The sequence below is a fragment of the Apteryx mantelli genome, chromosome 10, assembly GCF_036417845.1.
Source record: "Apteryx mantelli isolate bAptMan1 chromosome 10, bAptMan1.hap1, whole genome shotgun sequence".
Classification (NCBI taxonomy): Eukaryota; Metazoa; Chordata; class Aves; order Apterygiformes; family Apterygidae; genus Apteryx; species Apteryx mantelli.
This window is the reverse complement of record NC_089987.1, coordinates 26,602,080-26,674,168: the sequence shown is the minus strand read 5'-3', so window position 1 is coordinate 26,674,168 and position 72,089 is coordinate 26,602,080.

Here is a 72,089-nt window from a genome sequence, read left to right as displayed (position 1 = left end):
CACACCCACGTCACGTTCGAATCACCCACGTCACACCCACGTCACGTTCGTATTTCCAACGTCACGCCCACGTCACGTTCGAATCTCCCACGTCACACCCACGTCAAGTTTGAATCACCCACGTCACACCCACGTCACGTTCGAATCACCCACGTCACGCCCACGTCACGTTCCAAACACCCACGTCACGTTCGAATTTCCCACGTCACACCCACGTCACGTTCGAATCTGCCACGACACACCCACGTCACGTTCGAATCTCCCACGTCACGTTCGAATCTCCCACGTCACGTCCAGGTCACGTTCGTATCACCCACGTCACACCCACGTCACGTTCGAATCTACCACTTCACGCTCACGTCACGTTCGAATCTCCCACGTCACGTTCGAATCTCCCACTTCGCACTCACGTCACGTTCGAATCACCCACGTCACGCCCACGTCACGTTCGAATCTCCCACGTCACACCCACGTCACGTTCGAATCTACCACTTCACGCTCACGTCACGTTCGAATCTCCCACGTCACGTTCGAATCGCCCACGTCACACCCACGTCACGTTCGAATCACCCACATCACGCCCACGTCAAGTTCGAATCGCCCACGTCACACCCACGTCACACCCACGTCACTTTCGAATCACCCACGTCACGTTCGAATCACCCACGTCACACCCACGTCACTTTCGAATCACCCACGTCACGTTCGAATCTCCCACGTCACGTTCGAATCTCCCACGTCACGCCCACGTCACGTTCGAATCACCCATGTCACGCCCACGTCACGTTCGAATCACACATGTCACGCCCACGTCAAGTTCGAATCACCCACGACACACCCACGTCACGTTCGAATTTCCCACGTCACGCCCACGTCACGTTCGAATCTCCCACGACACACCCACGTCACGTTCGAATCGCCCACGTCACGTTCGAATCTCCCACTTCACATTCACGTCACGTTCGAATCTCCCACGTGACGTTCGAATCTCCCACTTCACACCCACGTCACGTTCGAATCTCCCACGTCACACCCACGTCACGTTCGAATCTCCCACGTCACGCCCACGTCACGTTCGAATTTCCCACGTCACACCCACGTCACGTTCGAATCACCCATGTCACGCCCACGTCACGTTCGAATCACCCACGACACACCCACGTCACGTTCGAATTTCCCACGTCACGCCCACGTCACGTTCGAATCGCCCACGTCACACCCACTTCACGTTCGTATCACCCACGTCACGTTCGAATCTCCCACGTCACGCCCACGTCACGTTCGAATCACCCACGTCACGCCCACGTCACGTTCGAATTTCCCACGTCACACCCACGTCACTTTCGAATCTCCAACGTCACGCTCACATCACGTTCGAATCTCCCACGTCATGCTCACGTCACGTTCGAATCTCCCACGTCACACCCACGTCACACCCACGTCACTTTCGAATCACCCACGTCACGTTCGAATCACCCACGTCACACCCACGTCACTTTGGAATCACCCACGTCACGTTCTAATCTCGCACGTCACGTTCGAATCACCCACGTCACGCCCACGTCACGTTCGAATCACCCACGTCACGCCCACGTCACGTTCGAATCATCCATGTCACGCCCACGTCACGTTCGAATCACCCACGACACACCCACGTCACGTTCGAATCTCCCACGACACACCCACGTCACGTTCGAATCGCCCACGTCACACCCACGTCACGTTCGAATCACCCACGTCACGTTCGAATCTCCCACGTCACACCCACGTCACGTTCGAATCACCCACGTCACGCCCACGTCACGTTCGAATCACCCACGACACACCCACGTCACGTTCGAATCTCCCACGTCACACCCACGTCACGTTCCAAACACCCACGTCAGGTTCGAATCACCCAGGTCACGCCCACGTCACGTTCCAAACACTCACGTCACGCCCACGTCACGTTCGAATCACCCACGTCACGCCCACGTCACGTTCGAATCGCCCACGTCACACCCACGTCACGTTCGAATCACCCACATCACACCCACGTCAAGTTCGAATCGCCCACGTCACACCCACGTCACACCCACGTCACTTTCGAATCACCCACGTCACGTTCGAATCACCCACGTCACACCCACGTCACTTTCGAATCACCCACGTCACGCCCACGTCACGTTCGAATCTCCCACGACACACCCACGTCACGTTCGAATCTCCCACGTCACGTTCGAATCTCCCACGTCACGCCCACGTCACGTCCGAATCACCCACATCACGTTCGAATCTCCCACGTCACACCCACGTCACGTTCGAATCTCCCACGTCACGTTCGAATCTCCCACGTCACGTTCGAATCTCCCACGTCACACCCACGTCACGTTCGAATCACCCACGTCACGCCCACGTCACGTTCGAATCACCCACGACACACCCACGTCACGTTCGAATCTCCCACGTCACACCCACGTCACGTTCCAAACACCCACGTCAGGTTCGAATCACCCAGTTCACGCCCACGTCACGTTCCAAACACTCACGTAACGTCCACGTCACGTTCGAATCTCCCACTTCACATTCACGTCACGTTCGAATCTCCCACGTGACGTTCGAATCTCCCACTTCACACCCACGTCACGTTCGAATCTCCCACGTCACACCCACGTCACGTTCGAATCTCCCACGTCACGCCCACGTCACGTTCGAATTTCCCACGTCACACCCACGTCACGTTCGAATCACCCATGTCACGCCCACGTCACGTTCGAATCACCCACGACACACCCACGTCACGTTCGAATTTCCCACGTCACGCCCACGTCACGTTCGAATCTCCCACGACTCACCCACTTCACGTTCGAATCGCCCACGTCACACCCACGTCACGTTCGAATCACCCACGTCACGTTCGAATCTCCCACGTCACACCCACGTCACGCTCGAATCTCCCACGTCACGTTCGAATCTCCCACGTCACGCCCACGTCACGTTCGAATCACCCACGTCACGCCCACGTCACGTTCGAATTTCCCACGTCACACCCACGTCACTTTCGAATCTCCAACGTCACGCTCACATCACGTTCGAATCTCCCACGTCATGCTCACGTCACGTTCGAATCTCCCACGTCACACCCACGTCACACCCACGTCACTTTCGAATCACCCACGTCACGTTCGAATCACCCACGTCACACCCACGTCACTTTGGAATCACCCACGTCACGTTCTAATCTCGCACGTCACGTTCGAATCACCCACGTCACGCCCACGTCACGTTCGAATCACACATGTCACGCCCACGTCACGTTCGAATCTCCCACGTCACACCCACGTCACGTTCGAATCTCCCACGTCACGTTCGAATCTCCCACGTCACGTTCGAATCTCCCATGTCACGCCCACGTCACGTTCGAATCAAACATGTCACGCCCACGTCACGTTCGAATCACCCACGTCACACCCACGTCACGTTCCAAACACCCACGTCAGGTTCGAATCACCCAGGTCACGCCCACGTCACGTTCCAAACACTCACGTCACGTCCACGTCACGTTCGAATCACACATGTCACGCCCACGTCACGTTCGAATCACCCACGTCACACCCACGTCACGTTCGAATCACCCATGTCACGCCCACGTCACGTTCGAATCTCCCACTTCGCACTCACGTCACGTTCGAATCTTCCACGTCACACCCACCTCGCCTTCGAAGCACATATCGAACAACCATGCTCCTGCCTTGCATCAGCCTCACAGTGCTAGTGCCAAGGTGTGAGGACAGCTGGTGTAGGCTTGCGGAGGGGAGGCAAGGGAGCCGGGCACTCGTGGTGGGGGCTGTCCTAGGCATGCGGAGGCAACCTCTGCCTTCCCAGTGCTCTTGCCTCTGAGCCCTGCTTGGTGGGGGAGCCTTGAAGCAGGGCGGCACACCCACGCCAATTTCGAACCACCCAAGTCACGTTCGAATCTCCCACGTCACACCCACGTCACGTTCGAATCACCCACGTCACGCCCACGTCACGTTCGAATCACCCACGTCACGTTCGAAACACCCACGTCACACCCACGTCACGTTCGAATTTCCCACGTCACGTTCGAATCTCCCACGTCACACCCACGTCACGTTCGAATCTCCCACGTCACACCCACGTCACGTTCCAAACACCCACGTCACGTTCGAATCACCCACGTCACACCCACGTCACGTTCGAATCACCCATGTCACGCCCACGTCACGTTCGAATCTCCCACGACACACCCACGTCACGTTCGAATCGCCCACGTCACACACACGTCACGTTCGAATCACCCACGTCACGTTCGAATCTCCCACGTCACACCCACGTCACGTTCGATTCTCCCACGTCACGTTCGAATCTCCCACGTCACACCCACGTCACGTTCGAATCACCCACGTCACGCCCACGTCACGTTCGAATCACCCACGACACACCCACGTCACGTTCGAATCTCCCACGTCACACCCACGTCACGTTCCAAACACCCACGTCAGGTTCGAATCACCCAGGTCACGCCCACGTCACGTTCCAAACACTCACGTCACGTCCACGTCACGTTCGAATCTCCCACTTCACACTCACGTCACGTTCGAATCAACCACGTCACGTTCGAATCTCCCACGTCACGCCCACGTCACGTTCGAATCACCCACGTCACGCCCACGTCACGTTCGAATCACCCACGTCACACCCACGTCACGTTCGAATCACACATGTCACGCCCACGTCACGTTCGAATCACCCACGTCACGCCCACGTCACGTTCGAATCTCCCACTTCACACTCACGTCACGTTCGAATCAACCACGTCACGTTCGAATCTCCCACGTCACGCCCACGTCACGTTCGAATCACCCACGTCACGCCCACGTCACGTTCGAATCACCCACGTCACACCCACGTCACGTTCGAATCACACATGTCACGCCCACGTCACGTTCGAATCACCCACGTCACGCCCACGTCACGTTCGAATCTCCCACGTCACACCCACGTCACGTTCGAATCACCCACTTCACGCTCACGTCACGTTCGAATCGCCAACGTCACACCCACGTCACGTTCCAAACACCCACGTCACGTTCGAATCTCCCACGTCACACCCACGTCACGTTCGAATCTCCCACGTCACACCCACGTCACGTTCCAAACACCCACGTCACACCCACGTCACGTTCCAAACACCCACGTCAGGTTCGAATCACCCACGTCACGCTCACGTCGCGTTCGAATCTCCCACGGCACGCCCATGTCACGTTCGAATCTCCCACGTCACACCCACGTCACGTTCGAATCACCCACTTCACGCTCACGTCACGTTCGAATCGCCAACGTCACACCCACGTCACGTTCCAAACACCCACGTCACGTTCGAATCTCCCACGTCACACCCACGTCACGTTCGAATCTCCCACGTCACACCCACGTCACGTTCGAATCTCCCACGTCACGTCCACGTCACTTTTCGAATCGCCCACGTCACACCCACGTCACGTTCAAAACACCCACGTCAGGTTCGAATCACCCACGTCACGCCCACGTCACGTTCCAGACACTCACGTCACGTCCTCGTCACGTTCGAATCTCCCACTTCACACTCACGTCACGTTCGAATCACCCACGTCACGTTCGAATCTCCCACGTCACACCCACGTCACGTTCGAATCACACACGTCACGTTCGAATCTCCCACGTCACGCCCACGTCACGTTCGAAACATCCACGTCACGCCCACGTCACGTTCGAAACTCCCACGTCACGTTCGAATCACACATGTCACGTTCGAATCACCCACGTCACACCCACGTCACGTTCGAATCTCCCACGTCACGTTCGAATCTCCCACGTCACGTTCGAATCACACATGTCACGCCCACGTCACGTTCGAATCACCCACGACACACCCACGTCACGTTCGAATCTCCCACGTCACACCCACGTCACGTTCGAAACAACCACGCCACACCCACGTCACGCTCGAATCTCCCACGTCACACCCACGTCACGTTTGAATCTCCCACGGCACGCCCACGTCACGTTCCAAACACCCACGTCAGGTTCGAATCACCCAGTTCACGCCCACGTCACGTTCCAAACACTCACGTAACGTCCACGTCACGTTCGAATCTCCCACTTCACATTCACGTCACGTTCGAATCTCCCACGTGACGTTCGAATCTCCCACTTCACACCCACGTCACGTTCGAATCTCCCACGTCACGCCCACGTCACGTTCGAATTTCCCACGTCACACCCACGTCACGTTCGAATCACCAATGTCACGCCCACGTCACGTTCGAATCACCCACGACACACCCACGTCACGTTCGAATTTCCCACGTCACGCCCACGTCACGTTCGAATTTCCCACGTCACTCCCACGTCACTTTGGAATCACCCACGTCACGTTCGAATCTCCCACGTAACGTTCGAATCTCCCACGTCACGCCCACGTCACGTTCGAATCGCCCACGTCACACCCACGTCACGTTCGAATCACCCACGTCACGTTCGAATCTCCCACGTTACACCCACGTCACGTTCGAATCTCCCACGTCACGTTCGAATCTCCCACGTCACGTTCGAATCTCCCATGTCACGCCCACGTCACGTTCGAATCACACATGTCACGCCCACGTCACGTTCGAATCACCCACGTCACACCCACGTCACGTTCGAATCACCCATGTCACGCCCACGTCACGTTCGAATCACCCACGACACACCCACGTCACGTTCGAATTTCCCACGTCACGCCCACGTCACGTTCGAATCTCCCACGACACACCCACGTCACGTTCGAATCGCCCACGTCACACCCACGTCACGTTCGAATCACCCACGTCACGTTCGAATCTCCCACGTCACACCCACGTCACGTTCGAATCTCCCACGTCACGTTCGAATCTCCCACGTCACACCCACGTCACGTTCGAATCACCCACGTCACGCCCACGTCACGTTCGAATCACCCACGACACACCCACGTCACGTTCGAATCTCCCACGTCACACCCACGTCACGTTCCAAACACCCACGTCAGGTTCGAATCACCCAGGTCACGCCCACGTCACGTTCCAAACACTCACGTCACGTCCACGTCACGTTCGAATCTCCCACTTCACACTCACGTCACGTTCGAATCACCCACGTCACGTTCGAATCTCCCACGTCACGCCCACGTCACGTTCGAATCACCCACGTCACGCCCACGTCACGTTCGAATCACCCACGTAACACCCACGTCACGTTCGAATCTCCCACGTCACGTTCGAAACTCCCACGTCACGTTCGAATCACATATGTCACGTTCGAATCACCCACGTCAAACCCACGTCACGTTCGAATCTCCCACGTCACGTTCGAATCTCCCACGTCACGTTCGAATCACACATGTCACGCCCACGTCACGTTCGAATCACCCACGACACACCCACGTCACGTTCGAATCTCCCACGTCACACCCACGTCACGTTCGAAACAACCACGCCACACCCACGTCACGCTCGAATCTCCCACGTCACGCCCACGTCACGTTCGAATCATCCACGTCACGCCCACGTCACGTTCGAATTTCCCACGTCACGCTCACTTCACACCCTCGTCACGTTCGAATCTCCCACGTCACGCCCATGTCACCTTCGAATCACCCACGTCACACCCACGTCACGTTCGAATTTACCACGTCACGCCCACGTCACGTTCGAATCTCCCACCTCACACCCACGTCACTTTCGAATCTCCCACGTCACGTTCGAATCTCCCACGTCACACCCACGTCGCCTTCGAAGCACATATCGAACAACCGTGCTCCTGCCTTGCAACAGCCTCACACTGCTAGTGCCAAGGTGTGAGGACAGCTGGTGTAGGCTTGCGGAGGGGAGGCAAGGGAGCCGGGCACTCGTGGTGGGGGCTGTCCTAGGCATGCGGAGGGAAGCTCTGCCTTCCCAGTGCTCTTGCCTCTGAGCCCTGCTTGGTGGGGGAGCCTTGAAGCAGGGCGGCACACCCACGCCAATTTCGAACCACCCAGGTCACGTTCGAATCTCTCACGTCACACTCAGGTCACGTTCGAATCTCCCACGTCACGCCCACGTCACGTTCGAATTTCCCACGTCACGCCCACGTCACGTTCGAATCTGCCACGACACACCCACGTCACGTTCGAATCTCCCACGTCACGTTCGAATCTCCCACGTCACGTCCAGGTCACGTTCGTATCACCCACGTCACACCCACGTCACGTTCGAATCACCCACGTAACGCCCACGTCACGTTCGAATCACCCACGTCACGCCCACGTCACGTTCGAATCGCCCACGTCACACCCACGTCACGTTCGAATCACCCACATCACGCCCACGTCAAGTTCGAATCGCCCACGTCACACCCACGTCACACCCACGTCACTTTCGAATCACCCACGTCACGTTCGAATCACCCACGTCACACCCACGTCACTTTCGAATCACCCACGTCACGTTCGAATCTCCCACGTCACGTTCGAATCTCCCACGTCACGCCCACGTCACGTTCGAATCACCCATGTCACGCCCACGTCACGTTCGAATCACCCACGTAACGCCCACGTCACGTTCGAATCTCCCACGTCACGCCCACGTCACGTTCGAATCACCCATGTCACGCCCACGTCACGTTCGAATCACCCACGACACACCCACGTCACGTTCGAATTTCCCACGTCACGCCCACGTCACGTTCGAATCTCCCACGACACACCCACGTCACGTTCGAATCTCCCACGTCACGCCCACGTCACGTTCGAATTTCCCACGTCACACCCACGTCACGTTCGAATCACCCACGTCACGCCCACGTCACGTTCGAATCACCCACGTCACGCCCACGTCACTTTGGAATCACCCACGTCACGTTCGAATCTCCCACGTCACGTTCGAATCTCCCACGTCACGCCCACGTCACGTTCGAATCACACATGTCACGCCCACGTCACGTTCGAATCACCCACGTCACACCCACGTCACGTTCGAATCATCCATGTCACGCCCACGTCACGTTCGAATCACCCATGTCACGCCCACGTCACGTTCGAATCACACATGTCACGCCCACGTTACGTTCTAATCTCCCACGTCACACCCACGTCACGTTCCAAACACCCACGTCAGGTTCGAATCACCCAGGTCACGCCCACGTCACGTTCCAAACACTCACGTCACACCCACGTCACGTTCGAATCACTCACGTCACACCCACGTCACGTTCGAATCACCCACGTCACACCCACGTCACGTTCGAATCATCCATGTCACGCCCACGTCACGTTCGAATCACCCATGTCACGCCCACGTCACGTTCGAATCACACATGTCACGCCCACGTTACGTTCGAATCTCCCACTTCACACTCACGTCACGTTCGAATCACCCACGTCACGTTCGAATCTCCCACGTCACGCCCACGTCACGTTCGAATCACACATGTCACGCCCACGTCACGTTCGAATCACCCACGTCACACCCACGTCACGTTCGAATTTCCCACGTCACGCCCACGTCACGTTCGAATCTCCCACGTCACGCCCACGTCACGTTCGAATCTCCCACGACACACCCACGTCACGTTCGAATCTCCCACGTCACGTTCGAATCTCCCACGTCACGTCCAGGTCACGTTCGTATCACCCACGTCACAGCCACGTCACGTTCGAATCACCCACGTCACTTTCGAATCTCCCACTTCACACTCACGTCACGTTCGAATCTCCCACGTCACGTTCGAATCACCCACGTAACGCCCACGTCACGTTCGAATCACCCACGTCACGCCCACGTCACGTTCGAATCGCCCACGTCACGTTCGAATTTCCCACGTCACGCCCACGTCACGTTCGAATCACCCACATCACGCCCACGTCAAGTTCGAATCGCCCACGTCACACCCACGTCACACCCACGTCACTTTCGAATCACCCACGTCACGTTCGAATCACCCACGTCACACCCACGTCACTTTCGAATCACCCACGTCACGTTCGAATCTCCCACGTCACGTTCGAATCTCCCACGTCACGCCCACGTCACGTTCCAAACACTCACGTAACGTCCACGTCACGTTCGAATCTCCCATGTCACGCCCACGTCACGTTCGAATCTCCCACGTCACGCCCACGTCACGTTCGAATCACCCACGTCACGCCCACGTCACGTTCGAATCACCCACGTCACACCCACGTCACGTTCGAATCACACATGTCACGCCCACGTCACGTTCGAATCACCCACGTCACGCCCACGTCACGTTCGAATCTCCCACGTCACACCCACGTCACGTTCGAATCACCCACTTCACGCTCACGTCACGTTCGAATCGCCAACGTCACACCCACGTCACGTTCCAAACACCCACGTCACGTTCGAATCTCCCACGTCACACCCACGTCACGTTCGAATCTCCCACGTCACACCCACGTCACGTTCGAATCTCCCACGTCACGTCCACGTCACTTTTCGAATCGCCCACGTCACACCCACGTCACGTTCAAAACACCCACGTCAGGTTCGAATCACCCACGTCACGCCCACGTCACGTTCCAGACACTCACGTCACGTCCTCGTCACGTTCGAATCTCCCACTTCACACTCACGTCACGTTCGAATCACCCACGTCACGTTCGAATCTCCCACGTCACACCCACGTCACGTTCGAATCACACACGTCACGTTCGAATCTCCCACGTCACGCCCACGTCACGTTCGAAACATCCACGTCACGCCCACGTCACGTTCGAAACTCCCACGTCACGTTCGAATCACACATGTCACGTTCGAATCACCCACGTCACACCCACGTCACGTTCGAATCTCCCACGTCACGTTCGAATCTCCCACGTCACGTTCGAATCACACATGTCACGCCCACGTCACGTTCGAATCACCCACGACACACCCACGTCACGTTCGAATCTCCCACGTCACACCCACGTCACGTTCGAAACAACCACGCCACACCCACGTCACGCTCGAATCTCCCACGTCACACCCACGTCACGTTTGAATCTCCCACGGCACGCCCACGTCACGTTCCAAACACCCACGTCAGGTTCGAATCACCCAGTTCACGCCCACGTCACGTTCCAAACACTCACGTAACGTCCACGTCACGTTCGAATCTCCCACTTCACATTCACGTCACGTTCGAATCTCCCACGTGACGTTCGAATCTCCCACTTCACACCCACGTCACGTTCGAATCTCCCACGTCACGCCCACGTCACGTTCGAATTTCCCACGTCACACCCACGTCACGTTCGAATCACCAATGTCACGCCCACGTCACGTTCGAATCACCCACGACACACCCACGTCACGTTCGAATTTCCCACGTCACGCCCACGTCACGTTCGAATTTCCCACGTCACTCCCACGTCACTTTGGAATCACCCACGTCACGTTCGAATCTCCCACGTAACGTTCGAATCTCCCACGTCACGCCCACGTCACGTTCGAATCGCCCACGTCACACCCACGTCACGTTCGAATCACCCACGTCACGTTCGAATCTCCCACGTTACACCCACGTCACGTTCGAATCTCCCACGTCACGTTCGAATCTCCCACGTCACGTTCGAATCTCCCATGTCACGCCCACGTCACGTTCGAATCACACATGTCACGCCCACGTCACGTTCGAATCACCCACGTCACACCCACGTCACGTTCGAATCACCCATGTCACGCCCACGTCACGTTCGAATCACCCACGATACACCCACGTCACGTTCGAATTTCCCACGTCACGCCCACGTCACGTTCGAATCTCCCACGACACACCCACGTCACGTTCGAATCGCCCACGTCACACCCACGTCACGTTCGAATCACCCACGTCACGTTCGAATCTCCCACGTCACACCCACGTCACGTTCGAATCTCCCACGTCACGTTCGAATCTCCCACGTCACACCCACGTCACGTTCGAATCACCCACGTCACGCCCACGTCACGTTCGAATCACCCACGACACACCCACGTCACGTTCGAATCTCCCACGTCACACCCACGTCACGTTCCAAACACCCACGTCAGGTTCGAATCACCCAGGTCACGCCCACGTCACGTTCCAAACACTCACGTCACGTCCACGTCACGTTCGAATCTCCCACTTCACACTCACGTCACGTTCGAATCACCCACGTCACGTTCGAATCTCCCACGTCACGCCCACGTCACGTTCGAATCACCCACGTCACGCCCACGTCACGTTCGAATCACCCACGTCACACCCACGTCACGTTCGAATCTCCCACGTCACGTTCGAAACTCCCACGTCACGTTCGAATCACACATGTCACGTTCGAATCACCCACGTCACACCCACGTCACGTTCGAATCTCCCACGTCACGTTCGAATCTCCCACGTCACGTTCGAATCACACATGTCACGCCCACGTCACGTTCGAATCACCCACGACACACCCACGTCACGTTCGAATCTCCCACGTCACACCCACGTCACGTTCGAAACAACCACGCCACACCCACGTCACGCTCGAATCTCCCACGTCACGCCCACGTCACGTTCGAATCATCCACGTCACGCCCACGTCACGTTCGAATTTCCCACGTCACGCTCACTTCACACCCTCGTCACGTTCGAATCTCCCACGTCACGCCCATGTCACCTTCGAATCACCCACGTCACACCCACGTCACGTTCGAATTTACCACGTCACGCCCACGTCACGTTCGAATCACCCACGTCACACCCACGTCACGTTCGTATTTTCCACGTAACGCCCAAGTCACGTTCGAATCACCCACGTCACACCCACGTCACGTTCGAATCTCCCACGTCACGTTCGAATCTCCCACGTCACACCCACGTCACGTTCGAATTTCCCACGTCACGTTCGAATCACCCACGTCACACCCACGTCACGTTCGAATCATCCACGTCGCGCCCACGTCACGTTCGAATCTCCCACGTCACACCCACGTCACGTTCGAATCACCCACGTCACGTTCGAAACACCCACGTCACGTTCGAAACACCCGCGTCACTTTCGAAACACCCACGTCACACGCACGTCACGTTCGAATCTCCCACGTCACACCCACCTCGCCTTCGAAGCACATATCGAACAACCATGCTCCTGCCTTGCAACAGCCTCACAGTGCTAGTGCCAAGGTGTGAGGACAGCTGGTGTAGGCTTGCGGAGGGGAGGCAAGGGAGCCGGGCACTCGTGGTGGGGGCTGTCCTAGGCATGCGGAGGCAACCTCTGCCTTCCCAGTGCTCTTGCCTCTGAGCCCTGCTTGGTGGGGGAGCCTTGAAGCAGGGCGGCACATCCACGCCAGTTTCGAACCACCCAGGTCACGTTCGAATCTCTCACGTCACACTCAGGTCACGTTCGAATCTCCCACGTCACGCCCACGTCACGTTCGAATTTCCCACGTCACGCCCACGTCACGTTCGAATCTGCCACGACACACCCACGTCACGTTCGAATCTCCCACGTCACGTTCGAATCTCCCACGTCACGTCCAGGTCACGTTCGTATCACCCACGTCACACCCACGTCACGTTCGAATCACCCACGTCACGCCCACGTCACGTTCGAATCGCCCACGTCACACCCACGTCACGTTCGAATCACCCACATCACGCCCACGTCAAGTTCGAATCGCCCACGTCACACCCACGTCACACCCACGTCACTTTCGAATCACCCACGTCACGTTCGAATCACCCACGTCACACCCACGTCACTTTCGAATCACCCACGTCACGTTCGAATCTCCCACGTCACGTTCGAATCTCCCACGTCACGCCCACGTCACGTTCGAATCACCCATGTCACGCCCACGTCACGTTCGAATCACCCACGTAACGCCCACGTCACGTTCGAATCTCCCACGTCACGCCCACGTCACGTTCGAATCACCCATGTCACGCCCACGTCACGTTCGAATCACCCACGACACACCCACGTCACGTTCGAATTTCCCACGTCACGCCCACGTCACGTTCGAATCTCCCACGACACACCCACGTCACGTTCGAATCTCCCACGTCACGCCCACGTCACGTTCGAATTTCCCACGTCACACCCACGTCACGTTCGAATCACCCACGTCACGCCCACGTCACGTTCGAATCACCCACGTCACGCCCACGTCACTTTGGAATCACCCACGTCACGTTCGAATCTCCCACGTCACGTTCGAATCTCCCACGTCACGCCCACGTCACGTTCGAATCACACATGTCACGCCCACGTCACGTTCGAATCACCCACGTCACACCCACGTCACGTTCGAATCATCCATGTCACGCCCACGTCACGTTCGAATCACCCATGTCACGCCCACGTCACGTTCGAATCACACATGTCACGCCCACGTTACGTTCGAATCTCCCACGTCACACCCACGTCACGTTCCAAACACCCACGTCAGGTTCGAATCACCCAGGTCACGCCCACGTCACGTTCCAAACACTCACGTCACACCCACGTCACGTTCGAATCACTCACGTCACACCCACGTCACGTTCGAATCACCCACGTCACACCCACGTCACGTTCGAATCATCCATGTCACGCCCACGTCACGTTCGAATCACCCATGTCACGCCCACGTCACGTTCGAATCACACATGTCACGCCCACGTTACGTTCGAATCTCCCACTTCACACTCACGTCACGTTCGAATCACCCACGTCACGTTCGAATCTCCCACGTCACGCCCACGTCACGTTCGAATCACCCACGTCACGCCCACGTCAGGTTCGAATCACCCACGTCACACCCACGTCACGTTCGAATCACACATGTCACGCCCACGTCACGTTCGAATCTCCCACGTCACACCCACGTCACGTTCGATTTTCCCACGTCACGCCCACGTCACGTTCGAATCTCCCACGTCACACCCACGTCGCCTTCGAAGCACATATCGAACAACCATGCTCCTGCCTTGCAACAGCCTCACAGTGCTAGTGCCAAGGTGTGAGGACAGCTGGTGTAGGCTTGGGGAGGGGAGGCAAGGGAGCCGGGCACTCGTGGTGGGGGCTGTGCTAGGCATGCGGAGGGAAGCTCTGCCTTCCCAGTGCTCTTGCCTCTGAGCCCTGCTTGGTGGGGGAGCCATGAAGCAGGGTGGCACACCCACGCCAATTTCGAACCAGCCAGGTCAGGTTCGAATTTCGCACGTCACGCCCACGTCACGTTCGAATCTCCCACGTCACGCCCACGTCACGTTCGAATCTCCCACGACACACCCACGTCACGTTCGAATCGCCCACGTCACACCCACGTCACGTTCGAATCACCCATGTCACGCCCACGTCACGTTCGAATCTCCCACGTCACGTTCGAATCTCCCGCGTCACACCCACGTCACGTTCGAATCGCCCACATCACACCCACGTCACGTTCGAATCACCCATGTAACGCCCACGTCACGTTCGAATCACCCACGTCACACTCACGTCACCTTCGAATCACCCACGTCACGCCCACGTCACGTTCGAATCTCCCACTTCACACTCACGTCACCTTCGAATCACCCACGTCACGCCCACGTCACGTTCGAATCACCCACGTCACACCCACGTCACGTTCGAATCACCCATGTAACGCCCACGTCACGTTCGAATCTCCAACGTCACACCCACGTCACACCCACGTCACGTTCGAATCTCCCACGTTACACCCACGTCACGTTCGAATCACCCACATCACGCCCACGTCACTTTCGAATCGCCCACGTCACACCCACGTCACGTTCAAAACACCCACGTCAGGTTCGAATCACCCAGGTCACGCCCACGTCACGTTCCAAACACTCACGTCACACCCACGTCACGTTCGAATCACCCACGTCACACCCACGTCACGTTCGAATTACCCACGTCACGCCCACGTCACGTTCGAATCTCCCACGACACACCCACTTCACGTTCGAATCGCCCACGTCACGTTCGAATCTCCCACGTCACACCCACGTCACACCCACGTCACGTTCGAATCGCCCACGACACACCCACGTCACGTTCGAATCACTCACGTCACGTTCGAATCTCCCACTTCACGCTCACGTCACGTTCGAATCTCCCACGTCACGTTCGAATCTCCCACGTCACACCCACGTCACGTTCGAATCACCCATGTCACGCCCACGTCACGTTCGAATCACCCACGACACACCCACGTCACGTTCGAATCACTCACGTCACGTTCGAATCTCCCACTTCACGCTCACGTCACGTTCGAATCTCCCACGTCACGTTCGAATCTCCCACGTCACACCCACGTCACGTTCGATTTTCCCACGTCACGCCAACGTCACGTTCGAATCTCCCACGTCACACCCACCTCGCCTTCGAAGCACATATCGAACAACCATGCTCCTGCCTTGCAACAGCCTCACAGTGCTAGTGCCAAGGTGTGAGGACAGCTGGTGTAGGCTTGCGGAGGGGAGGCAAGGGAGCCGGGCACTCGTGGTGGGGGCTGTCCTAGGCATGCGGAGGGAAGCTCTGCCTTCCCAGTGCTCTTGCCTCTGAGCCCTGCTTGGTGGGGGAGCCATGAAGCAGGGTGGCACACCCACGCCAATTTCGAACTAGCCAGGTCAGGTTCGAATTTCCCACGTCACGCCCACGTCACGTTCGAATCTCCCACGACACACCCACGTCACGTTCGAATCGCCCACGTCACACCCACGTCACGTTCGAATCACCCATGTCACGCCCACGTCACGTTCGAATCTCCCACGTCACACCCACCTCGCCTTCGAAGCACATATCGAACAACCATGCTCCTGCCTTGCAACAGCCTCACAGTGCTAGTGCCAAGGTGTGAGGACAGCTGGTGTAGGCTTGCGGAGGGGAGGCAAGGGAGCCGGGCACTCGTGGTGGGGGCTGTCCTAGGCATGCGGAGGGAAGCTCTGCCTTCCCAGTGCTCTTGCCTCTGAGCCCTGTTTGGTGGGGGAGCCTTGAAGCACGGTGGCACACCCACGCCAATTTCGAACCAGCCAGGTCAGGTTCGAATTTCCCACGTCACGCCCACGTCACGTTCGAATCTCCCACGTCACGCCCACGTCACGTTCGAATCTCCCACGTCACGTCCACGTCACTTTTCGAATCGCCCACGTCACACCCACGTCACGTTCAAAACACCCACGTCAGGTTCGAATCACCCAGGTCACGCCCACGTCACGTTCCAGACACTCACGTCACGTCCTCGTCATGTTCGAATCTCCCACTTCACACTCACGTCACGTTCGAATCACCCACGTCACGTTCGAATCTCCCACGTCACACCCACGTCACGTTCGAATCACCCACGTCACGCCCAGGTCACGTTCGAATCTCCCACGTCACGTTCGAATCTCCCACGTCACACCCACGTCACGTTCGAATCTCCCACGTCACACCCACCTCGCCTTCGAAGCACATATCGAACAACCATGCTCCTGCCTTGCAACAGCCTCACAGTGCTAGTGCCAAGGTGTGAGGACAGCTGGTGTAGGCTTGCGGAGGGGAGGCAAGGGAGCCGGGCACTCGTGGTGGGGGCTGTCCTAGGCATGCGGAGGGAAGCTCTGCCTTCCCAGTGCTCTTGCCTCTGAGCCCTGCTTGGTGGGGGAGCCTTGAAGCAGGGCGGCACACCCACGCCAATTTCGAACCAGCCAGGTCACGTTCGAATTTCCCACGTCACGCCCACGTCACGTTCGAATCTCCCACGTCACGCCCACGTCACGTTCGAATCTCCCACGACACACCCACGTCACGTTCGAATCTCCCACGTCACGTTCGAATCTCCCACGTCACGTCCAGGTCACGTTCGTATCACCCACGTCACAGCCACGTCACGTTCGAATCACCCACGTCACGTTCGAATCTCCCACTTCACACTCACGTCACGTTCGAATCTCCCACGTCACGTTCGAATCACCCACGTAACGCCCACGTCACGTTCGAATCTCCCACGTCACGCCCACGTCACGTTCGAATCTCCCACGTCACGCCCACGTCACGTTCGAATCACACATGTCACGCCCACGTCACGTTCGAATCACCCACGTCACACCCACGTCACGTTCGAATCACCCATGTCACGCCCACGTCACGTTCGAATCACCCACGACACACCCACGTCACGTTCGAATTTCCCACGTCACGCCCACGTCACGTTCGAATCTCCCACGACACACCCACGTCACGTTCGAATCGCCCACGTCACACCCACGTCACGTTCGAATCTCCCACGTCACACCCACGTCACGTTCGAATCTCCCACGTCACGTTCGAATCTCCCACGTCACGTTCGAATCTCCCACGTCACACCCACGTCACGTTCGAATCACCCACGTCACGCCCACGTCACGTTCGAATCACCCACGTCACACCCACGTCACGTTCGAATCTCCCAAGACACACCCACGTCACGTTCGAATCGCCCACGTCACACCCACGTCACGTTCGAATCTCCCACGTCACGTTCGAATTTCCCGCGTCACACCCACGTCACGTTCGAATATTCACGTCACACCCACGTCACGTTCGAATCGCCCACATCACACCCACGTCACGTTCGAATCACCCATGTCACGCCCACGTCACGTTCGAATCACCCACGACACACCCACGTCACGTTCGAATTTCCCACGTCACGCCCAGGTCACGTTCGAATCTCCCACGACACACCCACGTCACGTTCGAATCGCCCACGTCACACCCACGTCACGTTCGAATCACCCACGTCACGTTCGAATCTCCCACGTCACACCCACGTCACGTTCGAATCTCCCACGTCACGTTCGAATCTCCCACGTCACACCCACGTCACGTTCGAATCTCCCACGTCACGTTCGAATCTCCCACGTCACACCCACGTCACGGTCGAATCTCCCACGTCACACCCACGTCACGTTCCAAACACCCACGTCAGGTTCGAATCACCCAGGTCACGCCCACGTCACGTTCCAAACACTCACGTCACGTCCACGTCACGTTCGAATCTCCCACTTCACACTCACGTCACGTTCGAATCACCCACGTCACGTTCGAATCTCCCACGTCACGCCCACGTCACGTTCGAATCACCCACGTCACGCCCACGTCACGTTCGAAACACCCACGTCACACCCACGTCACGTTCGAATCTCCCACGTCACGTTCGAAACTCCCACGTCACACCCACGTCACGTTCGAATCACCCACGTCACGCCCACGTCACGTTCGAATCACCCACGACACACCCACGTTACGTTCGAATCTCCCACGTCACACCCACGTCACGTTCCAAACACCCACGTCAGGTTCGAATCACCCAGGTCACGCCCACGTCACGTTCCAAACACTCACGTCACGTCCACGTCACGTTCGAATCTCCCACTTCACACTCACGTCACGTTCGAATCACCCACGTCACGTTCGAATCTCCCACGTCACGCCCACGTCACGTTCGAATCTCCCACGACACACCCACGTCACGTTCGAATCTCCCACGTCACGTTCGAATCTCCCACGTCACGTCCAGGTCACGTTCGTATCACCCACGTCACAGCCACGTCACGTTCGAATCACCCACGTCACGTTCGAATCTCCCACGTCACACCCACGTCACACCCACGTCACGTTCGAATCGCCCACGACACACCCACGTCACGTTCGAATCACTCACGTCACGTTCGAATCTCCCACTTCACGCTCACGTCACGTTCGAATCTCCCACGTCACGTTCGAATCTCCCACGTCACACCCACGTCACGTTCGAATCACCCATGTCACGCCCACGTCACGTTCGAATCACCCACGACACACCCACGTCACGTTCGAATCACTCACGTCACGTTCGAATCTCCCACTTCACGCTCACGTCACGTTCGAATCTCCCACGTCACGTTCGAATCTCCCACGTCACACCCACGTCACGTTCGATTTTCCCACGTCACGCCAACGTCACGTTCGAATCTCCCACGTCACACCCACCTCGCCTTCGAAGCACATATCGAACAACCATGCTCCTGCCTTGCAACAGCCTCACAGTGCTAGTGCCAAGGTGTGAGGACAGCTGGTGTAGGCTTGCGGAGGGGAGGCAAGGGAGCCGGGCACTCGTGGTGGGGGCTGTCCTAGGCATGCGGAGGGAAGCTCTGCCTTCCCAGTGCTCTTGCCTCTGAGCCCTGCTTGGTGGGGGAGCCATGAAGCAGGGTGGCACACCCACGCCAATTTCGAACTAGCCAGGTCAGGTTCGAATTTCCCACGTCACGCCCACGTCACGTTCGAATCTCCCACGACACACCCACGTCACGTTCGAATCGCCCACGTCACACCCACGTCACGTTCGAATCACCCATGTCACGCCCACGTCACGTTCGAATCTCCCACGTCACACCCACCTCGCCTTCGAAGCACATATCGAACAACCATGCTCCTGCCTTGCAACAGCCTCACAGTGCTAGTGCCAAGGTGTGAGGACAGCTGGTGTAGGCTTGCGGAGGGGAGGCAAGGGAGCCGGGCACTCGTGGTGGGGGCTGTCCTAGGCATGCGGAGGCAAGCTCTGCCTTCCCAGTGCTCTTGCCTCTGAGCCCTGTTTGGTGGGGGAGCCTTGAAGCACGGTGGCACACCCACGCCAATTTCGAACCAGCCAGGTCAGGTTCGAATTTCGCACGTCACGCCCACGTCACGTTCGAATCTCCCACGTCACGCCCACGTCACGTTCGAATCTCCCACGACACACCCACGTCACGTTCGAATCGCCCACGTCACACCCACGTCACGTTCGAATCTCCCACGTCACGTTCGAATTTCCCGCGTCACACCCACGTCACGTTCGAATATTCACGTCACACCCACGTCACGTTCGAATCGCCCACATCACACCCACGTCACGTTCGAATCACCCATGTAACGCCCACGTCACGTTCGAATCACCCACGTCACACTCACGTCACCTTCGAATCACCCACGTCACGCCCACGTCACGTTCGAATCTCCCACTTCACACTCACGTCACCTTCGAATCACCCACGTCACGCCCACGTCACGTTCGAATCACCCACGACACACCCACGTCATGTTCGAATTTCCCACGTCACGCCCACGTCACGTTCGAATCTCCCACGACACACCCACGTCACGTTCGAAACAACCACGCCACACCCACGTCACTTTCGAATCTCCCACGTCACGCTCACGTCACGTTCGAATCTACCACTTCACGCTCACGTCACGTTCGAATCTCCCACGTCACGTTCGAATCTCCCACTTCACACTCACGTCGCGTTCGAGTCACCCACGTCACGCCCACGTCACGTTCGAATCACCCACGTCACGTTCGAATCTCCCACGTCACGCCCACGTCACGTTCGAATCTCCCACGTCACGCCCACGTCACTTTCGAATCACCCACGTCACACCCACGTCACGTTCGAATCACCCACGTCACGCCCACGTCACGTTCGAATTTCCCACGTCACGCCCACGTCACGTTCGAATCTCCCACGTCACGCCCACGTCACGTTCGAATCACACATGTCACGCCCACGTCACGTTCGAATCACCCACGACACACCCACGTCACGTTCGAATCGCACACGTCACACCCACCTCACGTTCCAAACACCCACGTCAGGTTCGAATCACCCAGGTCGCGCCCACGTCGCGTTCGAATCACCCACGTCACGCCCACGTCACGTTCGAATCACCCACGACACACCCACGTCACGTTCGAATCTCCCACGTTACACCCACGTCACGTTCCAAACACCCACGTCAGGTTCGAATCACCCAGGTCACGCCCACGTCACGTTCCAAACACTCACGTCACGTCCACGTCACGTTCGAATCTCCCACGTCACACCCACGTCACGTTCGAATCACCCACGTCACGCTCACGTCACGTTCGAATCTACCACTTCACGCTCACGTCACGTTCGAATCTCCCACGTCACGTTCGAATCTCCCACTTCACACTCACGTCGCGTTCGAGTCACCCACGTCACGCCCACGTCACGTTCGAATCACCCACGTCACGTTCGAATCTCCCACGTCACGCCCACGTCACGTTCGAATCTCCCACGTCACGCCCACGTCACTTTCGAATCACCCACGTCACACCCACGTCACGTTCGAATCACCCACGTCACGCCCACGTCACGTTCGAATTTCCCACGTCACGCCCACGTCACGTTCGAATCTCCCACGTCACGCCCACGTCACGTTCGAATCACACATGTCACGCCCACGTCACGTTCGAATCACCCACGACACACCCACGTCACGTTCGAATCGCACACGTCACACCCACCTCACGTTCCAAACACCCACGTCAGGTTCGAATCACCCAGGTCGCGCCCACGTCGCGTTCGAATCACCCACGTCACGCCCACGTCACGTTCGAATCACCCACGACACACCCACGTCACGTTCGAATCTCCCACGTTACACCCACGTCACGTTCCAAACACCCACGTCAGGTTCGAATCTCCCAGGTCACGCCCACGTCACGTTCCAAACACTCACGTCAGGTCCACGTCACGTTCGAATCTCCCACGACACACCCACGTCACGCCCAGGTCACGTTCGCAATTCCCACGTCACACCCCCGTCACGTTCGAATCACCCACGTCACGCCCACGTCACGTTCGAATCACCCACGTCACACCCACGTCACGTTCGAATCTCCCACTTCACGCTCACGTCACGTTCGAATCTCCCACGTCACGTTCGAATCTCCCACTTCACACTCACGTCGCGTTCGAGTCACCCAAGTCACGCCCACGTCACGTTCGAATTTCCCACGTCACACCCACGTCACTTTCGAATCTCCCACGTCACGTTCGAATCTCCCACGTCACACCCACGTCACTTTCGAATCTCCCACGTCACGTTCGAATCTCCCACGTCACACCCACGTCACTTTCGAATCTCCCACGTCACGTTCGAATCACCCACGTCACACCCACGTCACACCCACGTCACTTTCGAATCACCCACGTCACGTTCGAATCTCCCACTTCACAATCACGTCACGTTCGAATCTCCCACGTCACGTTCGAATATCCAACGTCACACCCACGTCACGTTCGAATCTCCCACGTCACGCCCACGTCACGTTCGAATCTCCCACTTCACGCTCACGTCACGTTCGAATCTCCCACGTCACGTTCGAATCTCCCACTTCACACTCACGTCGCGTTCGAGTCACCCAAGTCACGCCCACGTCACGTTCGAATTTCCCACGTCACACCCACGTCACTTTCGAATCTCCCACGTCACGTTCGAATCTCCCACGTCACACCCACGTCACTTTCGAATCTCCCACGTCACGTTCGAATCTCCCACGTCACACCCACGTCACTTTCGAATCTCCCACGTCACGTTCGAATCTCCCACGTCACACCCACGTCGCCTTCGAAGCACATATCGAACAACCATGCTCCTGCCTTGCAACAGCCTCACAGTGCTAGTGCCAAGGTGTGAGGACAGCTGGTGTAGGCTTGCGGAGGGGAGGCAAGGGAGCCGGGCACTCGTGGTGGGGGCTGTCCTAGGCATGCGGAGGGAAGCTCTGCCTTCCCAGTGCTCTTGCCTCTGAGCCCTGCTTGGTGGGGGAGCCTTGAAGCAGGGCGGCACACCCACGCCAATTTCGAACCAGCCAGGTCACGTTCGAATTTCCCACGTCACGCCCACGTCACGTTCGAATCTCCCACGTCACGCCCACGTCACGTTCGAATCTCCCACGACACACCCACGTCACGTTCGAATCTCCCACGTCACGTTCGAATCTCCCACGTCACGTCCAGGTCACGTTCGTATCACCCACGTCACAGCCACGTCACGTTCGAATCACCCACGTCACGTTCGAATCTCCCACTTCACACTCACGTCACGTTCGAATCTCCCACGTCACGTTCGAATCACCCACGTAACGCCCACGTCACGTTCGAATCACCCACGTCACGCCCACGTCACGTTCGAATCTCCCACGTCACGCCCACGTCACGTTCGAATCACACATGTCACGCCCACGTCACGTTCGAATCACCCACGTCACACCCACGTCACGTTCGAATCACCCATGTCACGCCCACGTCACGTTCGAATCACCCACGACACACCCACGTCACGTTCGAATTTCCCACGTCACGCCCACGTCACGTTCGAATCTCCCACGACACACCCACGTCACGTTCGAATCGCCCACGTCACACCCACGTCACGTTCGAATCTCCCACGTCACACCCACGTCACGTTCGAATCTCCCACGTCACGTTCGAAACTCCCACGTCACGTTCGAATCTCCCACGTCACACCCACGTCACGTTCGAATCACCCACGTCACGCCCACGTCACGTTCGAATCACCCACGTCACACCCACGTCACGTTCGAATCTCCCAAGACACACCCACGTCACGTTCGAATCGCCCACGTCACACCCACGTCACGTTCGAATCTCCCACGTCACGTTCGAATTTCCCGCGTCACACCCACGTCACGTTCGAATATTCACGTCACACCCACGTCACGTTCGAATCGCCCACATCACACCCACGTCACGTTCGAATCACCCATGTCACGCCCACGTCACGTTCGAATCACCCACGACACACCCACGTCACGTTCGAATTTCCCACGTCACGCCCAGGTCACGTTCGAATCTCCCACGACACACCCACGTCACGTTCGAATCGCCCACGTCACACCCACGTCACGTTCGAATCACCCACGTCACGTTCGAATCTCCCACGTCACACCCACGTCACGTTCGAATCTCCCACGTCACGTTCGAATCTCCCACGTCACACCCACGTCACGTTCGAATCTCCCACGTCACGTTCGAATCTCCCACGTCACACCCACGTCACGGTCGAATCTCCCACGTCACACCCACGTCACGTTCCAAACACCCACGTCAGGTTCGAATCACCCAGGTCACGCCCACGTCACGTTCCAAACACTTACGTCACGTCCACGTCACGTTCGAATCTCCCACTTCACACTCACGTCACGTTCGAATCACCCACGTCACGTTCGAATCTCCCACGTCACGCCCACGTCACGTTCGAATCACCCACGTCACGCCCACGTCACGTTCGAATCACCCACGTCACACCCACGTCACGTTCGAATCTCCCACGTCACGTTCGAAACTCCCACGTCACACCCACGTCACGTTCGAATCACCCACGTCACGCCCACGTCACGTTCGAATCACCCACGACACACCCACGTTACGTTCGAATCTCCCACGTCACACCCACGTCACGTTCCAAACACCCACGTCAGGTTCGAATCACCCAGGTCACGCCCACGTCACGTTCCAAACACTCACGTCACGTCCACGTCACGTTCGAATCTCCCACTTCACACTCACGTCACGTTCGAATCACCCACGTCACGTTCGAATCTCCCACGTCACGCCCACGTCACGTTCGAATCTCCCACGACACACCCACGTCACGTTCGAATCTCCCACGTCACGTTCGAATCTCCCACGTCACGTCCAGGTCACGTTCGTATCACCCACGTCACAGCCACGTCACGTTCGAATCACCCACGTCACGTTCGAATCTCCCACTTCACACTCACGTCACGTTCGAATCTCCCACGTCACGTTCGAATCACCCACGTAACGCCCACGTCACGTTCGAATCACCCACGTCACGCCCACGTCACGTTCGAATCTCCCACGTCACGCCCACGTCACGTTCGAATCACACATGTCACGCCCACGTCACGTTCGAATCACCCACGTCACACCCACGTCACGTTCGAATCACCCATGTCACGCCCACGTCACGTTCGAATCACCCACGACACACCCACGTCACGTTCGAATTTCCCACGTCACGCCCACGTCACGTTCGAATCTCCCACGACACACCCACGTCACGTTCGAATCGCCCACGTCACACCCACGTCACGTTCGAATCTCCCACGTCACACCCACGTCACGTTCGAATCTCCCACGTCACGTTCGAATCTCCCACGTCACGTTCGAATCTCCCACGTCACACCCACGTCACGTTCGAATCACCCACGTCACGCCCACGTCACGTTCGAATCACCCACGTCACACCCACGTCACGTTCGAATCTCCCACGGCACGCCCACGTCACGTTCCAAACACCCACGTCAGGTTCGAATCACCCAGTTCACGCCCACGTCACGTTCCAAACACTCACGTAACGTCCACGTCACGTTCGAATCTCCCACTTCACATTCACGTCACGTTCGAATCTCCCACGTGACGTTCGAATCTCCCACTTCACACCCACGTCACCTTCGAATCTCCCACGTCACACCCACGTCACGTTCGAATCTCCCACGTCACGCCCACGTCACGTTCGAATTTCCCACGTCACACCCACGTCACGTTCGAATCACCCATGTCACGCCCACGTCACGTTCGAATCACCCACGACACACCCACGTCACGTTCGAATTTCCCACGTCACGCCCACGTCACGTTCGAATCTCCCACGACACACCCACGTCACGTTCGAATCTCCCACGTCACGCCCACGTCACGTTCGAATTTCCCACGTCACACCCACGTCACGTTCGAATCACCCACGTCACGCCCACGTCACGTTCGAATCTCCCACGTCACGCCCACGTCACGTTCGAATCACACATGTCACGCCCACGTCACGTTCGAATCACCCACGTCACACCCACGTCACGTTCGAATCATCCATGTCACGCCCACGTCACGTTCGAATCTCCTACGACACACCTACGTCACGTTCGAATCGCCCACGTCACACCCACGTCACGTTCGAATCACCCACGTCACGGCCACGTCACGTTCGAATCTCCCACGTCACACCCACGTCACGTTCGAATCGCCCACATCACACCCACGTCACGTTCGAATCACCCATGTAACGCCCACGTCACGTTCGAATCACCCACGTCACACCCACGTCACGTTCGAATCACCCATGTCACGCCCACGTCACGTTCGAATCTCCCACGTCACGTTCGAATCTCCCGCGTCACACCCACGTCACGTTCGAATATTCACGTCACACCCACGTCACGTTCGAATCTCCCACGTCACACCCACGTCACGTTCGAATCGCCCACATCACACCCACGTCACGTTCGAATCACCCATGTAACGCCCACGTCACGTTCGAATCACCCACGTCATACTCACGTCACCTTCGAATCACCCACGTCACGCCCACGTCACGTTCGAATCACCCACGTCACACCCACGTCACGTTCGAATCTCCCACGTCACGCCCACGTCACGTTCGAAACTCCCACGTCACACCCACGTCACACCCACGTCACTTTCGAATCACCCACGTCACGTTCGAATCACCCACTTCACGCTCACGTCACGTTCGAATCTCCCACGTCAAGTTCGAATCTCCCACTTCCCACTCGCGTCGCGTTCGAATCACCCACGTCACGCCCACGTCACGTTCGAATTTCCCACGTCACGCCCACGTCACGTTCGAAACACTCACGTCAGGTGCACGTCACGTTCGAATCTCCCACGTCACACCCACGTCACGTTCGAATCACCCACGTCACGCTCACGTCACGTTCGAATCTACCACTTCACGCTCACGTCACGTTCGAATCTCCCACGTCACGCCCACGTCACGTTCGAATCTCCCACGTCACGCCCATGTCACCTTCGAATCTCCCACGTCACACCCACGTCACGTTCGAATTACACACTTCACGCCCACGTCACATTCGAATCACCCACGTCACACCCACGTCACGTTCGAATCACCCATGTCACGCCCACGTCACGTTCGAATCACCCACGACACACACACGTCACGTTCGAATCACTCACGTCACGTTCGAATCTCCCACTTCACGCTCACGTCACGTTCGAATCTCCCACGTCACGTTCGAATCTCCCACGTCACACCCACGTCACGTTCGATTTTCCCACGTCACGCCCACGTCACGTTCGAATCTCCCACGTCACACCCACGTCGCCTTCGAAGCACATATCGAACAACCATGCTCCTGCCTTGCAACAGCCTCACAGTGCTAGTGCCAAGGTGTGAGGACAGCTGGTGTAGGCTTGGGGAGGGGAGGCAAGGGAGCCGGGCACTCGTGGTGGGGGCTGTCCTAGGCATGCGGAGGGAAGCTCTGCCTTCCCAGTGCTCTTGCCTCTGAGCCCTGCTTGGTGGGGGAGCCATGAAGCAGGGTGGCACACCCACGCCAATTTCGAACCAGCCAGGTCAGGTTCGAATTTCGCACGTCACGCCCACGTCACGTTCGAATCTCCCACGTCACGCCCACGTCACGTTCGAATCTCCCACGACACACCCACGTCACGTTCGAATCGCCCACGTCACACCCACGTCACGTTCGAATCACCCATGTCACGCCCACGTCACGTTCGAATCTCCCACGTCACGTTCGAATCTCCCGCGTCACACCCACGTCACGTTCGAATCGCCCACATCACACCCACGTCACGTTCGAATCACCCATGTAACGCCCACGTCACGTTCGAATCACCCACGTCACACTCACGTCACCTTCGAATCACCCACGTCACGCCCACGTCACGTTCGAATCTCCCACTTCACACTCACGTCACCTTCGAATCACCCACGTCACGCCCACGTCACGTTCGAATCACCCACGTCACACCCACGTCACGTTCGAATCACCCATGTAACGCCCACGTCACGTTCGAATCTCCAACGTCACACCCACGTCACACCCACGTCACGTTCGAATCTCCCACGTTACACCCACGTCACGTTCGAATCACCCACATCACGCCCACGTCACTTTCGAATCGCCCACGTCACACCCACGTCACGTTCAAAACACCCACGTCAGGTTCGAATCACCCAGGTCACGCCCACGTCACGTTCCAAACACTCACGTCACACCCACGTCACGTTCGAATCACCCACGTCACACCCACGTCACGTTCGAATTACCCACGTCACGCCCACGTCACGTTCGAATCTCCCACGACACACCCACTTCACGTTCGAATCGCCCACGTCACGTTCGAATCTCCCACGTCACATCCACGTCACACCCACGTCACGTTCGAATCGCCCACGACACACCCACGTCACGTTCGAATCACTCACGTCACGTTCGAATCTCCCACTTCACGCTCACGTCACGTTCGAATCTCCCACGTCACGTTCGAATCTCCCACGTCACACCCACGTCACGTTCGAATCACCCATGTCACGCCCACGTCACGTTCGAATCACCCACGACACACCCACGTCACGTTCGAATCACTCACGTCACGTTCGAATCTCCCACTTCACGCTCACGTCACGTTCGAATCTCCCACGTCACGTTCGAATCTCCCACGTCACACCCACGTCACGTTCGATTTTCCCACGTCACGCCAACGTCACGTTCGAATCTCCCACGTCACACCCACCTCGCCTTCGAAGCACATATCGAACAACCATGCTCCTGCCTTGCAACAGCCTCACAGTGCTAGTGCCAAGGTGTGAGGACAGCTGGTGTAGGCTTGCGGAGGGGAGGCAAGGGAGCCGGGCACTCGTGGTGGGGGCTGTCCTAGGCATGCGGAGGGAAGCTCTGCCTTCCCAGTGCTCTTGCCTCTGAGCCCTGCTTGGTGGGGGAGCCATGAAGCAGGGTGGCACACCCACGCCAATTTCGAACTAGCCAGGTCAGGTTCGAATTTCCCACGTCACGCCCACGTCACGTTCGAATCTCCCACGACACACCCACGTCACGTTCGAATCGCCCACGTCACACCCACGTCACGTTCGAATCACCCATGTCACGCCCACGTCACGTTCGAATCTCCCACGTCACACCCACCTCGCCTTCGAAGCACATATCGAACAACCATGCTCCTGCCTTGCAACAGCCTCACAGTGCTAGTGCCAAGGTGTGAGGACAGCTGGTGTAGGCTTGCGGAGGGGAGGCAAGGGAGCCGGGCACTCGTGGTGGGGGCTGTCCTAGGCATGCGGAGGGAAGCTCTGCCTTCCCAGTGCTCTTGCCTCTGAGCCCTGTTTGGTGGGGGAGCCTTGAAGCACGGTGGCACACCCACGCCAATTTCGAACCAGCCAGGTCACGTTCGAATTTCCCACGTCACGCCCACGTCACGTTCGAATCTCCCACGTCACGCCCACGTCACGTTCGAATCTCCCAAGACACACCCACGTCACGTTCGAATCGCCCACGTCACACCCACGTCACGTTCGAATCTCCCACGTCACGTTCGAATTTCCCGCGTCACACCCACGTCACGTTCGAATATTCACGTCACACCCACGTCACGTTCGAATCGCCCACATCACACCCACGTCACGTTCGAATCACCCATGTAACGCCCACGTCACGTTCGAATCACCCACGTCACACTCACGTCACCTTCGAATCACCCACGTCACGCCCACGTCACGTTCGAATCTCCCACTTCACACTCACGTCACCTTCGAATCACCCACGTCACGCCCACGTCACGTTCGAATCACCCACGACACACCCACGTCATGTTCGAATTTCCCAAGTCACGCCCACGTCACGTTCGAATCTCCCACGACACACCCACGTCACGTTCGAAACAACCACGCCACACCCACGTCACTTTCGAATCTCCCACGTCACGCTCACGTCACGTTCGAATCTACCACTTCACGCTCACGTCACGTTCGAATCTCCCACGTCACGTTCGAATCTCCCACTTCACACTCACGTCGCGTTCGAGTCACCCACGTCACGCCCACGTCACGTTCGAATCACCCACGTCACGTTCGAATCTCCCACGTCACGCCCACGTCACGTTCGAATCTCCCACGTCACGCCCACGTCACTTTCGAATCACCCACGTCACACCCACGTCACGTTCGAATCACCCACGTCACGCCCACGTCACGTTCGAATTTCCCACGTCACGCCCACGTCACGTTCGAATCTCCCACGTCACGCCCACGTCACGTTCGAATCACACATGTCACGCCCACGTCACGTTCGAATCACCCACGACACACCCACGTCACGTTCGAATCGCACACGTCACACCCACCTCACGTTCCAAACACCCACGTCAGGTTCGAATCACCCAGGTCGCGCCCACGTCGCGTTCGAATCACCCACGTCACGCCCACGTCACGTTCGAATCACCCACGACACACCCACGTCACGTTCGAATCTCCCACGTTACACCCACGTCACGTTCCAAACACCCACGTCAGGTTCGAATCACCCAGGTCACGCCCACGTCACGTTCCAAACACTCACGTCAGGTCCACGTCACGTTCGAATCTCCCACGTCACACCCACGTCACGTTCGAATCACCCACGTCACGCTCACGTCACGTTCGAATCTACCACTTCACGCTCACGTCACGTTCGAATCTCCCACGTCACGTTCGAATCTCCCACTTCACACTCACGTCGCGTTCGAGTCACCCACGTCACGCCCACGTCACGTTCGAATCACCCACGTCACGTTCGAATCTCCCACGTCACGCCCACGTCACTTTCGAATCTCCCACGTCACGCCCACGTCACTTTCGAATCACCCACGTCACACCCACGTCACGTTCGAATCACCCACGTCACGCCCACGTCACGTTCGAATTTCCCACGTCACGCCCACGTCACGTTCGAATCTCCCACGTCACGCCCACGTCACGTTCGAATCACACATGTCACGCCCACGTCACGTTCGAATCACCCACGACACACCCACGTCACGTTCGAATCGCACACGTCACACCCACCTCACGTTCCAAACACCCACGTCAGGTTCGAATCACCCAGGTCGCGCCCACGTCGCGTTCGAATCACCCACGTCACGCCCACGTCACGTTCGAATCACCCACGACACACCCACGTCACGTTCGAATCTCCCACGTTACACCCACGTCACGTTCCAAACACCCACGTCAGGTTCGAATCTCCCAGGTCACGCCCACGTCACGTTCCAAACACTCACGTCAGGTCCACGTCACGTTCGAATCTCCCACGACACACCCACGTCACGCCCAGGTCACGTTCGCAATTCCCACGTCACACCCCCGTCACGTTCGAATCACCCACGTCACGCCCACGTCACGTTCGAATCACCCACGTCACACCCACGTCACGTTCGAATCTCCCACTTCACGCTCACGTCACGTTCGAATCTCCCACGTCACGTTCGAATCTCCCACTTCACACTCACGTCGCGTTCGAGTCACCCAAGTCACGCCCACGTCACGTTCGAATTTCCCACGTCACACCCACGTCACTTTCGAATCTCCCACGTCACGTTCGAATCTCCCACGTCACACCCACGTCACTTTCGAATCTCCCACGTCACGTTCGAATCTCCCACGTCACACCCACGTCACTTTCGAATCTCCCACGTCACGTTCGAATCACCCACGTCACACCCACGTCACACCCACGTCACTTTCGAATCACCCACGTCACGTTCGAATCTCCCACTTCACAATCACGTCACGTTCGAATCTCCCACGTCACGTTCGAATATCCAACGTCACACCCACGTCACGTTCGAATCTCCCACGTCACGCCCACGTCACGTTCGAATCTCCCACTTCACGCTCACGTCACGTTCGAATCTCCCACGTCACGTTCGAATCTCCCACTTCACACTCACGTCGCGTTCGAGTCACCCAAGTCACGCCCACGTCACGTTCGAATTTCCCACGTCACACCCACGTCACTTTCGAATCTCCCACGTCACGTTCGAATCTCCCACGTCACACCCACGTCACTTTCGAATCTCCCACGTCACGTTCGAATCTCCCACGTCACACCCACGTCACTTTCGAATCTCCCACGTCACGTTCGAATCTCCCACGTCACACCCACGTCGCCTTCGAAGCACATATCGAACAACCATGCTCCTGCCTTGCAACAGCCTCACAGTGCTAGTGCCAAGGTGTGAGGACAGCTGGTGTAGGCTTGCGGAGGGGAGGCAAGGGAGCCGGGCACTCGTGGTGGGGGCTGTCCTAGGCATGCGGAGGGAAGCTCTGCCTTCCCAGTGCTCTTGCCTCTGAGCCCTGCTTGGTGGGGGAGCCTTGAAGCAGGGCGGCACACCCACGCCAATTTCGAACCAGCCAGGTCACGTTCGAATTTCCCACGTCACGCCCACGTCACGTTCGAATCTCCCACGTCACGCCCACGTCACGTTCGAATCTCCCACGACACACCCACGTCACGTTCGAATCTCCCACGTCACGTTCGAATCTCCCACGTCACGTCCAGGTCACGTTCGTATCACCCACGTCACAGCCACGTCACGTTCGAATCACCCACGTCACGTTCGAATCTCCCACTTCACACTCACGTCACGTTCGAATCTCCCACGTCACGTTCGAATCACCCACGTAACGCCCACGTCACGTTCGAATCACCCACGTCACGCCCACGTCACGTTCGAATCTCCCACGTCACGCCCACGTCACGTTCGAATCACACATGTCACGCCCACGTCACGTTCGAATCACCCACGTCACACCCACGTCACGTTCGAATCACCCATGTCACGCCCACGTCACGTTCGAATCACCCACGACACACCCACGTCACGTTCGAATTTCCCACGTCACGCCCACGTCACGTTCGAATCTCCCACGACACACCCACGTCACGTTCGAATCGCCCACGTCACACCCACGTCACGTTCGAATCTCCCACGTCACACCCACGTCACGTTCGAATCTCCCACGTCACGTTCGAATCTCCCACGTCACGTTCGAATCTCCCACGTCACACCCACGTCACGTTCGAATCACCCACGTCACGCCCACGTCACGTTCGAATCACCCACGTCACACCCACGTCACGTTCGAATCTCCCACGGCACGCCCACGTCACGTTCCAAACACCCACGTCAGGTTCGAATCACCCAGTTCACGCCCACGTCACGTTCCAAACACTCACGTAACGTCCACGTCACGTTCGAATCTCCCACTTCACATTCACGTCACGTTCGAATCTCCCACGTGACGTTCGAATCTCCCACTTCACACCCACGTCACCTTCGAATCTCCCACGTCACACCCACGTCACGTTCGAATCTCCCACGTCACGCCCACGTCACGTTCGAATTTCCCACGTCACACCCACGTCACGTTCGAATCACCCATGTCACGCCCACGTCACGTTCGAATCACCCACGACACACCCACGTCACGTTCGAATTTCCCACGTCACGCCCACGTCACGTTCGAATCTCCCACGACACACCCACGTCACGTTCGAATCTCCCACGTCACGCCCACGTCACGTTCGAATTTCCCACGTCACACCCACGTCACGTTCGAATCACCCACGTCACGCCCACGTCACGTTCGAATCTCCCACGTCACGCCCACGTCACGTTCGAATCACACATGTCACGCCCACGTCACGTTCGAATCACCCACGTCACACCCACGTCACGTTCGAATCATCCATGTCACGCCCACGTCACGTTCGAATCTCCTACGACACACCTACGTCACGTTCGAATCGCCCACGTCACACCCACGTCACGTTCGAATCACCCACGTCACGTTCGAATCTCCCACGTCACACCCACGTCACGTTCGAATCTCCCACGTCACGGCCACGTCACGTTCGAATCTCCCACGTCACACCCACGTCACGTTCGAATCGCCCACATCACACCCACGTCACGTTCGAATCACCCATGTAACGCCCACGTCACGTTCGAATCACCCACGTCACACCCACGTCACGTTCGAATCACCCATGTCACGCCCACGTCACGTTCGAATCTCCCACGTCACGTTCGAATCTCCCGCGTCACACCCACGTCACGTTCGAATATTCACGTCACACCCACGTCACGTTCGAATCTCCCACGTCACACCCACGTCACGTTCGAATCGCCCACATCACACCCACGTCACGTTCGAATCACCCATGTAACGCCCACGTCACGTTCGAATCACCCACGTCATACTCACGTCACCTTCGAATCACCCACGTCACACCCACGTCACGTTCGAATCACCCACGTCACACCCACGTCACGTTCGAATCTCCCACGTCACGCCCACGTCACGTTCGAAACTCCCACGTCACACCCACGTCACACCCACGTCACTTTCGAATCACCCACGTCACGTTCGAATCACCCACTTCACGCTCACGTCACGTTCGAATCTCCCACGTCAAGTTCGAATCTCCCACTTCCCACTCGCGTCGCGTTCGAATCACCCACGTCACGCCCACGTCACGTTCGAATTTCCCACGTCACGCCCACGTCACGTTCGAATCACCCACGTCACACCCACGTCACGTTCGAATCACCCATGTCACGCCCACGTCACGTTCGAATCACCCACGACACACCCACGTCACGTTCGAATCACTCACGTCACGTTCGAATCTCCCACTTCACGCTCACGTCACGTTCGAATCTCCCACGTCACGTTCGAATCTCCCACGTCACACCCACGTCACGTTCGATTTTCCCACGTCACGCCCACGTCACGTTCGAATCTCCCACGTCACACCCACGTCGCCTTCGAAGCACATATCGAACAACCATGCTCCTGCCTTGCAACAGCCTCACAGTGCTAGTGCCAAGGTGTGAGGACAGCTGGTGTAGGCTTGGGGAGGGGAGGCAAGGGAGCCGGGCACTCGTGGTGGGGGCTGTCCTAGGCATGCGGAGGGAAGCTCTGCCTTCCCAGTGCTCTTGCCTCTGAGCCCTGCTTGGTGGGGGAGCCATGAAGCAGGGTGGCACACCCACGCCAATTTCGAACCAGCCAGGTCAGGTTCGAATTTCGCACGTCACGCCCACGTCACGTTCGAATCTCCCACGTCACGCCCACGTCACGTTCGAATCTCCCACGACACACCCACGTCACGTTCGAATCGCCCACGTCACATCCACGTCACGTTCGAATCACCCATGTCACGCCCACGTCACGTTCGAATCTCCCACGTCACGTTCGAATCTCCCGCGTCACACCCACGTCACGTTCGAATCGCCCACATCACACCCACGTCACGTTCGAATCACCCATGTAACGCCCACGTCACGTTCGAATCACCCACGTCACACTCACGTCACCTTCGAATCACCCACGTCACGCCCACGTCACGTTCGAATCTCCCACTTCACACTCACGTCACCTTCGAATCACCCACGTCACGCCCACGTCACGTTCGAATCACCCACGTCACACCCACGTCACGTTCGAATCACCCATGTAACGCCCACGTCACGTTCGAATCTCCAACGTCACACCCACGTCACACCCACGTCACGTTCGAATCTCCCACGTTACACCCACGTCACGTTCGAATCACCCACATCACGCCCACGTCACTTTCGAATCGCCCACGTCACACCCACGTCACGTTCAAAACACCCACGTCAGGTTCGAATCACCCAGGTCACGCCCACGTCACGTTCCAAACACTCACGTCACACCCACGTCACGTTCGAATCACCCACGTCACACCCACGTCACGTTCGAATTACCCACGTCACGCCCACGTCACGTTCGAATCTCCCACGACACACCCACTTCACGTTCGAATCGCCCACGTCACGTTCGAATCTCCCACGTCACACCCACGTCACACCCACGTCACGTTCGAATCGCCCACGACACACCCACGTCACGTTCGAATCACTCACGTCACGTTCGAATCTCCCACTTCACGCTCACGTCACGTTCGAATCTCCCACGTCACGTTCGAATCTCCCACGTCACACCCACGTCACGTTCGAATCACCCATGTCACGCCCACGTCACGTTCGAATCACCCACGTCACACCCACGTCACGTTCGAATCACCCATGTCACGCCCACGTCACGTTCGAATCACCCACGACACACCCACGTCACGTTCGAATTTCCCACGTCACGCCCACGTCACGTTCGAATCTCCCACGACACACCCACGTCACGTTCGAATCGCCCACGTCACACCCACGTCACGTTCGAATCTCCCACGTCACACCCACGTCACGTTCGAATCTCCCACGTCACGTTCGAATCTCCCACGTCACGTTCGAATCTCCCACGTCACACCCACGTCACGTTCGAATCACCCACGTCACGCCCACGTCACGTTCGAATCACCCACGTCACACCCACGTCACGTTCGAATCTCCCACGGCACGCCCACGTCACGTTCCAAACACCCACGTCAGGTTCGAATCACCCAGTTCACGCCCACGTCACGTTCCAAACACTCACGTAACGTCCACGTCACGTTCGAATCTCCCACTTCACATTCACGTCACGTTCGAATCTCCCACGTGACGTTCGAATCTCCCACTTCACACCCACGTCACCTTCGAATCTCCCACGTCACACCCACGTCACGTTCGAATCTCCCACGTCACGCCCACGTCACGTTCGAATTTCCCACGTCACACCCACGTCACGTTCGAATCACCCATGTCACGCCCACGTCACGTTCGAATCACCCACGACACACCCACGTCACGTTCGAATTTCCCACGTCACGCCCACGTCACGTTCGAATCTCCCACGACACACCCACGTCACGTTCGAATCTCCCACGTCACGCCCACGTCACGTTCGAATTTCCCACGTCACACCCACGTCACGTTCGAATCACCCACGTCACGCCCACGTCACGTTCGAATCTCCCACGTCACGCCCACGTCACGTTCGAATCACACATGTCACGCCCACGTCACGTTCGAATCACCCACGTCACACCCACGTCACGTTCGAATCATCCATGTCACGCCCACGTCACGTTCGAATCTCCTACGACACACCTACGTCACGTTCGAATCGCCCACGTCACACCCACGTCACGTTCGAATCACCCACGTCACGTTCGAATCTCCCACGTCACACCCACGTCACGTTCGAATCTCCCACGTCACGGCCACGTCACGTTCGAATCTCCCACGTCACACCCACGTCACGTTCGAATCGCCCACATCACACCCACGTCACGTTCGAATCACCCATGTAACGCCCACGTCACGTTCGAATCACCCACGTCACACCCACGTCACGTTCGAATCACCCATGTCACGCCCACGTCACGTTCGAATCTCCCACGTCACGTTCGAATCTCCCGCGTCACACCCACGTCACGTTCGAATATTCACGTCACACCCACGTCACGTTCGAATCTCCCACGTCACACCCACGTCACGTTCGAATCGCCCACATCACACCCACGTCACGTTCGAATCACCCATGTAACGCCCACGTCACGTTCGAATCACCCACGTCATACTCACGTCACCTTCGAATCACCCACGTCACGCCCACGTCACGTTCGAATCACCCACGTCACACCCACGTCACGTTCGAATCTCCCACGTCACGCCCACGTCACGTTCGAAACTCCCACGTCACACCCACGTCACACCCACGTCACTTTCGAATCACCCACGTCACGTTCGAATCACCCACTTCACGCTCACGTCACGTTCGAATCTCCCACGTCAAGTTCGAATCTCCCACTTCCCACTCGCGTCGCGTTCGAATCACCCACGTCACGCCCACGTCACGTTCGAATTTCCCACGTCACGCCCACGTCACGTTCGAATCACCCACGTCACACCCACGTCACGTTCGAATCACCCATGTCACGCCCACGTCACGTTCGAATCACCCACGACACACCCACGTCACGTTCGAATCACTCACGTCACGTTCGAATCTCCCACTTCACGCTCACGTCACGTTCGAATCTCCCACGTCACGTTCGAATCTCCCACGTCACACCCACGTCACGTTCGATTTTCCCACGTCACGCCCACGTCACGTTCGAATCTCCCACGTCACACCCACGTCGCCTTCGAAGCACATATCGAACAACCATGCTCCTGCCTTGCAACAGCCTCACAGTGCTAGTGCCAAGGTGTGAGGACAGCTGGTGTAGGCTTGGGGAGGGGAGGCAAGGGAGCCGGGCACTCGTGGTGGGGGCTGTCCTAGGCATGCGGAGGGAAGCTCTGCCTTCCCAGTGCTCTTGCCTCTGAGCCCTGCTTGGTGGGGGAGCCATGAAGCAGGGTGGCACACCCACGCCAATTTCGAACCAGCCAGGTCAGGTTCGAATTTCGCACGTCACGCCCACGTCACGTTCGAATCTCCCACGTCACGCCCACGTCACGTTCGAATCTCCCACGACACACCCACGTCACGTTCGAATCGCCCACGTCACATCCACGTCACGTTCGAATCACCCATGTCACGCCCACGTCACGTTCGAATCTCCCACGTCACGTTCGAATCTCCCGCGTCACACCCACGTCACGTTCGAATCGCCCACATCACACCCACGTCACGTTCGAATCACCCATGTAACGCCCACGTCACGTTCGAATCACCCACGTCACACTCACGTCACCTTCGAATCACCCACGTCACGCCCACGTCACGTTCGAATCTCCCACTTCACACTCACGTCACCTTCGAATCACCCACGTCACGCCCACGTCACGTTCGAATCACCCACGTCACACCCACGTCACGTTCGAATCACCCATGTAACGCCCACGTCACGTTCGAATCTCCAACGTCACACCCACGTCACACCCACGTCACGTTCGAATCTCCCACGTTACACCCACGTCACGTTCGAATCACCCACATCACGCCCACGTCACTTTCGAATCGCCCACGTCACACCCACGTCACGTTCAAAACACCCACGTCAGGTTCGAATCACCCAGGTCACGCCCACGTCACGTTCCAAACACTCACGTCACACCCACGTCACGTTCGAATCACCCACGTCACACCCACGTCACGTTCGAATTACCCACGTCACGCCCACGTCACGTTCGAATCTCCCACGACACACCCACTTCACGTTCGAATCGCCCACGTCACGTTCGAATCTCCCACGTCACACCCACGTCACACCCACGTCACGTTCGAATCGCCCACGACACACCCACGTCACGTTCGAATCACTCACGTCACGTTCGAATCTCCCACTTCACGCTCACGTCACGTTCGAATCTCCCACGTCACGTTCGAATCTCCCACGTCACACCCACGTCACGTTCGAATCACCCATGTCACGCCCACGTCACGTTCGAATCACCCACGACACACCCACGTCACGTTCGAATCACTCACGTCACGTTCGAATCTCCCACTTCACGCTCACGTCACGTTCGAATCTCCCACGTCACGTTCGAATCTCCCACGTCACACCCACGTCACGTTCGATTTTCCCACGTCACGCCAACGTCACGTTCGAATCTCCCACGTCACACCCACCTCGCCTTCGAAGCACATATCGAACAACCATGCTCCTGCCTTGCAACAGCCTCACAGTGCTAGTGCCAAGGTGTGAGGACAGCTGGTGTAGGCTTGCGGAGGGGAGGCAAGGGAGCCGGGCACTCGTGGTGGGGGCTGTCCTAGGCATGCGGAGGGAAGCTCTGCCTTCCCAGTGCTCTTGCCTCTGAGCCCTGCTTGGTGGGGGAGCCATGAAGCAGGGTGGCACACCCACGCCAATTTCGAACTAGCCAGGTCAGGTTCGAATTTCCCACGTCACGCCCACGTCACGTTCGAATCTCCCACGACACACCCACGTCACGTTCGAATCGCCCACGTCACACCCACGTCACGTTCGAATCACCCATGTCACGCCCACGTCACGTTCGAATCTCCCACGTCACACCCACCTCGCCTTCGAAGCACATATCGAACAACCATGCTCCTGCCTTGCAACAGCCTCACAGTGCTAGTGCCAAGGTGTGAGGACAGCTGGTGTAGGCTTGCGGAGGGGAGGCAAGGGAGCCGGGCACTCGTGGTGGGGGCTGTCCTAGGCATGCGGAGGGAAGCTCTGCCTTCCCAGTGCTCTTGCCTCTGAGCCCTGTTTGGTGGGGGAGCCTTGAAGCACGGTGGCACACCCACGCCAATTTCGAACCAGCCAGGTCACGTTCGAATTTCCCACGTCACGCCCACGTCACGTTCGAATCTCCCACGTCACGCCCACGTCACGTTCGAATCTCCCAAGACACACCCACGTCACGTTCGAATCGCCCACGTCACACCCACGTCACGTTCGAATCTCCCACGTCACGTTCGAATTTCCCGCGTCACACCCACGTCACGTTCGAATATTCACGTCACACCCACGTCACGTTCGAATCGCCCACATCACACCCACGTCACGTTCGAATCACCCATGTAACGCACACGTCACGTTCGAATCACCCACGTCACACTCACGTCACCTTCGAATCACCCACGTCACGCCCACGTCACGTTCGAATCTCCCACTTCACACTCACGTCACCTTCGAATCACCCACGTCACGCCCACGTCACGTTCGAATCACCCACGTCACACCCACGTCACGTTCGAATCACCCATGTAACGCCCACGTCACGTTCGAATCACCCACGACACACCCACGTCACGTTCGAATCTCCCACGTCACACCCGCGTCACGTTCGAATCTCCAACGTCACACCCACGTCACACCCACGTCACTTTCGAATCACCCACGTCACGTTCGAATCTCCCACCTCACACTCACGTCACGTTCGAATCTCCCACGTCACGCTCGAATCTCCCACGTCACACCCACGTCACACCCACGTCACGTTCGAATCACCCACATCACGCCCACGTCACTTTCGAATCGCCCACGTCACACCCACGTCACGTTCAAAACACCCACGTCAGGTTCGAATCACCCAGGTCACGCCCACGTCACGTTCCAAACACTCACGTCACACCCACGTCACGTTCGAATCACCCACGTCACACCCACGTCACGTTCGAATTACCCACGTCACGCCCACGTCACGTTCGAATCTCCCACGACACACCAACGTCACGTTCGAATCGCCCACGTCACGTTCGAATCTCCCACGTCACACCCACGTCACACCCACGTCACGTTCGAATCGCCCACGTCACACCCACGTCACGTTCAAAACACCCACGTCAGGTTCGAATCACCCAGGTCACGCCCACGTCACGTTCCAAACACCCACGTCACACCCACGTCACGTTCGAATCGCCCACGTCACACCCACGTCATGTTCGAATCACCCACGTCACGTTCGAATCTCCCACGTCACGCCCACGTCACGTTCGAAACTCCCACGTCACACCCACGTCACACCCACGTCACTTTCGAATCACCCACGTCACGTTCGAATCACCCACTTCACGCTCACGTCACGTTCGAATCTCCCACGTCAAGTTCGAATCTCCCACTTCCCACTCGCGTCGCGTTCGAATCACCCACGTCACGCCCACGTCACGTTCGAATTTTCCACGTCACGCCCACGTCACGTTCGAATCACCCACGTCACACCCACGTCACGTTCGAATCACCCATGTCACGCCCACGTCACGTTCGAATCACCCACGACACACCCACGTCACGTTCGAATTTCCCACGTCACGCCCACGTCACGTTCGAATCGCCCACGTCACACCCACGTCACGTTCGAATCACCCACGTCACCTTCGAATCTCCCACGTCACGCCCACGTCACGTTCGAATCTCCCACGTCACGTTCGAATCTCCCACGTCACACCCAGGTCACGTTCCAAACACCCACGTCAGGTTCGAATCACCCAAGTCACGCCCATGTCGCGTTCGAATCACCCACGTCACACCCACGTCACGTTCGAATCACCCACGCCACACCCACGTCACGTTCGAATCTCCCACGTCACACCCACCTCGCCTTCGAAGCACATATCGAACAACCATGCTCCTGCCTTGCAACAGCCTCACAGTGCTAGTGCCAAGGTGTGAGGGCAGCTGGTGTAGGCTTGCGGAGGGGAGGCAAGGGAGCCGGGCACTCGTGGTGGGGGCTGTCCTAGGCATGCGGAGGCAACCTCTGCCTTCCCAGTGCTCTTGCCTCTGAGCCCTGTTTGGTGGGGGAGCCTTGAAGCACGGTGGCACACCCACGCCAATTTCGAACCAGCCAGGTCACGTTCGAATTTCCCACGTCACGCCCACGTCACGTTCGAATCTCCCACGTCACGCCCACGTCACGTTCGAATCTCCCACGACACACCCACGTCACGTTCGAATCGCCCACGTCACACCCACGTCACGTTCGAATCACCCACGTCACGTTCGAATCTCCCGCGTCACACCCACGTCACGTTCGAATATTCACGTCACACCCACGTCACGTTCGAATCTCCCACGTCACGGCCACGTCACGTTCGAATCTCCCACGTCACACCCACGTCACGTTCGAATCGCACACATCACACCCACGTCACGTTCGAATCACCCATGTAACGCCCACGTCACGTTCGAATCACCCACGTCATACTCACGTCACCTTCGAATCACCCACGTCACGCCCACGTCACGTTCGAATCTCCCACTTCACACTCACGTCACCTTCGAATCACCCACGTCACGCCCACGTCACGTTCGAATCACCCACGTCACACCCACGTCACGTTCGAATCACCCATGTAACGCCCACGTCACGTTCGAATCACCCACGACACACCCACGTCACACCCACGTCACTTTCGAATCACCCACGTCACGTTCGAATCTCCCACGTCACACCCACGTCACGTTCGAATATTCACGTCACACCCACGTCACGATCGAATCACCCACGTCACGCCCACGTCACGTTCGAATCTCCCACGTCACACCCGCGTCACGTTCGAATCTCCAACGTCACACCCACGTCACACCCACGTCACTTTCGAATCACCCACGTCACGTTCGAATCTCCCACCTCACACTCACGTCACGTTCGAATCTCCCACGTCACGTTCGAATCTCCCACGTCACACCCACGTCACACCCACGTCACTTTCGAATCACCCACGTCACTTTCGAATCACCCACGTCACGTTCGAATTTCCCACGTCACACCCACGTCACGTTCGAATCAGCCACGTCACGCCCACGTAACGTTCGAATCTCCCACGTCACGTTCGAATCACCCACGACACACCCACGTCACGTTCGAATCTCCCACGTTACACCCACGTCACGTTCGAATCACCCACATCACGCCCACGTCACTTTCGAATCGCCCACGTCACACCCACGTCACGTTCAAAACACCCACGTCAGGTTCGAATCACCCAGGTCACGCCCACGTCACGTTCCAAACACTCACGTCACACCCACGTCACGTTCGAATCACCCACGTCACACCCACGTCACGTTCGAATTACCCACGTCACGCCCACGTCACGTTCGAATCTCCCACGACACACCCACGTCACGTTCGAATCGCCCACGTCACGTTCGAATCTCCCACGTCACACCCACGTCACACCCACGTCACGTTCGAATCGCCCACGTCACACCCACGTCATGTTCGAATCACCCACGTCACGTTCGAATCTCCCACGTCACGCCCACGTCACGTTCGAAACTCCCACGTCACACCCACGTCACACCCACGTCACTTTCGAATCACCCACGTCACGTTCGAATCACCCACTTCACGCTCACGTCACGTTCGAATCTCCCACGTCAAGTTCGAATCTCCCACTTCCCACTCGCGTCGCGTTCGAATCACCCACGTCACGCCCACGTCACGTTCGAATTTTCCACGTCACGCCCACGTCACGTTCGAATCACCCACGTCACACCCACGTCACGTTCGAATCGCCCACGTCACACCCACGTCACGTTCGAATCACCCACGACACACCCACGTCACGTTCGAATCATCCACGTCACGCCCACGTCACGTTCGAATCGCCCACGTCACACCCACGTCACGTTCGAATCACCCACGTCACCTTCGAATCTCCCACGTCACGCCCACGTCACGTTCGAATCTCCCACGTCACGTTCGAATCTCCCACGTCACACCCACGTCACGTTCCAAACACCCACGTCAGGTTCGAATCACCCAAGTCACGCCCATGTCGCGTTCGAATCACCCACGTCACACCCACGTCACGTTCGAATCACCCACGCCACACCCACGTCACGTTCGAATCTCCCACGTCACACCCACCTCGCCTTCGAAGCACTTATCGAACAACCATGCTCCTGCCTTGCAACAGCCTCACAGTGCTAGTGCCAAGGTGTGAGGACAGCTGGTGTAGGCTTGCGGAGGGGAGGCAAGGGAGCCGGGCACTCGTGGTGGGGGCTGTCCTAGGCATGCGGAGGCAAGCTCTGCCTTCCCAGTGCTCTTGCCTCTGAGCCCTGTTTGGTGGGGGAGCCTTGAAGCACGGTGGCACACCCACGCCAATTTCGAACCAGCCAGGTCACGTTCGAATTTCCCACGTCACGCCCACGTCACGTTCGAATCTCCCACGTCACGCCCACGTCACGTTCGAATCGCCCACGACAAACCCACGTCACGTTCGAATCTCCCACGTCACGTCCACGTCACTTTTCGAATCGCCCACGTCACACCCACGTCACGTTCAAAACACCCACGTCAGGTTCGAATCACCCAGGTCACGCCCACGTCACGTTCCAGACACTCACGTCACGTCCTCGTCACGTTCGAATCTCCCACTTCACACTCACGTCACGTTCGAATCACCCACGTCACGTTCGAATCTCCCACGTCACACCCACGTCACGTTCGAATCACACACGTCACGTTCGTATTTCCCACGTCACGCCCACGTCACGTTCGAAACATCCACGTCACGCCCACGTCACGTTCGAATTTCCCACGTCACGCCAACGTCACGTTCGAATCTCCCACGTCACACCCACCTCGCCTTCGAAGCACATATCGAACAACCATGCTCCTGCCTTGCAACAGCCTCACAGTGCTAGTGCCAAGGTGTGAGGGCAGCTGGTGGAGGCTTGCGGAGGGGAGGCAAGGGAGCCGGGCACTCGTGGTGGGGGCTGTCCTAGGCATGCGGAGGCAAGCTCTGCCTTCCCAGTGCTCTTGCCTCTGAGCCCTGCTTGGTGGGGGAGCCTTGAAGCAGGGCGGCACACCCACGCCAATTTCGAACCACCCAGGTCACGTTCGAATCTCTCACGTCACACTCAGGTCACGTTCGAATCTCCCACGTCACACCCACGTCACACCCACGTCACTTTCGAATCACCCACGTCACTTTCGAATCACCCACGTCACGTTCGAATTTCCCACGTCACACGCACGTCACGTTCGAATCAGCCACGTCACTCCCACGTCACGTTCGAATCTCCCACGTCACGTTCGAATCACCCACGACACACCCACGTCACGTTCGAATCACCCACATCACGCCCACGTCACTTTCGAATCTCCCACGTCACACCCACGTCACGTTCCAAACACCCACGTCAGGTTCGAATCACCCAGGTCACGCCCACGTCACGTTCCAGACACTCACGTCACGTCCTCGTCACGTTCGAATCTCCCACTTCACACTCACGTCACGTTCGAATCACCCACGTCACGTTCGAATCTCCCACGTTACACCCACGTCACGTTCGAATCACCCACATCACGCCCACGTCACTTTCGAATCGCCCACGTCACACCCACGTCACGTTCAAAACACCCACGTCAGGTTCGAATCACCCAGGTCACGCCCACGTCACGTTCCAAACACTCACGTCACACCCACGTCACGTTCGAATCACCCACGTCACACCCACGTCACGTTCGAATTACCCACGTCACGCCCACGTCACGTTCGAATCTCCCACGACACACCCACGTCACGTTCGAATCGCCCACGTCACGTTCGAATCTCCCACGTCACACCCACGTCACGTTCGAATCTCCCACGTCACGTTCGAATCTCCCACGTCACGCCCACGTCACGTTCGAAAATCCCACGTTACACCCACGTCACGTTCGAATCTCCCACGTCACACCCACCTCGCCTTTGAAGCACATATCGAACAACCATGCTCCTCCCTTGCAACAGCCTCACAGTGCTAGTGCCAAGGTGTGAGGACAGCTGGTGTAGGCTTGGGGAGGGGAGGCAAGGGAGCCGGGCACTCGTGGTGGGGGCTGTCCTAGGCATGCGGAGGGAAGCTCTGCCTTCCCAGTGCTCTTGCCTCTGAGCCCTGCTTGGTGGGGGAGCCATGAAGCAGGGTGGCACACCCACGCCAATTTCGAACCAGCCAGGTCAGGTTCGAATTTCCCACGTCATGCCCACGTCACGTTCGAATCTCCCACGTCACGCCCACGTCACGTTCGAATCTCCCACGACACACCCACGTCACGTTCGAATCGCCCACGTCACACCCACGTCACGTTCGAATCACCCATGTCACGCCCACGTCACGTTCGAATCTCCCACGTCACACCCACGTCACGTTCGAATCTCCCACGTCACGTCCACGTCACTTTTCGAATCGCCCACGTCACACCCACGTCACGTTCCAAACACCCACGTCAGGTTCGAATCACCCAGGTCACGCCCACGTCACGTTCCAGACACTCACGTCACGTCCTCGTCACGTTCGAATCTCCCACTTCACACTCACGTCACGTTCGAATCACCCACGTCACGTTCGAATCTCCCACGTCACACCCACGTCACGTTCGAATCACCCACGTCACACCCACCTCGCCTTCGAAGCACATATCGAACAACCATGCTCCTGCCTTGCAACAGCCTCCCAGTGCTAGTGCCAAGGTGTGAGGACAGCTGGTGTAGGCTTGCGGAGGGGAGGCAAGGGAGCCGGGCACTCGTGGTGGGGGCTGTCCTAGGCATGCGGAGGGAAGCTCTGCCTTCCCAGTGCTCTTGCCTCTGAGCCCTGCTTGGTGGGGGAGCCTTGAAGCAGGGCGGCACACCCACGCCAATTTCGAACCACCCAGGTCACGTTCGAATCTCTCACGTCACACTCAGGTCACGTTCGAATCTCCCACGTCACACCCACGTCACACCCACGTCACTTTCGAATCACCCACGTCACGTTCGAATCTCCCACCTCACACTCACGTCACGTTCGAATCTCCCACGTCACGTTCGAATCTCCCACGTCACACCCACGTCACACCCACGTCACTTTCGAATCACCCACGTCACTTTCGAATCACCCACGTCACGTTCGAATTTCCCACGTCACACCCACGTCACGTTCGAATCAGCCACGTCACTCCCACGTCACGTTCGAATCTCCCACGTCACGTTCGAATCACCCACGACACACCCACGTCACGTTCGAATCACCCACATCACGCCCACGTCACTTTCGAATCTCCCACGTCACACCCACGTCACGTTCCAAACACCCACGTCAGGTTCGAATCACCCAGGTCACGCCCACGTCACGTTCCAGACACTCACGTCACGTCCTCGTCACGTTCGAATCTCCCACTTCACACTCACGTCACGTTCGAATCACCCACGTCACGTTCGAATCTCCCACGTTACACCCACGTCACGTTCGAATCACCCACATCACGCCCACGTCACTTTCGAATCGCCCACGTCACACCCACGTCACGTTCAAAACACCCACGTCAGGTTCGAATCACCCAGGTCACGCCCACGTCACGTTCCAAACACTCACGTCACACCCACGTCACGTTCGAATCACCCACGTCACACCCACGTCACGTTCGAATTACCCACGTCACGCCCACGTCACGTTCGAATCTCCCACGACACACCCACGTCACGTTCGAATCGCCCACGTCACACCCACGTCACGTTCGAATCTCCCACGTCACGTTCGAATCTCCCACGTCACGCCCACGTCACGTTCGAATCACCCATGTCACGCCCACGTCACGTTCGAATCTCCCACGTCACACCCACCTCGCCTTCGAAGCACATATCGAACAACCATGCTCCTGCCTTGCAACAGCCTCACAGTGCTAGTGCCAAGGTGTGAGGACAGCTGGTGTAGGCTTGCGGAGGGGAGGCAAGGGAGCCGGGCACTCGTGGTGGGGGCTGTCCTAGGCATGCGGAGGCAAGCTCTGCCTTCCCAGTGCTCTTGCCTCTGAGCCCTGTTTGGTGGGGGAGCCTTGAAGCACGGTGGCACACCCACGCCAATTTCGAACCAGCCAGGTCACGTTCGAATTTCCCGCGTCACGCCCACGTCACGTTCGAATCTCCCACGTCACGCCCACGTCACGTTCGAATCTCCCACGACACACCCACGTCACGTTCGAATCGCCCACGTCACACCCACGTCACGTTCGAATCTCCCACGTCACGTTCGAATCTCCCGCGTCACACCCACGTCACGTTCGAATATTCACGTCACACCCACGTCACGTTCGAATCTCCCACGTCACGGCCACGTCACGTTCGAATCTCCCACGTCACACCCACGTCACGTTCGAATCGCCCACATCACACCCACGTCACGTTCGAATCACCCATGTAACGCCCACGTCACGTTCGAATCACCCACGTCATACTCACGTCACCTTCGAATCACCCACGTCACGCCCACGTCACGTTCGAATCTCCCACTTCACACTCACGTCACCTTCGAATCACCCACGTCACGCCCACGTCACGTTCGAATCACCCACGTCACACCCACGTCACGTTCGAATCACCCATGTAACGCCCACGTCACGTTCGAATATTCACGTCACACCCACGTCACTTTCGAATCACCCACGTCACGTTCGAATCTCCCACGTCACACCCACGTCACGTTCGAATATTCACGTCACACCCACGTCACGTTCGAATCACCCACGTCACGCCCACGTCACGTTCGAATCTCCCACGTCACACCCGCGTCACTTTCGAATCTCCAACGTCACACCCACGTCACACCCACGTCACTTTCGAATCACCCACGTCACGTTCGAATCTCCCACCTCACACTCACGTCACGTTCGAATCTCCCACGTCACGTTCGAATCTCCCACGTCACACCCACGTCACACCCACGTCACTTTCGAATCACCCACGTCACGTTCGAATTTCCCACGTCACACCCACGTCACGTTCGAATCTCCCACGTCACGTTCGAATCACCCACGACACACCCACGTCACGTTCGAATCACCCACGTCACACCCACGTCACGTTCGAATCACCCACGTCACACCCACGTCACGTTCGAATTACCCACGTCACGCCCACGTCACGTTCGAATCTCCCACGACACACCCACGTCACGTTCGAATCGCCCACGTCACGTTCGAATCTCCCACGTCACACCCACGTCACACCCACGTCACGTTCGAATCGCCCACGTCACACCCACGTCATTTTCGAATCACCCACGTCACGTTCGAATCTCCCACGTCACGCCCACGTCACGTTCGAAACTCCCACGTCACACCCACGTCACACCCACGTCACTTTCGAATCACCCACGTCACGTTCGAATCACCCACTTCACGCTCACGTCACGTTCGAATCTCCCACGTCAAGTTCGAATCTCCCACTTCCCACTCGCGTCGCGTTCGAATCACCCACGTCACGCCCACGTCACGTTCGAATTTTCCACGTCACGCCCACGTCACGTTCGAATCACCCACGTCACACCCACGTCACGTTCGAATCACCCATGTCACGCCCACGTCACGTTCGAATCACCCACGACACACCCACGTCACGTTCGAATTTCCCACGTCACGCCCACGTCACGTTCGAATCGCCCACGTCACACCCACGTCACGTTCGAATCACCCACGTCACGTTCGAATCTCCCACGTCACGCCCACGTCACGTTCGAATCTCCCACGTCACGTTCGAATCTCCCACGTCACACCCACGTCACGTTCGAATCACCCACGTCACGCCCACGTCACGTTCGAATCACCCACGACACACCCACGTCACGTTCCAAACACCCACGTCAGGTTCGAATCACCCACGTCACACCCACGTCACGTTCCAAACACCCACGTCAGGTTCGAATCACCCACGTCACGCTCACGTCACGTTCGAATCTCCCACGGCACGCCCATGTCACGTTCGAATCTCCCACGTCACACCCACGTCACGTTCGAATTTCCCACGTCACGCCAACGTCACGTTCGAATCTCCCACGTCACACCCACCTCGCCTTCGAAGCACATATCGAACAACCATGCTCCTGCCTTGCAACAGCCTCACAGTGCTAGTGCCAAGGTGTGAGGACAGCTGGTGTAGGCTTGCGGAGGGGAGGCAAGGGAGCCGGGCACTCGTGGTGGGGGCTGTCCTAGGCATGCGGAGGCAAGCTCTGCCTTCCCAGTGCTCTTGCCTCTGAGCCCTGTTTGGTGGGGGAGCCTTGAAGCACGGTGGCACACCCACGCCAATTTCGAACCAGCCAGGTCAGGTTCGAATTTCCCACGTCACGCCCACGTCACGTTCGAATCTCCCACGTCACGCCCACGTCACGTTCGAATCGCCCACGACACACCCACGTCACGTTCGAATCTCCCACGTCACGTCCACGTCACTTTTCGAATCGCCCACGTCACACCCACGTCACGTTCAAAACACCCACGTCAGGTTCGAATCACCCAGGTCACGCCCACGTCACGTTCCAGACACTCACGTCACGTCCTCGTCATGTTCGAATCTCCCACTTCACACTCACGTCACGTTCGAATCACCCACGTCACGTTCGAATCTCCCACGTCACACCCACGTCACGTTCGAATCACACACGTCACGTTCGTATTTCCCACGTCACGCCCACGTCACGTTCGAAACATCCACGTCACGCCCACGTCACGTTCGAATTTCCCACGTCACGCCAACGTCACGTTCGAATCTCCCACGTCACACCCACCTCGCCTTCGAAGCACATATCGAACAACCATGCTCCTGCCTTGCAACAGCCTCACAGTGCTAGTGCCAAGGTGTGAGGGCAGCTGGTGTAGGCTTGCGGAGGGGAGGCAAGGGAGCCGGGCACTCGTGGTGGGGGCTGTCCTAGGCATGCGGAGGGAAGCTCTGCCTTCCCAGTGCTCTTGCCTCTGAGCCCTGCTTGGTGGGGGAGCCTTGAAGCAGGGCGGCACACCCACGCCAATTTCGAACCACCCAGGTCACGTTCGAATCTCTCACGTCACACTCAGGTCACGTTCGAATCTCCCACGTCACACCCACGTCACACCCACGTCACTTTCGAATCACCCACGTCACGTTCGAATCTCCCACCTCACACTCACGTCACGTTCGAATCTCCCACGTCACGTTCGAATCTCCCACGTCACACCCACGTCACACCCACGTCACTTTCGAATCACCCACGACACGTTCGAATCTCCCACGTCACACCCACGTCACGTTCGAATTTCCCACGTCACGCCAACGTCACGTTCGAATCTCCCACGTCACACCCACCTCGCCTTCGAAGCACATATCGAACAACCATGCTCCTGCCTTGCAACAGCCTCACAGTGCTAGTGCCAAGGTGTGAGGACAGCTGGTGTAGGCTTGCGGAGGGGAGGCAAGGGAGCCGGGCACTCGTGGTGGGGGCTGTCCTAGGCATGCGGAGGCAAGCTCTGCCTTCCCAGTGCTCTTGCCTCTGAGCCCTGTTTGGTGGGGGAGCCTTGAAGCACGGTGGCACACCCACGCCAATTTCGAACCAGCCAGGTCAGGTTCGAATTTCCCACGTCACGCCCACGTCACGTTCGAATCGCCCACGTCACACCCACGTCACGTTCAAAACACCCACGTCAGGTTCGAATCACCCAGGTCACGCCCACGTCACGTTCCAGACACTCACGTCACGTCCTTGTCACGTTCGAATCTCCCACTTCACACTCACGTCACGTTCGAATCACCCACGTCACGTTCGAATCTCCCACGTCACACCCACGTCACGTTCGAATCACACACGTCACGTTCGTATTTCCCACGTCACGCCCACGTCACGTTCGAAACATCCACGTCACGCCCACGTCACGTTCGAATTTCCCACGTCACGCCAACGTCACGTTCGAATCTCCCACGTCACACCCACCTCGCCTTCGAAGCACATATCGAACAACCATGCTCCTGCCTTGCAACAGCCTCACAGTGCTAGTGCCAAGGTGTGAGGGCAGCTGGTGTAGGCTTGCGGAGGGGAGGCAAGGGAGCCGGGCACTCGTGGTGGGGGCTGTCCTAGGCATGCGGAGGCAATCTCTGACTTCCCAGTGCTCTTGCCTCTGAGCCCTGCTTGGTGGGGGAGCCTTGAAGCAGGGTGGCACACCCACGCCAATTTCGAACCACCCAGGTCACGTTCGAATCTCTCACGTCACACTCAGGTCACGTTCGAATCACCCACGTCACAACCACGTCACGTTCGAAACTCCCACGTCACGCCCACGTCACGTTCGTATTTCCCACGTAACGCCCACGTCACGTTCGAATTTCCCACGTCACGCCAACGTCACGTTCGAATCTCCCACGTCACACCCACGTCGCCTTCGAAGCACATATCGAACAACCATGCTCCTGCCTTGCAACAGCCTCACAGTGCTAGTGCCAAGGTGTGAGGACAGCTGGTGTAGGCTTGCGGAGGGGAGGCAAGGGAGCCGGGCACTCGTGGTGGGGGCTGTCCTAGGCATGCGGAGGGAAGCTCTGCCTTCCCAGTGCTCTTGCCTCTGAGCCCTGCTTGGTGGGGGAGCCTTGAAGCAGGGCGGCACACCCACGCCAATTTCGAACCACCCAGGTCACGTTCGAATCTCCCACGTGACGCCCACGTCACGTTCGAAACTCCCACGTCACGCCCACGTCACTTTCGAATGTCTCACTTCACACCCAAGTCACGTTCGATTCTCCCACGTCACGCCCACGTCACACCCACGTCACTTTCGAATCACCCACGTCACGTTCGAATCTCCCACCTCACACTCACGTCACGTTCGAATCTCCCACGTCACGTTCGAATCTCCCACGTCACACCGACGTCACACCACGTCACTTTCGAATCACCCACGTCACTTTCGAATCACCCACGTCACGTTCGAATTTCCCACGTCACACCCACGTCACGTTCGAATCAGCCACGTCACGCCCACGTCACGTTCGAATCTCCCACGTCACGTTCGAATCACCCACGACACACCCACGTCACGTTTGAATCTCCCACGTTACACCCACGTCACGTTCGAATCACCCACATCACGCCCACGTCACTTTCGAATCGCCCACGTCACACCCACGTCACGTTCAAAACACCCACGTCAGGTTCGAATCACCCAGGTCACGCCCACGTCACGTTCCAAACACTCACGTCACACCCACGTCACGTTCGAATCACCCACGTCACACCCACGTCACGTTCGAATTACCCACGTCACGCCCACGTCACGTTCGAATCTCCCACGACACACCCACGTCACGTTCGAATCGCCCACGTCACGTTCGAATCTCCCACGTCACACCCACGTCACACCCACGTCACGTTCGAATCTCCCACGTCACGCCCACGTCACGTTCGAAAATCCCACGTTACACCCACGTCACACCCACGTCACTTTCGAATCACCCACGTCACGTTCGAATCACCCACGACACACCCACGTCACGTTCGAATCTCCCACGTCAAGTTCGAATCTCCCACTTCCCACTCGCGTCGCGTTCGAATCACCCACGTCACGCCCACGTCACGTTCGAATCTCCCACGTCACGTTCGAATCACCCACGACACACCCACGTCACGTTCGAATCACCCACATCACGCCCACGTCACTTTCGAATCTCCCACGTCACACCCACGTCACGTTCCAAACACCCACGTCAGGTTCGAATCACCCAGGTCACGCCCACGTCACGTTCCAGACACTCACGTCACGTCCTCGTCACGTTCGAATCTCCCACTTCACACTCACGTCACGTTCGAATCACCCACGTCACGTTCGAATCTCCCACGTCACACCCACGTCACGTTCGAATCACACACGTCACGCCCACGTCACTTTCGAATCGCCCACGTCACACCCACGTCACGTTCAAAACACCCACGTCAGGTTCGAATCACCCAGGTCACGCCCACGTCACGTTCCAAACACTCACGTCACACCCACGTCACGTTCGAATCACCCACGTCACACCCACGTCACGTTCGAATTACCCACGTCACGCCCACGTCACGTTCGAATCTCCCACGACACACCCACGTCACGTTCGAATCGCCCACGTCACGTTCGAATCTCCCACGTCACACCCACGTCACACCCACGTCACGTTCGAATCGCCCACGTCACACCCACGTCACGTTCGAATCTCCCACGTCACGTTCGAATCTCTCACGTCACGCCCACGTCACGTTCGAAAATCCCACGTTACACCCACGTCACGTTCGAATCTCCCACGTCACACCCACCTCGCCTTCGAAGCACATATCGAACAACCATGCTCCTCCCTTGCAACAGCCTCACAGTGCTAGTGCCAAGGTGTGAGGACAGCTGGTGTAGGCTTGGGGAGGGGAGGCAAGGGAGCCGGGCACTCGTGGTGGGGGCTGTCCTAGGCATGCGGAGGCAAGCTCTGCCTTCCCAGTGCTCTTGCCTCTGAGCCCTGTTTGGTGGGGGAGCCTTGAAGCACGGTGGCACACCCACGCCAATTTCGAACCAGCCAGGTCACGTTCGAATTTCCCGCGTCACGCCCACGTCACGTTCGAATCTCCCACGTCACGCCCACGTCACGTTCGAATCTCCCACGACACACCCACGTCACGTTCGAATCGCCCACGTCACACCCACGTCACGTTTGAATCTCCCACGTCACGTTCGAATCGCCCACATCACACCCATGTCACGTTCGATTCACCCATGTAACGCCCACGTCACGTTCGAATCACCCACGTCATACTCACGTCACCTTCGAATCACCCACGTCACGCCCACGTCACGTTCGAATCACCCACGTCACACCCACGTCACGTTCGAATCACCCATGTAACGCCCACGTCACGTTCGAATATTCACGTCACACCCACGTCACTTTCGAATCACCCACGTCACGTTCGAATCTCCCACGTCACACCCACGTCACGTTCGAATATTCACGTCACACCCACGTCACGTTCGAATCACCCACGTCACGCCCACGTCACGTTCGAATCTCCCACGTCACACCCGCGTCACGTTCGAATCTCCAACGTCACACCCACGTCACACCCACGTCACTTTCGAATCACCCACGTCACGTTCGAATCTCCCACCTCACACTCACGTCACGTTCGAATCTCCCACGTCACGTTCGAATCTCCCACGTCACACCCACGTCACACCCACGTCACTTTCGAATCACCCACGTCACTTTCGAATCACCCACGTCACGTTCGAATTTCCCACGTCACACCCACGTCACGTTCGAATCAGCCACGTCACGCCCACGTCACGTTCGAATCTCCCACGTCACGTTCGAATCTCCCACGTCACACCGACGTCACACCCACGTCACTTTCGAATCACCCACGTCACTTTCGAATCACCCACGTCACGTTCGAATCACCCACGTCACACCCACGTCACGTTCGAATCAGCCACGTCACGCCCACGTCACGTTCGAATCTCCCACGTCACGTTCGAATCACCCACGACACACCCACGTCACGTTCGAATCTCCCACGTTACACCCACGTCACGTTCGAATCACCCACATCACGCCCACGTCACGTTCGAATCTCCCACGTCACGTTCGAATCACCCACGACACACCCACGTCACGTTCGAATTACCCACGTCACGCCCACGTCACGTTCGAATCTCCCACGACACACCCACGTCACGTTCGAATCGCCCACGTCACGTTCGAATCTCCCACGTCACACCCACGTCACGTTCGAATCAGCCACGTCACGCCCACGTCACGTTCGAATCTCCCACGTCACGGTCGAATCACCCACGACACACCCACGTCACGTTCGAATCACCCACGACACACCCACGTCACGTTCGAAACTCCCACGTCACACCCACGTCACGTTCGAAACACCCACGTCACACCCACGTCACGTTCGAATTACCCACGTCACGCCCACGTCACGTTCGAATCTCCCACGACACACCCACGTCACGTTCGAATCGCCCACGTCACGTTCGAATCTCCCACGTCACACCCACTTCACGCTCACGTCACGTTCGAATCTCCCACGTCAAGTTCGAATCTCCCACTTCCCACTCGCGTCGCGTTCGAATCACCCACGTCACGCCCACGTCACGTTCGAATTTTCCACGTCACGCCCACGTCACGTTCGAATCACCCACGTCACACCCACGTCACGTTCGAATCACCCATGTCACGCCCACGTCACGTTCGAATCACCCACGACACACCCACGTCACGTTCGAATTTCCCACGTCACGCCCACGTCACGTTCGAATCGCCCACGTCACACCCACGTCACGTTCGAATCACCCACGTCACGTTCGAATCTCCCACGTCACGCCCACGTCACGTTCGAATCTCCCACGTCACGTTCGAATCTCCCACGTCACACCCACGTCACGTTCGAATCACCCACGTCACGCCCACGTCACGTTCGAATCACCCACGACACACCCACGTCACGTTCCAAACACCCACGTCACACCCACGTCACGTTCCAAACACCCACGTCAGGTTCGAATCACCCACGTCACGCTCACGTCACGTTCGAATCTCCCACGGCACGCCCATGTCACGTTCGAATCGCCCACGTCACACCCACGTCACGTTCGAATTTCCCACGTCACGCCAACGTCACGTTCGATTCTCCCACGTCACACCCACCTCGCCTTCGAAGCACATATCGAACAACCATGCTCCTGCCTTGCAACAGCCTCACAGTGCTAGTGCCAAGGTGTGAGGACAGCTGGTGTAGGCTTGCGGAGGGGAGGCAAGGGAGCCGGGCACTCGTGGTGGGGGCTGTCCTAGGCATGCGGAGGCAAGCTCTGCCTTCCCAGTGCTCTTGCCTCTGAGCCCTGTTTGGTGGGGGAGCCTTGAAGCACGGTGGCACACCCACGCCAATTTCGAACCAGCCAGGTCAGGTTCGAATTTCCCACGTCACGCCCACGTCACGTTCGAATCTCCCACGTCACGCCCACGTCACGTTCGAATCGCCCACGACACACCCACGTCACGTTCGAATCTCCCACGTCACGTCCACGTCACTTTTCGAATCGCCCACGTCACACCCACGTCACGTTCAAAACACCCACGTCAGGTTCGAATCACCCAGGTCACGCCCACGTCACGTTCCAGACACTCACGTCACGTCCTCGTCACGTTCGAATCTCCCACTTCACACTCACGTCACGTTCGAATCACCCACGTCACGTTCGAATCTCCCACGTCACACCCACGTCACGTTCGAATCACACACGTCACGTTCGTATTTCCCACGTCACGCCCACGTCACGTTCGAAACATCCACGTCACGCCCACGTCACGTTCGAATTTCCCACGTCACGCCAACGTCACGTTCGAATCTCCCACGTCACACCCACCTCGCCTTCGAAGCACATATCGAACAACCATGCTCCTGCCTTGCAACAGCCTCACAGTGCTAGTGCCAAGGTGTGAGGGCAGCTGGTGTAGGCTTGCGGAGGGGAGGCAAGGGAGCCGGGCACTCGTGGTGGGGGCTGTCCTAGGCATGCGGAGGGAAGCTCTGCCTTCCCAGTGCTCTTGCCTCTGAGCCCTGCTTGGTGGGGGAGCCTTGAAGCAGGGCGGCACACCCACGCCAATTTCGAACCACCCAGGTCACGTTCGAATCTCTCACGTCACACTCAGGTCACGTTCGAATCTCCCACGTCACACCCACGTCACACCCACGTCACTTTCGAATCACCCACGTCACGTTCGAATCTCCCACCTCACACTCACGTCACGTTCGAATCTCCCACGTCACGTTCGAATCTCCCACGTCACACCCACGTCACACCCACGTCACTTTCGAATCACCCACGTCACTTTCGAATCACCCACGTCACGTTCGAATCACCCACGTCACACCCACGTCACGTTCGAATCAGCCACGTCACGCCCACGTCACGTTCGAATCTCCCACGTCACGTTCGAATCACCCACGACACACCCACGTCACGTTCGAATCTCCCACGTTACACCCACGTCACGTTCGAATCACCCACATCACGCCCACGTCACTTTCGAATCGCCCACGTCACACCCACGTCACGTTCAAAACACCCACGTCAGGTTCGAATCACCCAGGTCACGCCCACGTCACGTTCCAAACACTCACGTCACACCCACGTCACGTTCGAATCACCCACGTCACACCCACGTCACGTTCGAATTACCCACGTCACGCCCACGTCACGTTCGAATCTCCCACGACACACCCACGTCACGTTCGAATCGCCCACGTCACGTTCGAATCTCCCACGTCACACCCACGTCACACCCACGTCACGTTCGAATCTCCCACGTCACGCCCACGTCACGTTCGAAAATCCCACGTTACACCCACGTCACACCCACGTCACTTTCGAATCACCCACGTCACGTTCGAATCACCCACTTCACGCTCACGTCACGTTCGAATCTCCCACGTCAAGTTCGAATCTCCCACATCCCACTCGCGTCGCGTTCGAATCACCCACGTCACGCCCACGTCACGTTCGAATTTCCCACGTCACGCCCACGTCACGTTCGAATCACCCACGTCACACCCACGTCACGTTCGAATCACCCATGTCACACCCACGTCACGTTCGAATCACCCACGACACACCCACGTCACGTTCGAATCACTCACGTCACGTCCATGTCACCTTCGAATCTCCCACGTCACACCCACGTCACGTTCGAATTTCCCACGTCACGCCAACGTCACGTTCGAATCTCCCACGTCACACCCACCTCGCCTTCGAAGCACATATCGAACAACCATGCTCCTGCCTTGCAACAGCCTCACACTGCTAGTGCCAAGGTGTGAGGACAGCTGGTGTAGGCTTGGGGAGGGGAGGCAAGGGAGCCGGGCACTCGTGGTGGGGGCTGTCCTAGGCATGCGGAGGGAAGCTCTGCCTTCCCAGTGCTCTTGCCTCTGAGCCCTGCTTGGTGGGGGAGCCATGAAGCAGGGTGGCACACCCACGCCAATTTCGAACCAGCCAGGTCAGGTTCGAATTTCCCACGTCACGCCCACGTCACGTTCGAATCTCCCACGTCACGCCCACGTCACGTTCGAATCTCCCACGACACACCCACGTCACGTTCGAATCGCCCACGTCACACCCACGTCACGTTCGAATCACCCATGTCACGCCCACGTCACGTTCGAATCTCCCACGTCACACCCACCTCGCCTTCGAAGCACATATCGAACAACCATGCTCCTGCCTTGCAACAGCCTCACAGTGCTAGTGCCAAGGTGTGAGGACAGCTGGTGTAGGCTTGCGGAGGGGAGGCAAGGGAGCCGGGCACTCGTGGTGGGGGCTGTCCTAGGCATGCGGAGGCAAGCTCTGCCTTCCCAGTGCTCTTGCCTCTGAGCCCTGTTTGGTGGGGGAGCCTTGAAGCAGGGTGGCACACCCACGCCAATTTCGAACCAGCCAGGTCAGGTTCGAATTTCCCACGTCACGCCCACGTCACGTTCGAATCACCCACGACACACCCACGTCACGTTCGAATCTCCCACGTTACACCCACGTCACGTTCGAATCACCCACATCACGCCCACGTCACTTTCGAATCGCCCACGTCACACCCACGTCACGTTCAAAACACCCACGTCAGGTTCGAATCACCCAGGTCACGCCCACGTCACGTTCCAGACACTCACGTCACGTCCTCGTCATGTTCGAATCTCCCACTTCACACTCACGTCACGTTCGAATCACCCACGTCACGTTCGAATCTCCCACGTCACACCCACGTCACGTTCGAATCACACACGTCACGTTCGTATTTCCCACGTCACGCCCACGTCACGTTCGAAACATCCACGTCACGCCCACGTCACGTTCGAATTTCCCACGTCACGCCAACGTCACGTTCGAATCTCCCACGTCACACCCACCTCGCCTTCGAAGCACATATCGAACAACCATGCTCCTGCCTTGCAACAGCCTCACAGTGCTAGTGCCAAGGTGTGAGGGCAGCTGGTGTAGGCTTGCGGAGGGGAGGCAAGGGAGCCGGGCACTCGTGGTGGGGGCTGTCCTAGGCATGCGGAGGGAAGCTCTGCCTTCCCAGTGCTCTTGCCTCTGAGCCCTGCTTGGTGGGGGAGCCTTGAAGCAGGGCGGCACACCCACGCCAATTTCGAACCACCCAGGTCACGTTCGAATCTCTCACGTCACACTCAGGTCACGTTCGAATCTCCCACGTCACACCCACGTCACACCCACGTCACTTTCGAATCACCCACGTCACGTTCGAATCTCCCACCTCACACTCACGTCACGTTCGAATCTCCCACGTCACGTTCGAATCTCCCACGTCACACCCACGTCACTTTCGAATCACCCACGTCACTTTCGAATCACCCACGTCACGTTCGAATCACCCACGTCACACCCACGTCACTTTCGAATCACCCACGACACGTTCGAATCTCCCACGTCACACCCACGTCACGTTCGAATTTCCCACGTCACGCCAACGTCACGTTCGAATCTCCCACGTCACACCCACCTCGCCTTCGAAGCACATATCGAACAACCATGCTCCTGCCTTGCAACAGCCTCACAGTGCTAGTGCCAAGGTGTGAGGACAGCTGGTGTAGGCTTGCGGAGGGGAGGCAAGGGAGCCGGGCACTCGTGGTGGGGGCTGTCCTAGGCATGCGGAGGCAAGCTCTGCCTTCCCAGTGCTCTTGCCTCTGAGCCCTGTTTGGTGGGGGAGCCTTGAAGCACGGTGGCACACCCACGCCAATTTCGAACCAGCCAGGTCAGGTTCGAATTTCCCACGTCACGCCCACGTCACGTTCGAATCGCCCACGTCACACCCACGTCACGTTCAAAACACCCACGTCAGGTTCGAATCACCCAGGTCACGCCCACGTCACGTTCCAGACACTCACGTCACGTCCTTGTCACGTTCGAATCTCCCACTTCACACTCACGTCACGTTCGAATCACCCACGTCACGTTCGAATCTCCCACGTCACACCCACGTCACGTTCGAATCACACACGTCACGTTCGTATTTCCCACGTCACGCCCACGTCACGTTCGAAACATCCACGTCACGCCCACGTCACGTTCGAATTTCCCACGTCACGCCAACGTCACGTTCGAATCTCCCACGTCACACCCACCTCGCCTTCGAAGCACATATCGAACAACCATGCTCCTGCCTTGCAACAGCCTCACAGTGCTAGTGCCAAGGTGTGAGGGCAGCTGGTGTAGGCTTGCGGAGGGGAGGCAAGGGAGCCGGGCACTCGTGGTGGGGGCTGTCCTAGGCATGCGGAGGCAATCTCTGACTTCCCAGTGCTCTTGCCTCTGAGCCCTGCTTGGTGGGGGAGCCTTGAAGCAGGGTGGCACACCCACGCCAATTTCGAACCACCCAGGTCACGTTCGAATCTCTCACGTCACACTCAGGTCACGTTCGAATCACCCACGTCACAACCACGTCACGTTCGAAACTCCCACGTCACGCCCACGTCACGTTCGTATTTCCCACGTAACGCCCACGTCACGTTCGAATTTCCCACGTCACGCCAACGTCACGTTCGAATCTCCCACGTCACACCCACGTCGCCTTCGAAGCACATATCGAACAACCATGCTCCTGCCTTGCAACAGCCTCACAGTGCTAGTGCCAAGGTGTGAGGACAGCTGGTGTAGGCTTGCGGAGGGGAGGCAAGGGAGCCGGGCACTCGTGGTGGGGGCTGTCCTAGGCATGCGGAGGGAAGCTCTGCCTTCCCAGTGCTCTTGCCTCTGAGCCCTGCTTGGTGGGGGAGCCTTGAAGCAGGGCGGCACACCCACGCCAATTTCGAACCACCCAGGTCACGTTCGAATCTCCCACGTGACGCCAACGTCACGTTCGAAACTCCCACGTCACGCCCACGTCACTTTCGAATGTCTCACTTCACACCCAAGTCACGTTCGATTCTCCCACGTCACGCCCACGTCACACCCACGTCACTTTCGAATCACCCACGTCACGTTCGAATCTCCCACCTCACACTCACGTCACGTTCGAATCTCCCACGTCACGTTCGAATCTCCCACGTCACACCGACGTCACACCCACGTCACTTTCGAATCACCCACGTCACTTTCGAATCACCCACGTCACGTTCGAATTTCCCACGTCACACCCACGTCACGTTCGAATCAGCCACGTCACGCCCACGTCACGTTCGAATCTCCCACGTCACGTTCGAATCACCCACGACACACCCACGTCACGTTTGAATCTCCCACGTTACACCCACGTCACGTTCGAATCACCCACATCACGCCCACGTCACTTTCGAATCGCCCACGTCACACCCACGTCACGTTCAAAACACCCACGTCAGGTTCGAATCACCCAGGTCACGCCCACGTCACGTTCCAAACACTCACGTCACACCCACGTCACGTTCGAATCACCCACGTCACACCCACGTCACGTTCGAATTACCCACGTCACGCCCACGTCACGTTCGAATCTCCCACGACACACCCACGTCACGTTCGAATCGCCCACGTCACGTTCGAATCTCCCACGTCACACCCACGTCACACCCACGTCACGTTCGAATCTCCCACGTCACGCCCACGTCACGTTCGAAAATCCCACGTTACACCCACGTCACACCCACGTCACTTTCGAATCACCCACGTCACGTTCGAATCACCCACGACACACCCACGTCACGTTCGAATCTCCCACGTCAAGTTCGAATCTCCCACTTCCCACTCGCGTCGCGTTCGAATCACCCACGTCACGCCCACGTCACGTTCGAATCTCCCACGTCACGTTCGAATCACCCACGACACACCCACGTCACGTTCGAATCACCCACATCACGCCCACGTCACTTTCGAATCTCCCACGTCACACCCACGTCACGTTCCAAACACCCACGTCAGGTTCGAATCACCCAGGTCACGCCCACGTCACGTTCCAGACACTCACGTCACGTCCTCGTCACGTTCGAATCTCCCACTTCACACTCACGTCACGTTCGAATCACCCACGTCACGTTCGAATCTCCCACGTCACACCCACGTCACGTTCGAATCACACACGTCACGCCCACGTCACTTTCGAATCGCCCACGTCACACCCACGTCACGTTCAAAACACCCACGTCAGGTTCGAATCACCCAGGTCACGCCCACGTCACGTTCCAAACACTCACGTCACACCCACGTCACGTTCGAATCACCCACGTCACACCCACGTCACGTTCGAATTACCCACGTCACGCCCACGTCACGTTCGAATCTCCCACGACACACCCACGTCACGTTCGAATCGCCCACGTCACGTTCGAATCTCCCACGTCACACCCACGTCACACCCACGTCACGTTCGAATCGCCCACGTCACACCCACGTCACGTTCGAATCTCCCACGTCACGTTCGAATCTCTCACGTCACGCCCACGTCACGTTCGAAAATCCCACGTTACACCCACGTCACGTTCGAATCTCCCACGTCACACCCACCTCGCCTTCGAAGCACATATCGAACAACCATGCTCCTCCCTTGCAACAGCCTCACAGTGCTAGTGCCAAGGTGTGAGGACAGCTGGTGTAGGCTTGGGGAGGGGAGGCAAGGGAGCCGGGCACTCGTGGTGGGGGCTGTCCTAGGCATGCGGAGGCAAGCTCTGCCTTCCCAGTGCTCTTGCCTCTGAGCCCTGTTTGGTGGGGGAGCCTTGAAGCACGGTGGCACACCCACGCCAATTTCGAACCAGCCAGGTCACGTTCGAATTTCCCGCGTCACGCCCACGTCACGTTCGAATCTCCCACGTCACGCCCACGTCACGTTCGAATCTCCCACGACACACCCACGTCACGTTCGAATCGCCCACGTCACACCCACGTCACGTTTGAATCTCCCACGTCACGTTCGAATCTCCCGCGTCACACCCACGTCACGTTCGAATATTCACGTCACACCCACGTCACGTTCGAATCTCCCACGTCACGGCCACGTCACGTTCGAATCTCCCACGTCACACCCACGTCACGTTCGAATCGCCCACATCACACCCATGTCACGTTCGATTCACCCATGTAACGCCCACGTCACGTTCGAATCACCCACGTCATACTCACGTCACCTTCGAATCACCCACGTCACGCCCACGTCACGTTCGAATCACCCACGTCACACCCACGTCACGTTCGAATCACCCATGTAACGCCCACGTCACGTTCGAATATTCACGTCACACCCACGTCACTTTCGAATCACCCACGTCACGTTCGAATCTCCCACGTCACACCCACGTCACGTTCGAATATTCACGTCACACCCACGTCACGTTCGAATCACCCACGTCACGCCCACGTCACGTTCGAATCTCCCACGTCACACCCGCGTCACGTTCGAATCTCCAACGTCACACCCACGTCACACCCACGTCACTTTCGAATCACCCACGTCACGTTCGAATCTCCCACCTCACACTCACGTCACGTTCGAATCTCCCACGTCACGTTCGAATCTCCCACGTCACACCCACGTCACACCCACGTCACGTTCGAATCAGCCACGTCACGCCCACGTCACGTTCGAATCTCCCACGTCACGTTCGAATCACCCACGACACACCCACGTCACGTTCGAATCTCCCACGTTACACCCACGTCACGTTCGAATCACCCACATCACGCCCACGTCACGTTCGAATCTCCCACGTCACGTTCGAATCACCCACGACACACCCACGTCACGTTCGAATTACCCACGTCACGCCCACGTCACGTTCGAATCTCCCACGACACACCCACGTCACGTTCGAATCGCCCACGTCACGTTCGAATCTCCCACGTCACACCCACGTCACGTTCGAATCAGCCACGTCACGCCCACGTCACGTTCGAATCTCCCACGTCACGTTCGAATTTCCCACGACACACCCACGTCACGTTCGAATCACCCACGACACACCCACGTCACGTTCGAATCTCCCACGTTACACCCACGTCACGTTCGAATCACCCACATCACGCCCACGTCACTTTCGAATCGCCCACGTCACACCCACGTCACGTTCAAAACACCCACGTCAGGTTCGAATCACCCAGGTCACGCCCACGTCACGTTCCAAACACTCACGTCACACCCACGTCACGTTCGAAACACCCACGTCACACCCACGTCACGTTCGAATTACCCACGTCACGCCCACGTCACGTTCGAATCTCCCACGACACACCCACGTCACGTTCGAATCGCCCACGTCACGTTCGAATCTCCCACGTCACACCCACTTCACGCTCACGTCACGTTCGAATCTCCCACGTCAAGTTCGAATCTCCCACTTCCCACTCGCGTCGCGTTCGAATCACCCACGTCACGCCCACGTCACGTTCGAATTTTCCACGTCACGCCCACGTCACGTTCGAATCACCCACGTCACACCCACGTCACGTTCGAATCACCCATGTCACGCCCACGTCACGTTCGAATCACCCACGACACACCCACGTCACGTTCGAATTTCCCACGTCACGCCCACGTCACGTTCGAATCGCCCACGTCACACCCACGTCACGTTCGAATCACCCACGTCACGTTCGAATCTCCCACGTCACGCCCACGTCACGTTCGAATCTCCCACGTCACGTTCGAATCTCCCACGTCACACCCACGTCACGTTCGAATCACCCACGTCACGCCCACGTCACGTTCGAATCACCCACGACACACCCACGTCACGTTCCAAACACCCACGTCACACCCACGTCACGTTCCAAACACCCACGTCAGGTTCGAATCACCCACGTCACGCTCACGTCACGTTCGAATCTCCCACGGCACGCCCATGTCACGTTCGAATCGCCCACGTCACACCCACGTCACGTTCGAATTTCCCACGTCACGCCAACGTCACGTTCGATTCTCCCACGTCACACCCACCTCGCCTTCGAAGCACATATCGAACAACCATGCTCCTGCCTTGCAACAGCCTCACAGTGCTAGTGCCAAGGTGTGAGGACAGCTGGTGTAGGCTTGCGGAGGGGAGGCAAGGGAGCCGGGCACTCGTGGTGGGGGCTGTCCTAGGCATGCGGAGGCAAGCTCTGCCTTCCCAGTGCTCTTGCCTCTGAGCCCTGTTTGGTGGGGGAGCCTTGAAGCACGGTGGCACACCCACGCCAATTTCGAACCAGCCAGGTCAGGTTCGAATTTCCCACGTCACGCCCACGTCACGTTCGAATCTCCCACGTCACGCCCACGTCACGTTCGAATCGACCACGACACACCCACGTCACGTTCGAATCTCCCACGTCACGTCCACGTCACTTTTCGAATCGCCCACGTCACACCCACGTCACGTTCAAAACACCCACGTCAGGTTCGAATCACCCAGGTCACGCCCACGTCACGTTCCAGACACTCACGTCACGTCCTCGTCACGTTCGAATCTCCCACTTCACACTCACGTCACGTTCGAATCACCCACGTCACGTTCGAATCTCCCACGTCACACCCACGTCACGTTCGAATCACACACGTCACGTTCGTATTTCCCACGTCACGCCCACGTCACGTTCGAAACATCCACGTCACGCCCACGTCACGTTCGAATTTCCCACGTCACGCCAACGTCACGTTCGAATCTCCCACGTCACACCCACCTCGCCTTCGAAGCACATATCGAACAACCATGCTCCTGCCTTGCAACAGCCTCACAGTGCTAGTGCCAAGGTGTGAGGGCAGCTGGTGTAGGCTTGCGGAGGGGAGGCAAGGGAGCCGGGCACTCGTGGTGGGGGCTGTCCTAGGCATGCGGAGGGAAGCTCTGCCTTCCCAGTGCTCTTGCCTCTGAGCCCTGCTTGGTGGGGGAGCCTTGAAGCAGGGCGGCACACCCACGCCAATTTCGAACCACCCAGGTCACGTTTGAATCTCTCACGTCACACTCAGGTCACGTTCGAATCTCCCACGTCACACCCACGTCACACCCACGTCACTTTCGAATCACCCACGTCACGTTCGAATCTCCCACCTCACACTCACGTCACGTTCGAATCTCCCACGTCACGTTCGAATCTCCCACGTCACACCCACGTCACACCCACGTCACTTTCGAATCACCCACGTCACTTTCGAATCACCCACGTCACGTTCGAATCACCCACGTCACACCCACGTCACGTTCGAATCAGCCACGTCACGCCCACGTCACGTTCGAATCTCCCACGTCACGTTCGAATCACCCACGACACACCCACGTCACGTTCGAATCTCCCACGTTACACCCACGTCACGTTCGAATCACCCACATCACGCCCACGTCACTTTCGAATCGCCCACGTCACACCCACGTCACGTTCAAAACACCCACGTCAGGTTCGAATCACCCAGGTCACGCCCACGTCACGTTCCAAACACTCACGTCACACCCACGTCACGTTCGAATCACCCACGTCACACCCACGTCACGTTCGAATTACCCACGTCACGCCCACGTCACGTTCGAATCTCCCACGACACACCCACGTCACGTTCGAATCGCCCACGTCACGTTCGAATCTCCCACGTCACACCCACGTCACACCCACGTCACGTTCGAATCTCCCACGTCACGCCCACGTCACGTTCGAAAATCCCACGTTACACCCACGTCACACCCACGTCACTTTCGAATCACCCACGTCACGTTCGAATCACCCACTTCACGCTCACGTCACGTTCGAATCTCCCACGTCAAGTTCGAATCTCCCACATCCCACTCGCGTCGCGTTCGAATCACCCACGTCACGCCCACGTCACGTTCGAATTTCCCACGTCACGCCCACGTCACGTTCGAATCACCCACGTCACACCCACGTCACGTTCGAATCACCCATGTCACGCCCACGTCACGTTCGAATCACCCACGACACACCCACGTCACGTTCGAATCACTCACGTCACGTTCGAATCTCCCACTTCACGCTCACGTCACGTTCGAATCTCCCACGTCACGTTCGAATCTCCCACGTCACACCCACGTCACGTTCGATTTTCCCACGTCACGCCAACGTCACGTTCGAATCTCCCACGTCACACCCACGTCGCCTTCGAAGCACATATCGAACAACCATGCTCCTCCCTTGCAACAGCCTCACAGTGCTAGTGCCAAGGTGTGAGGACAGCTGGTGTAGGCTTGGGGAGGGGAGGCAAGGGAGCCGGGCACTCGTGGTGGGGGCTGTCCTAGGCATGCGGAGGGAAGCTCTGCCTTCCCAGTGCTCTTGCCTCTGAGCCCTGCTTGGTGGGGGAGCCATGAAGCAGGGTGGCACACCCACGCCAATTTCGAACCAGCCAGGTCAGGTTCGAATTTCCCACGTCACGCCCACGTCACGTTCGAATCTCCCACGTCACGCCCACGTCACGTTCGAATCTCCCACGACACACCCACGTCACGTTCGAATCGCCCACGTCACACCCACGTCACGTTCGAATCACCCATGTCACGCCCACGTCACGTTCGAATCTCCCACGTCACACCCACCTCGCCTTCGAAGCACATATCGAACAACCATGCTCCTGCCTTGCAACAGCCTCACAGTGCTAGTGCCAAGGTGTGAGGACAGCTGGTGTAGGCTTGCGGAGGGGAGGCAAGGGAGCCGGGCACTCGTGGTGGGGGCTGTCCTAGGCATGCGGAGGCAAGCTCTGCCTTCCCAGTGCTCTTGCCTCTGAGCCCTCTTTGGTGGGGGAGCCTTGAAGCAGGGTGGCACACCCACGCCAATTTCGAACCAGCCAGGTCACGTTCGAATTTCCCGCGTCACGCCCACGTCACGTTCGAATCTCCCACGTCACGCCCACGTCACGTTCGAATCTCCCACGACACACCCACGTCACGTTCGAATCGCCCACGTCACACCCACGTCACGTTCGAATCTCCCACGTCACGTTCGAATCTCCCGCGTCACACCCACGTCACGTTCGAATATTCACGTCACACCCACGTCACGTTCGAATCTCCCACGTCACGGCCACGTCACGTTCGAATCTCCCACGTCACACCCACGTCACGTTCGAATCGCCCACATCACACCCACGTCACGTTCGAATCACCCACGTAACGCCCACGTCACGTTCGAATCACCCACGTCATACTCACGTCACCTTCGAATCACCCACGTCACGCCCACGTCACGTTCGAATCTCCCACTTCACACTCACGTCACCTTCGAATCACCCACGTCACGCCCACGTCACGTTCGAATCACCCACGTCACACCCACGTCACGTTCGAATCACCCATGTAACGCCCACGTCACGTTCGAATATTCACGTCACACCCACGTCACTTTCGAATCACCCACGTCACGTTCGAATCTCCCACGTCACACCCACGTCACGTTCGAATATTCACGTCACACCCACGTCACGTTCGAATCACCCACGTCACGCCCACGTCACGTTCGAATCTCCCACGTCACACCCGCGTCACGTTCGAATCTCCAACGTCACACCCACGTCACACCCACGTCACTTTCGAATCACCCACGTCACGTTCGAATCTCCCACCTCACACTCACGTCACGTTCGAATCTCCCACGTCACGTTCGAATCTCCCACGTCACACCCACGTCACACCCACGTCACTTTCGAATCACCCACGTCACTTTCGAATCACCCACGTCACGTTCGAATTTCCCACGTCACACCCACGTCACGTTCGAATCAGCCACGTCACGCCCACGTCACGTTCGAATCTCCCACGTCACGTTCGAATCACCCACGACACACCCACGTCACGTTCGAATCTCCCACGTTACACCCACGTCACGTTCGAATCACCCACATCACGCCCACGTCACTTTCGAATCGCCCACGTCACACCCACGTCACGTTCAAAACACCCACGTCAGGTTCGAATCACCCAGGTCACGCCCACGTCACGTTCCAAACACTCACGTCACACCCACGTCACGTTCGAATCACCCACGTCACACCCACGTCACGTTCGAATTACCCACGTCACGCCCACGTCACGTTCGAATCTACCACGACACACCCACGTCACGTTCGAATCGCCCACGTCACGTTCGAATCTCCCACGTCACACCCACGTCACACCCACGTCACGTTCGAATCGCCCACGTCACACCCACGTCATGTTCGAATCACCCACGTCACGTTCGAATCTCCCACGTCACGCCCACGTCACGTTCGAAACTCCCACGTCACACCCACGTCACACCCACGTCACTTTCGAATCACCCACGTCACGTTCGAATCACCCACGTCACGCCCACGTCACGTTCGAATCTCCCACGTCAAGTTCGAATCTCCCACTTCCCACTCGCGTCGCGTTCGAATCACCCACGTCACGCCCACGTCACGTTCGAATTTTCCACGTCACGCCCACGTCACGTTCGAATCACCCACGTCACACCCACGTCACGTTCGAATCACCCATGTCACGCCCACGTCACGTTCGAATCATCCACGACACACCCACGTCACGTTCGAATTTCCCACGTCACGCCCACGTCACGTTCGAATCGCCCACGTCACACCCACGTCACGTTCGAATCACCCACGTCACGTTCGAATCTCCCACGTCACGCCCACGTCACGTTCGAATCTCCCACGTCACGTTCGAATCTCCCACGTCACACCCACGTCACGTTCGAATCACCCACGTCACGCCCACGTCACGTTCGAATCACCCACGACACACCCACGTCACGTTCGAATCTCCCACGTCACACCCACGTCACGTTCGAATCTCCCACTTCACGCTCACGTCACGTTCGAATCTCCCACGTCACGTTCGAATCTCCCACGTCACACCCACGTCACGTTCGATTTTCCCACGTCACGCCAACGTCACGTTCGAATCTCCCACGTCACACCCACGTCGCCTTCGAAGCACATATCGAACAACCATGCTCCTCCCTTGCAACAGCCTCACACTGCTAGTGCCAAGGTGTGAGGACAGCTGGTGTAGGCTTGGGGAGGGGAGGCAAGGGAGCCGGGCACTCGTGGTGGGGGCTGTCCTAGGCATGCGGAGGGAAGCTCTGCCTTCCCAGTGCTCTTGCCTCTGAGCCCTGCTTGGTGGGGGAGCCATGAAGCAGGGTGGCACACCCACGCCAATTTCGAACCAGCCAGGTCAGGTTCGAATTTCCCACGTCACGCCCACGTCACGTTCGAATCTCCCACGTCACGCCCACGTCACGTTCGAATCTCCCACGACACACCCACGTCACGTTCGAATCGCCCACGTCACACCCACGTCACGTTCGAATCACCCATGTCACGCCCACGTCACGTTCGAATCTCCCACGTCACACCCACCTCGCCTTCGAAGCACATATCGAAC